The following is a 59403-nucleotide window of genomic DNA, read 5'->3' on the forward strand; positions in this document are numbered from 1 at the left end:
TGCTATGGTCAAGATAGTTGATGGAGCAGATTTAGGAGGGTCTGCGATCGAATCCTGATGTTGTAGAGTGAAACTCCCCTTCAAAGTGAAACTTCCACCGGAAGTCTCGCTCTGGAGTAAGCCTTCCACCATATAAAGGGGAATATCTCGCTCTGTAGTTACACGTCTCCATCAGAGACATAACTCACTCAAAAGTCTCAAACCGTAATAAGAACAGGAAATGGATATTCACTTAAGAGTCGTACGTACCGAGTGTTATTATCCCCTTTGGAGGGTGCTAAATCTAGATCAATTTTCCTTACAGAGGATATGGTCTAAAGTGGGACTCTTCTCGTTAGGGCCCCGCAAGAATTTGCGGGTGCCCTATAGTAATCACTCTGTCCGTCCGTCTGTCTGTCTGTCCGTCTGTCACTCTTCCGTCCACAAACTTTCTGTTTTTTTCTAATAACTTTTTTTATGGTTGCCCAATCAAGTTCAAATTTGGTATGGTAGTTCAGTAGGCAGAAATACATATTTTGATGCTAAGTTTGGTTCTCTATGTCTTCTGGTTTGGAGGTGGGGTGGTGGGGTAGATTCCATAACTATGCATAAGAATGAATGAGCAATTTTTTTTTATGGTTGCCCAATCAAGTACAAATTTGGTATGGTAGTTCAGTGGGCAGAAATACATATTTTGATGCTAAGTTTGGTTCTGTATGTCCCCTGGTTTGGAGCTGGGGTGATGGGGTAGATTCCTTAACTTTATATACGAAAGCATTGGCAAAGAGAGATAACTGCTGAAGATGTTCCCATTGTAAACTGAATGCTGCTATGAGTCCCTTTCCTCATTTTAATTTATTTTAATTATTCTATTTACTCTATTTTAATTAGCTTTCCTCCAGAAGAAAATCCAGAGCATTATCTTTATCTGTCAAATTGAGATGAATTACCACCTCTGTCTGCAAATGAAGTTTGTTTTGAAGTTAAGTCAATTTTGAATTCTATGAACACTCTGAAATGTGGATTTAAATATAAATTTTTATAATTTATTTTTGTTTAATAGTTTTGATTTCATTGAATTCTAATAACAAGAAATAGATTAAAGAAGATTTTTTTAATTTACTTTTTTCACTTTATGTTAATGCAAGAATATTACTGTAGATTGGCAAATATTCACGATGGTTTTAATTTCGCTATGTTCGCGATTTATTAATTTTCCGCGAAATTAAACCCATCGTGAATGTTATTATTAGATTTTAATACTGTTAAATTCCTTATAGGAAATTTTGAATTAACTTCTTGCAGCGTGAAATTAAAACCATCGCAAATGGTACTTTTTGAGATATCGTGAAATTTTAACACCGTGGAATTAAAACAATTTACAGTATTAATTTTAGGATAGTTATATAAAAACCCCATTCTATCATTAATACTGAAAAAGTTCTTATTGTAACTTTAGAAGAAAATGATGAGAAAGGTACAATTAATCCCTTGGGATTAATTATCTAGCCTGCTGCAGAAAATTTAGTAGGCTTTTTTTTATCTTTCACTTTAAGATTAATGTAAATCTTTGTCTGCAACTGCTGTTTGTTTGAAGTTAAGGTCAAGCCTTCATGATATTTGCATTCATTGAAGGCTGGCATTTTACATAACACAAGCTTCATAATTGTTTAAATATACATTCAATGTTAAGTTGTTCTTTACTGCCTAATGTAAATACAAGGATATTATTTTCAGATTTTTGAATATTCAGGAATTATCTTGAAATTTTAAGAATATTCAGGAATTATCTTGAAATTTTAAGAATACAGTTGCTGTTGCTTATTCTCCGTACATTTTTTAATCATTCCGTAAGCTGCACCCTATTAATTCTACCCCATAGCGGGGCCCTTGCTGACTGGTCAGTTTTCTAGTTAAATTCCATTTTCGCTGTTTTATTCTTGACCGTGGGAAGTGTCACTCTACAAAAGACTTCAAAGGGGAAGTCTGACTATGGTTAAGGACATATGCAAAGTACCTTACCTACTAATATATTTTCAAGATATTCTAAATTTTAACTTATAATACCATTACATGTTCTTAGACAAAAAATCAACATGCGGTTCCAGGGGTTTTGAAAAGATGTCAAATTATGAAAAATTTTTATTTTTTCAAAGAAAATGTCAAAAACAACAAAACATAAATCCCAGATTTCTTTTCATCACCAATTGTTTTAGAAGAGGTGTAGAAATCCATTAATAGACATTAAAAGTATTGCACACAAGTCCTCCAATTAGTCGAACTCTTCAGCTCCATAGAAGAACCCATTCAAGTTTAAACTACGTTGCGTATGACCTTAAGTATCGCTCTACAACACCAGTTTGGTCTGTCGCATAAAAATGGGTCACTCTAGAGCAAGATTTTCAGGTGTCAGTATTGTTTGTTGAAATAATGTACATGTTATAGTAAATATGTGAAATCAAACATACACACACCGATTACCTTCCAGATCTTCACATTGCACATGTTCTTTTTTTTTTATCCTAGATTATCATTGTTACACATTTAAAAAATAGTTAATTAAAATTAAAAGTAAAAAATAACAATTGAAAATAAAAGTTTAATACAGTTGATCCCGAAAACTGTATTTATATGTGTTTTTACTGATTCAAATAAAATAATCTTTGAAGTAAAAAATTGTCCTTTCATTCTTAAATTTAATTACTTATCTAATCAATTCATGCTTTTAATTTTATTGACGAGAGTTGCCAATCATATCGATGAGAACAGTAAGTATCTTGGTATGCAAAATAAATGAATAGAATTCTACCATTTGAGACATATTCATTAAACTTAAACTTAGTAAACAATTCCTTAGAAGTCGCCCGCTTGGTGCAGTGGTATTCGTGTTTACTCTTGAGTATTTAGTAAGTACATGTAATTGATCTTTATGTCACAAATTCGAATCCCGATGTGGACTGGACCGATGAGACCGTATTACCCGAGGTCCCGTGTCGCAGTAGGTGCAAGTGCAAAAAAGATCCTCACTGCTCAATAATGTGGAGTACCGAGCATACTTCCAGATTTTCAATTATTTACCCGCATATCTCCATATGAGTGTAAGATTCTCGAGAGTGGCGCTAAACAACAAACGAACAAAATTTCCTCGAATATCTTTAAAACAGAATTTAACCCACGAAGTTTTACAGAAGATCCATTGAATGAAATGATTTATAGTTCAGTTCTATCTTATTCTATATAAATTCCGTTTAGATTTAGAAGCCAATCCTGTGCTCTTGGTCAGGTGTACAGCCATGAACAACAGATAAGAAGAAAAAGCAAAAATTGTGTCAAAAATGTGAAATAAATTACTCAAAGATCGTAAGCTATCGGTTCCAATCGGAAAATTCCCGCTAAAACACGTGATAAGATGTCAGAACCCTTACCGCTGCCGTAATTACAAAAAATGGTTCATTTCCATTATTCGTGAGTCACTGTACTGTTTCCTTGTCGCTTTCTTACTACAACCGAGACAAAATGTGTGGGGTTTACGGTTAGTTACAGATTATCTTGTATTTTCGTATATTTTCCCTATTGCAGACGTCGAAATCCTTGAGTAAGCTTAGACTTACATGTCACGGATGACCCCGAAACATAACGAAAGTTTATACGGTGGTCACTCGGTAGGCATACAGTACGGGGTAACTACAACATGCAAGAAATGAAGTTTCATCGCTGTTTTCAACGACTGTTTTGAACAGTTCAAAACAGTCGTAGCAATTAACAGGATCATTCAGGAGTAATCCGAGTTAACAGGGTTCACCACAGTAATACTAGTAATAACGGACTGACTGCGGATGTCTAAGAATTTTCACGGATCCCCAAATCGTAGCTTACCGTGATCTAAATTCGTGACAGTGTGACTGGGGCTTTATAAGTAATTTATCAAATTTACGCTCACATTGAACATTATATAGGGATTTTAAATATAAATCGCATTTGCAGTAAAGGCTATGGAGATAACGAACAGTATTCAAAGCATATTCCAAAAACAAAACAAAGTAAGAGCAGAGCAAGCACGGATCTCTTAAACATCTGAGGTGCGATAACGCATGTACTATGTTTGCATATACCGTTGAAGTTATGCACGAATACCAGATAGGCCCAAATCTGCGAAATAAAAAAAAAATATTTAACTCATTATAGGGTGTTATTATATCGTTAAAACGACTTACTTATCACTATGAAACAACTTAGTTATTTTGTTTTAACGTCTTTCAATAAATAATAATTACATGCTAAAATAATTTTCTATTTACACACATACAAATATTTTAATTTTCTCATTGCAGTGCAACCTAGCAAAACATCCAAAGACAGATGAAGACACAGACTCTCTCTGTACTTCAGTAAATAATCAGGATTTGTGTGGGGATGAAAGTGGAAGTCTGAATTCTGGAAACAAAAAAGGTAAATGTAGAAGTAAGGATATCAATGGATGTTTGAGTCGTTCATACAAATACAGTTGTACGTTTTAGCTGCTCAATAAAGTTTATATCGATAGACAAAAAAATCAAATTCAAATAACGTCTTTTAATGTACGGAATCGAGATATCAATACCTTGATTGACTAAATCACTGAAGAGAACATGTGTATTTGTATATTTTGTTAATGCTTTGATATTCCATGTGAACTATTTACATTTGAATATAGATATGTTCAAACTCTTTCGGTGATAAAGTAGAACACGTTCTAAATTGTAAGCATTTAAAGTACACTGCTTTTTATTATGTTCCCCAAACGAAGTTGGGGAACATATTGTTTTTACTCTGTTTCTTATTATTATTAAGGTCTTCCGTCTCCAACGGAAGACCTTCTTGTTTTCGTTCGGTTTCTTTTTCCCTATTATTATTATTATTCTTCCAACCGATTTTGTGCAAGCAATTTCTCAGAGATGGCTCGTCCGATTTCTACCAAACTTTCAGATCTGAAAGATATTCAATTGATCTTGATAGGTTTTTTTCCTTTTTGATTATCTCACTTCCGGTCCTGAGATATGGACGATTTTCTGATTTTCAGAGGGTCGGCTTGTCCGGGAAACTCCTCCGAAACGACTTAAGATATGGACTTGAGATTTTCAGGGAAAATAGAGGAAGGTTTGGTGAGTTGTAATTGGATCTCCAAATCTTTCTAGCGCAAAAGGCACCGAAGTTCGGTAGGGCCGAAAAAATGTCTCAGAAATATCTCACAAAATTTGACGCATTTTGTCTCATATCTTCACTCCTGTTCATAATTTGTTAAAACATATTGCAGACAAAATGTTCAATATCGCAAGACCTTTCATTTGATATAAAAAAAATAGGGCTGACCCTTCAAATTAGGGGCCAAGAGGGGCCAAAAGTCTTTTATCTATAACTCTCTAATGATCAATTCTTTGTTATACATTATTGATCAAAAGTATTCATCTTAACTATTAGATTATTACTATCTAAGTTGTTTGAAAATTGGCTTATCTGAATTCTAGATATTAATATTTGAAAATCTGAAGCGGGCCCCAGATGGCGGCTGTCTTTGTCAATTCCGCCATTTCGCAATTGGGGTTTATGGAGGCAGCTGAGCGTTTGATTAAACCATTCTGACATACGAATGCATGAAATGTAAACAAAACTACTTGGACTTTCACGTAGTAGTACGTTGCAATTCAGTGTCGATCTTAACACTTAATTTCCGTTTCACTACTTAAGTGTAACTGGGCAAGATACGATATATGTAATGTGTACAAAGACTTTTTAAACGTCGAAATAAAATAAAGGCGAAGAGAACGTTTTATTTATTTTATTTCATTGCAGCTATCACACCAATTTAATAGATAAGTTCAAAGAAAATGCGCGAATATTTACTCCTGGCGTTTGGCGCAAATTATTAATAGTGACCCGCCTTTTATGATTCTTAGACAGGTGTACTGTTGCAAAAGTATACACACAAGTATATTTAGAGCAGTACTCCCAAAAGCTTAATGGTTTGCGCGTTGGGGATAAAACAGAAAAAGGCGACATGGGTTCAATCCTCTTTGCGACCAAAATTTTGAATCTTTTTTTGTGATATTCATGGCATAAGTAAAGGTCCCTATTTGCTGATTTAACGTATAATCAGTTTCTAGATTTGATAAAGAAGAAATTAAATATCTTTGAATGTCTTAGAACTTTCGCAAGCGTAGGTTCAACGTTTTCTTAAACACTAAAAAATATTCATTTCATTTTCTCATAAATAGGCTGCGCGGATAGTACACATGGTGCCAATGTGCAGTTAAGGTCATACCCGTGATGGGGAATGGACCTGTAGAAAACCTTCTCTGGTTCTGCAGAGTCGAGTTTTTAGCAAATAAAATGTATGAAAATGCGCGAATATTTACTCGTGGCGTTTGGCGCAAATTATTAATAGTGACCCGCCTTTTATGATTCTTAGACAGGTGTACTGTTGCAAAAGTATACACACAAGTATATTTAGAGCAGTACTCCCAAAACCTTTATGGTTTGCGCCTTGGGGATAAAACAGAAAAAGGCGACATGGGTTCAATCCTCTTTGCGACCAAAATCTTGAATCACTTTTCAGCTCGATTATACGAGATTTTTTTTCCTGAATCGGACGGAAGACCTCTCGTTGCTAGCAACGAGATCGTTTCTAGTTATTATTATTTTTCTTCTTCTTCTTCTTCCTGGGTCCTTTTTTGTCCGGGAATGATCTCGTAAACTATACATCCGACTAAGGTGAAATGTTTTTAGGGTCAGTAGACATGTTATGTAGATTTGCGGAACGAAGGTCATTTTGCGCGCACGTGCTTGCAAGAGCGTGCACGTGCAACATGTGAAATGACCGATTTAATTGATATAGGCGTAACTTTTTAAATTTTTGATGAAATGCTTTAAAACTTATAACATAAGGATATATTAGTAGCATAGACAATATGACATGGTCAAAATAGCAAGATCTCACGCGCATGAACGTGCGCTTTGCTCTGATTGGCTGAAACTAAAGTCTCAATATCTTTCTTGTTTATTGACGAAATCCTTTGAAATTTTGAACATAGCCATGCATTACAATATCCTACAACATGATATATAGCAATTATCATGAAAACACGTGCATGCACGTGCGCTGCAATCTGATTGGCTGAAACTTTAAATAGCTATAACTCCTTTGATTTTCAACCGAACAGGATCGGATTTGGAACATAGATAGATATACTGGTCTACTACAAGAAAATATGGTCACCATGCACATGCATACACGTGCATGTACGTGCGCTGCAATCTGATTGGCTGAAACTTTAAACAGCTATAACTCCCTTGGTTTTCAACCAAACGGGGTGGGATTTAGAACATAGATAGATGTAACGGACATCTACAAGAAGGTATGGTCACCATGCTCAAGTATGCACATGCGTGCACGTGAAATGAGCAAAATCCAAAAAACACTTGAATGAGCGCATCTTTTTTAATACTTTTGGATTAAATACTTTAATATTTAGTATATTAAAATATATAGATTGTGTAGACAAGATGATATGGTCATTACACACATGCATTCACATGCGCACGCGTGCAATGCTAAAATTTGAATGAACTTTGTACACTTCTGGGTAAACGTTGTTAAAGTCTCAAATGCATCGAGTGTGTCTTATTTCATGAAGCTTCCAGGGAATATGGCACCAAAAGGGAGTTGGGGAGCATTTGGGGAACATCTGTAATGGTCCCCGTTACAATTAGCACTAGTTTACAATGTATTTTACAACGTTTGCAATTTATGACACTATGTATCATTACAACCTTATCAAAATAAATTTGTTTTATGTACCCAACAGATCCGTTATCAGATTTAACAAAAGATCAGTGTGTCGTTCTCTACACATTGTTCCTATGTATGGGTAACTACATATTTATCATAAAAGATGGCGACGTCTCTATGGGTGACATTGATGTCTGGAAGAGAGTGAAGGAGCTGGAGAACAAAGGACTGGTGTTGCCTTTCAGTGACCACAAAAAGCGCATCCTATATGATAAACGATCTATGATAATGAAATACTTCAGAGAAGACTGCCTGCAGAGTGAGATAGACAAGGACTTCTTCATACAGGTAGCCTCAGATGAATCCATAGAAACATATGCTGATGTGTACTGTCGTCATGGAGATGGTTCCAGGGAATCAGAAGACATCGGTCCTATAACAACGATGAGACTGATTGTAGAGGGTCGCAGAAACAGGTTACCCGACTCTGTAAAAGGTACATGTACATACATGTATTTTTGATAAATCATATCCTTGTTATATAATTCTAATTTATTTTCTAAATATATCCTTTTATAGAAAAAAAATATGTTATATCATTTTCTTTCAACGTTAATTAAATCTTGATTCCGTAATTATTCAAATGCTATATACATGAATCATTATTATGTACATTTTTGTACACTGAGAACATAAGCAGTGTTGATTTTTGTTGGTTAAATATACGCAGTAGGGGGTCCCTCTTTCTTATGTGTGAATAATATTTCATACTCTGCTCCTCCTACAGTGAATGTAAGATTTTATAAAACTGTATAAACATTAACAAGTAAACTAAACTACAATAAATGAATCTCTATTAATTTTTTTTTTATTTTTTACCACCTTTTCGCGATTAAAGAAAATTCTACAGAATTCTTTTAAAACGCTTCAACTTCAACAGTTTTGATCTCGTATTACATAAACATGTAGTACATGTAACCCACACGATCGAGTAGACTTAATTGGGCAGCATAATTATTCGATTCAGGTTTTGATTCGGAAGAACGATTTAAATATTACCATGCATATTAATACTTCACGCAAATAAAAAAATATGAAACAGTCAGTCAAACAAAGTACTCCCATACAGATTTGTTCTGTTTAATAAACCTGATCCACAAGTTAACTTTTTAGACATAATTAATGGACTTTTACTATACATACCATTTGTATACGGAAGACGATCAAGATTCTACTTTAATTTATTTTCTGTTACTAACTCTCTTTTTAGGTCACCTGAGTAAACTGTTTTCGTTTGAGTATATCTGTTTTCGTCCATCGTCGTGCGGTGTGCGTCGTCCGTTAACATTTGAACATTTTCAGCTTCTTCTCTGCAACCACTGAACCAATTTCAACCAAATTTGGCACAAAGCATCTATGGGTGAAGGGGAACAAAAATTGTGAATTTCATGGTCCCTGCCCCCTGGGGCTTGAGGGGTGGGGCAAAAACCACTAAAATTAATGCAATCTTTAAAAATCTTCTTCTTTACTCCTGGACATCAAGCAGTCAAACTGCATGATTGTAAAAAGCATTGAGTCCTCTACCAAAATTGTGAAATTTATGGCCCCAGGGTCAGAGGTTCTAGTGCTAGGGAGGGGCTAAATAAGTATATAGTGAAAATGCATTATTTCTTTTAAAATCTTCTTCTCTGCTCCTGGGCATTTAATAAACTAAGAACCAAGTGCATAGTTATGATGAGCAAGATTGCCTCTACCAAAATTGTGAATTTTATGGCCCCAGGGTAAGGGGTTCTGGTGTCAGGGCAGGGCTCTATTGATTATATAGTGAAAATACATGAATTCTTTGAAAATCTTCTTCTCTGCTCCTGGGTATTAAATAAACTAACTAAGTGCATAGTTATGATGACCAAAAGTGCCTCTACCAAAATTGTGAATTTTATGGCCCCAGGGTCAGGGGTTCTGGTGTTAGGGCGGGGCTCTATTGATTATATAGTGAAAATACATGAATTCCTTGAAAAATTTCTATTCTGCTCCTAAGAATTAAATAAACTAAGTACATAGTTATGATGAGCAAGAATACCTCTTCCAAAATTTTAATTTTATGGCCCTAGGGTCAGGGGTTCTAGTGATAGGGTGGGGATCTATTGATTATATAGTGAAAATACATTAAATCTTTGAAAATTTTCTTCTCTGCTCTTGGGTATTAAACATATGAACTACCTATGTTGTTATGATGAGCAAGGACCCTAATCTTCCAGAATTGTGAATTTCAAGGCCCCAGGGTCAGGGGTACCATAGGGGGATGTACTTATATACTGAAACTGGATGAATTGTATAAGATTTGCTCCTTGGTATTAATCAAATATTTTTGAAAAGCAAGGGTGCCATTTCAAAAATTGTGCAATGTGTGGATCTAGGCCTAAGGGTCAGGGGTTCATGTGTGATAGGGGCATTACAGATTATTGCTGAATATTACTGATTACTTGAAATGCATTTTTTGTTCCCCCACTCTGCCTATGGGTATAAAGTAAACAAACTTAGCAACTGCTATGTGTATTGTTATGATGATCAGTGGTGCCTCTTTCAAAATTGTGAACGCCATAGCATCTGGCTTAAAACATGAATCAAATTAAATCACTGGAAAGTTGTTGCATAATGCTCAGGTGACCTATAAGGCCCATGGGCCTCTTGTTCAATCTTAGAAACAGTTGATACGGCACCAATGATGCACTTAAAAAATTAACCTTCTGCGTGTGATTCCGGAAAAACTCTTTGTAATAGAAAATATCTTAGGGACAAATCTACACCCTGGCCTTCATTGTGTATTATAATTAAGTCAATAAAACGTTTAAAAAAAGATTTTGACAAAACATTATTTCTGGCCATTGATAATTATATAGGTGTCATAGAAGCTATATTAGATATTCACAATTTTGATTTTATAGTTTCTTTAATCCGGTACTTTTTGGTTCATTCATATATTTACAAAACAGGAGTCCCATGTCACTCACGTACGATTTCTGGGCCTGAATTTCGATATTGCGAAAAATCGAAGAATTGAAAAATTGTATAATCTACAGAAAAGCTCCCCCTTTAATTATGAAATTCATTCAATGTCTATTTCAATTTTCTCTGGTAGAAATATCCTACTTTAATTAACAATGGTACTAGCAAAGAATGTACATTTTTGTTTTATATGTAGATGAAGTTCCTGCGTGTCTCATAAATGACAAGAAGGAGTGCGATATGTTTGTAAAGTTTTGGGGCAAAGCAAGAAATACAGACCCTATAACATTGTCAAACCAAATTCCTGATGAGAAAGTTAAAAACTTTTATTCTGCTTTTACCGTCCTTTCGGATATAAAAAATGGTGAGTATTCTCTATGAATATGACGATTTATATATTTGTTGCTTGATGACTTGACTGCTTATATTATATAGATTTAAACAAGCTTGACCAAAAGCCATTTTTTATTGTTTCTTAAAGCGGCATACATGACTTGATGATTTGCCAACCAAACGTTCGAGCTCATTTCGAACATTTATCAAAAGCTTTTGGCAAAAAAAAATTAATAAATAGTTTCTCAGGCACCGCAGCATCAATTCAAAAACGGCCGCATTGATCAATTTTAGCGGTAATTTTAGCCCAATTTCCTATTTTTCCAAGTTGAAAAAGAAAATTATTTCCCTTTTCATAATTACAAAGACAAACGTTTGTATTAGAAAAACATTATATTTCTTCTAAATTTGCAATATCTTATAAATTAACTTTTAATTAATTGTTTGGAATAACATTATTTAATGTTGAATATATATTATAACTAATTCAGAGAAAAAAAATTAAGAATTAGTAATTAATTGTTCTAAATCTGATTATGTTAAATTTGACCAAACATTACTTTTTTTTTTATTAAACTGGACATTTAGTGAAAAATGACCACCTTACTTTTCTTTAATATACATTTAGAGAGTATATTAGCAACACGAGCCCTCTACCGACCATTATATTCTACTTCAATAAAAAAAATCGTATTTGTGTTAAAATTATTTGAGGAGAGAGAAATGCATACCTAATTTAAAATGCATAAAGATACATGTATATATGTTCGAGCTCGCACACCAAAATTCGTGGCAATATCTTCAAGCATGTAAAAAAAAATCAACGGAAACATAAACGGGAGAGACGGAAAAATAGAGAAAGAGACAGAAGGAAAGATAGTAAAACAGAGAGATAACATATCTTGTAAATGCTAATTACAAAATCATAATGAATATGAAATTTTACTTTTCTTTGCATTTACTATCTATGTAGTACCGGCATTTGTGTTAAATCTATACGGCACCATCTCTAAATACATATATTGTACATGTATAAAAATGATCTGAGAAAAGTACACTATATAATGATAAACTTTGCTTACTATAAACAGCAACAAAAAAGAATGTTGTATAAAATGTCTCTAAAAACCCCCCAGTGATAGATTAATAAATAATCGCTCTTGTTTCTCAAAGAGTTAAATCATTTGAAAATATGCAGGTGATCTATGGCCAATGGTGTTTCTTTTAAACCTATCCTAATTCATTTATAAATTTTAAAAAAAAAGTTAACCAATGATGAAATCTTATTTACAATGCAAAGACATATTTAAACATTTTTACATCAAAACTCAAAAAAATTTACATGTAGGTCATTTGTGGAACAAACTATTTGTAATACATAATGTGTATCCATTCATGTCACTATACATGTACATGCGTGTTTTTTAATAATGTCTTTTTATTAAATTTTTTGCAGAGTTAAAGGAAATGCATTTGTCAAAGAAAAAATGGAGTATATTGATATCCATACTTATGTCAGAAAGATATTCCATTTGTAAAAGTGAACAATGCGAGGAAAAACGAAAAAATATTCAACAAACATTCGAAGCATTGCAAGATGTTAAGGAGGAGAGGGTTGAAGAAGATTTGGTACTCTTAAAGGAATTGGAACACCGTGATGAATTGTTAACTGTAGATAAAGAGAACAATATAGTTTCCTTTTTATCAGAGGAGGTCCGACACCAGGTGATGGGCTACTTTGTTTTGAATTGCTTACAAAGGAAGGAGGATTATGAAAACTATCTAAATTTTTCCTCAATGGACTCGCTCATTGAATACGTGCGGCCACTGGGATACTTGAGACAGAGTACAGAACGATGTATGTACCTACCAAAAGGAACAAAAGAGGTATTCGTAAGAAGATTTGGTATAGACGCCATACATTATGCAACACCAGGACATAACGAGTTTATGGACGCAATACTTTCAGACCGTGAGTTAATCATAGATTTATGCATATGATATTATATGTCTCATCAAAACACTTATGATATTGTCCCAAATGATATTTCTTTTTAATATAAATTAATTAAAAAAAAACTCGGGATTTGAAGAGTTAGCAAACACAATACTTTCAGAACTTGAGTTAATCATAGATTTAGACAAAAGTCATTTCATATTGTCTGTCTTATCAAAGCATTTATTATGGTTGTGTAAATTCAAGTTTGTTCAAATCATGAAGCCTGGAAGCAGTGCTCAAATGAGCGATGTTGCCTATGTGCCTCTTGTTTTGAAAAGTCAACATTTATTAATTAAGATTCAGTGTCTTACATGAAAGAAAAGAGAAGAGTTCTTTTCCACAAATAAGGAAAAAGGGAGACAATGATTGATTGTTTGAATATACATGTACCATATTTAGAGGTGTAACGATACAGCGATACATCGATCGTATTGATCGTGGGGACTCACGATACGCGTATCGTATCGCGAGGTGTGTATCGCGATACGACACGAATAAATCATACTTCACTTATTTTAATAACCTTATTATTCTACGTACGACTTAATGAATTTAAACGTACCCAACAAAATGGCGGGACTCGATGTCCCTGCTTTGGACGAATCTAAAGTGGATATCGTAAACCCTCCCGCAATATTTAAATCAGCGGTATGCAAATCATTTGGGTTTCTTAAATCTGACAGCAAGAAGGTCGTATGTCGCGAGTGTTATATTATATTGCCGTACAGCGGTAATACGACAAATATGTTCACTCATTTACGAAGGCACCATGGTGTGAATCCACAGGACATAAACAACAACAATGGAAAGCAAAAATCATCGGAGCCAGTCCCAAACCGAAACATATTACAGAAAAGTACGGACAATCAAACCAGATTAGAGCACTTCAAAGTTGTCAAGCTTTCTGGAGAGAAAAAAGAGTTAATAAACTTAGCCATAATGAACTTTATAGTTCAAGACATGCGACCCTTTAGAATCGTCGAAAGTCCAAGTTTTGTTTCGCTTGTGAAACTGTTAGAGCCGAAATATAAGTTGCCTTCCAGACAATATTTTTCAGAGACACTACTTCCGAGTATGTATTCTGCTGGGAAGGAAAAGGTTGCTGCAAAGCTTGGTGATGCCCAGTTTGTTGCACTGACAACCGACGGGTAAGTTTTATACTAAATTTTATCAATCAATTTGAACAAACATTTTTCATTTTTTGGTGATGTTTTTGTGACCAAAAAAATAAACATTTAAGCCAAAAAAATTAATAAATAAACCGTGATTTTTTTCGTTGAAAATTTTAATGTAATATACTCAAGATAGGTTTTATGAAAGTAAAAAGAAAATATGAAATAAAACTGACATTTATTCAATATTCATACTGTGGCTACAAGCAGAATATCATTTGTTTTAATCTTTTTTTCAGCTGGACATCAAGAGCAACCCAGTCTTATGTTACTATTACAACCCAGTTCATTGATTCTGATTGGAATATGCAAAGCTTTGTCCTACAGACACGTATCATGGAGGAAAACCATACTGGAGTAAACATTGCCCAGGTTTTGTTGAATGCTGTTGCTGAGTGGAATTTAACTTCCAAAGCCCCTGCTCTAGTTTCCGACAATGCTGCCAACATGGTGGTAGCAGCCAAGGAAAGCAAGCTTTCCCCATTTGTAAGATGCTTTGCACATACACTCAATTTAGCTGCCCAAAGAGGTTTGAAAGTGAAGCAAGTTTCAGTGTTGTTAGCTAAAATCCGAAGAATTGTGGTTTTTTTCCACAAATCATCAGTAGCAGCAACTACCCTGGTGAGAAATCAAAAGTTGCTATCACTTCCCAATCATAAATTGAAAATTGATGTTTGTACACGATGGAACTCGGCCTATGACATGATAGAGCGTTTCCTTGAACAACAACCAGCTATATTTGCAGCTTTTCAGTCCCTAAAGGATTTAAGAAAAAGAGAGAATGACCTTGCTTTATTATCAGACAGTGATATTACAAATGCAGAGGATGTCATGAAAACTATGGCTCCCTTAAAGTCAGCAATACAGATGATGTGCACAGAACAAGGTCCAACTCTGTCAGTTATTCTTCCTCTTCTATCTAAACTTCTTCAAAACTTCAAACCTGATGATGGGGATTCAACACTTACCCGGAATCTAAAAACAACAATGAGGGAAGACCTTGAAAAGAGGTAAACTAAACTGAGTATGATGAGTTAAATAATGTTTCAACTTTTTTCAATATTGTTAAGATACACATGTATTAGATAAGCTATAGTGTTTATGTTTTTCAGGTACACAGAGGACAGAGAAGTTCTCCAGATTGCAACAGTAATAGATCCACGATTTAAAGATTTGCCCTTTTTGGATGAAAATGAAAAAAACCAGATCATGCTCCGACTTACCACATTAGCCATTAGTAAAGCCCCCCTAGATGGAAGCTTTCAGGTATTTTTTTGTTGTTGCAAAACAACAATCTATTACACTTTTATGGAATTCATTAAGATACCTATATATAAATAAAGCATCACTTTTTGCAGACACAGATGATTAAACAGGAGCCTGAATCCTTGACAGTTGAGCCACAGCCAGGAAGAGCTGATCCAATGCCAATGCAACATACATTACCAAGTCTTGTCCCACCTCTTCCAGCACTACCTGATACACATACATCTACTGCAGCAGCTGCTGATAGTGATATAACAGCAGAAAAATCACCACCTAAAAAGAAGTCAGCTCTGGATGATTTGCTGGGGGATGTTTTTATTCAAAAAGTTGAAGTTTTACCTAAGAAATCACCCTTAGAAAAAGTAAATCTCGAAATTATTCAATATCAGAAGGAGAAACCATTAAGTTTGACCGGCAATCCCCTTAATTGGTGGAAAGAACACGAGATCTTTTATCCATTTCTATCCCATCTGGCCAAACTGTACTTAGGAATTCCGGCGACATCTGTTCCGTCTGAGAGGGTGTTCTCAAGTGCGGGTGACATAATATCTGCACAGAGAGCCACTTTAAAACCGGAATATGTAGACATGATGATTTTCTTGAAGAAAAATCTGTAATTGTTCTATAACTTGTTCTAGTGATTAGTGAATCTAGTCATTATGATTTAGTTCTTGACATGAGGTAAACTATGCCTCATTGACTATTAGTATTTTTGTAACCTGTTCTAGTCAGTAGTCAATAGTCATTAATATTACAGTATTAACAGTAACATTTTTACAGTTTATTTTTGTCTTAATAAACTTGTTTGAACAGTCATTGAGTTTTATTTAACATATAAAAGAGAGAAACAATAAGGAAACAGAACAATTATATGTAATGCATGTTTGTAAAGCTCATTTTATTTGTTAACAACTGTATCGCGATACATACTGTATTGCACTAGTGTATCGTGATACGTATCGTATCGCGAGGTAGCTGGCGATACTCAGGCCTAACCATATTTGAATACGCATGTGCTTTTTTCATCTATATCCCCTGTTGAAAAATTGGACCCCATATTGGAACTGATGCAATTGAAACTTAAATCTAGAATAAAATGGAATCTCAAAAAAATCTGTAACAGACCTATTGAATAACCAATTCCACTTATTTTGCTCTCCTTTATTCTTATCTGAATTTAGTTATTGAGAAAACTAAGAGAGGATTAGGCATTTAGATTTTTAGTTACCCCATTCAATATCTCACCATTTACGGGTTTCATGAGTTTTCTGGAACAACTTGTATTTAATAATTTTAGTTCAATTTAAAGGTCACTTGCATAAACAAATCAATAAAAGTCGAGTTCCAAGAAACAAAGGATTCAAAATTAGTCCTCAATGATGGTTTAATGGTTGTCTTTATGTCACCATTAAGCACCTTTAAGTTACATTAACACCACCATTAAGTTACCATTAAACCATTAAGCCATCTCAAAGTCCTTAATGGGTGCTTAAATGTAGCTTAATGGTAACTTAATGGTAGCTTAATGGTGGCTTACAGGTCCTTAATGGTAGCTTTTCGACTTTTAAGTCACCATTAAGCCAAACGTATAGGTGCTTAAACTTCATTAAGCTATCATTAAGCTACCATTAAGTCACCATTAAGCCACCATTACGCAGTCGATAATACTGTTTTTATGGGTGAAAAATTATTCTTATAGTGATTTATTATCAAAGTTATAAATGTACAGTTCACACACATCGATTTGGTAAAAATAAGGAAAAAAGAACAAAATTAAAAAAAGAAAAAAAAAAAAAATCACCAGAAACAGGGCGCGAATCCATGACCTTTGAAAGAGATGGCGAATGCCTTAACCGTTAGGCTATCACCGCTTACGATTTTGTGGGAAATTATTAAAGCTTTATTCAGTAGGGATGTCAATTTTACTCGGACAGCTTAGTCGAATAGTCGGATGCTTTAGTCGAACGATAGTCGAATATTCGTTTAAATTTAATTATTTTTCATATCATTTTCATTGTTTGTCTTTTACAGAGTATAGTTTACAATTTTAAATCTACGCTATCACCATTATGCATCGAATTTCTGAATTGTAAACATGTACATAGTACAATTATAGAAACTGTTCATCGATATGTATCAAATGTATTTAATTTCAAAATTAATTTATTAGCTACACATTTTATCTAAATGCATAATATCTGCAAACGCTCGTATTTGTCCTTTCTTTACATAACGGTAGTACATGTATACCCCATAATTGAAGCCAATTTCTACGTGTCCGTCAATGATCTTTGACAGGTAAACAATTAAAGCCTGTCTCTTACAAAAACAAAGAGAGAGCGAGAGCTTGGAATAAATCTTAATTATGAAATTTTGTGCAAACAATCAATGATTGTGTGAAATTAATATCAGAAAAAGAAAACACGGTTTAATTACTCTCATACCTGACCCCAATTTACATGTTTTTACAATTTTGTAATAGCCGTTTAATTAATATTCTTTCTGAATATAATTGTATCACGTCAGATCTTAGTTTGAATCTTCAAAACTAAACAAATGCCCTCTCCATTTAAAACAGTAAGAGGTAGACAATCATTAATTATTAATAAACGTTTGATTTTCTTTCTCAATCTGTTTTTTGTCAATTTTGCGGAGAACTTTACTTTAGGAAAGTTTCACTTGAAGACTGTGTATATGTTTGACTGATTCGGTATATGATACATCATGTTTGATGTTAAACTGCAGAATACAGTTCTGTTTCACATACACTGTTTACGTGTTTGAATCTACCGGTATACCAAAACTGTAGATTTTGAAGACATGTTTGCCGAACATACATCGACGTACAAATAATATCCTTTGAACAGTAATACCATACCCTTAATTTTACATATGAAAATATTGAACTGTTAAATAAATGAAATGGGCAAATATAAGTTTATTGCCTTGAATTCAAAATTACTTTGATAAAACACATTTTTAACGAATAACCGACTAAAGAAATTTTAGTCGATAGTCGGTATGATCGAACGATAGTCGAGTACTCGATTATTCGTTGACATCCCTACTTTATTGTTCACAAAATTTGTGTGGACTTGTAAAAGTATTTATTTTGTTGTACGTTTCAAAAGTCATTTATTAATCAAAATATAAATAATTGTATTTTTGGATCTTTTTAAAAGGCTTTTATCATGTTTATATCACATCGCTATTTCAAACCGTTCAGTTCGGCATTAAGAATGATGTAATGAATTTTTACGGTTTCTGTGTCTAAAATTTAGTGAAAATCCTTGTGTACGGTAAGAATTACTTTGTTACGTTTACAAAAACTTTATTTAGAATAGCATATTCAGTTAAGATTCTTTTTGTTTCATAATGGGTATCAAAATATTTGTCCTTTTACAATAAAGAGCAATGCTAGAGTCTGAAATATGTTCAGTTGCCGATATGAACTGCTTTTATCAAGAACTTTGCAACATTATTATCAATGCGTCAAATAAATGCATTCCTCAGGCAGGGTTTAATCCCCATACACAACCAAGGTGGACGACGGCATTCGACTGAACGTAATCTCCGACGCATATGGATAAATGAGGGAAGGCCAAGAGGCATGATACATGACTTATATCGAAATTACAAACGCGCTAAAAGAAAATTTTCAGACGCACACACTATTCAATATGAAAATTTTATGCGAAACGTTTATAAAGATCTCGATGAAGCGGCAGAATGTGATATACGCTTGTTCTGGAAGCTAGTAAAAAGACAGAAGGTTAAAACCTCTCGCACATACCCAGAAATTTTATCAAACGGAGTATCTTATCGCGATCTATCAGGTGTCAAGCATGCATTTGCCACCCATTTTGAAAACATTTATACTCCATCTAAAGAATCGTCTTTTGATGAAAGCTTTTACTCTCAAATGGAGTTAAGATACTCTACCATCAAAAAACAGTGTCTACAATCACTCGATGACATTCCAGGCGGCCCAACTTCTACCGCGGAAATATCAGAAATATTTAAAAATCTTAAGCGCCGTAAAGCTCCCGGACCAGACCTTATTACCTATGAGCATCTAATGTTCGGAAGCGATCATGTGACTCAATGTATCGTGAAACTCCTTAAATCATCATACACCTTGGAAAAATACCAGAAATCTGGAAATAAGGATTCATCGTGCCTCTATTTAAAGGAGGTAAAATAAACCGAAAACATCATGCACTAGTTATAGTTCTGTTGCTTTACTATCATGCTACCTGAAAATCTTTGAAAATGTAATACACTCAAGAATTCGAGATCTTATCATCAACCCTGACCATTTTCCCTGCAAACAACAACAACGGTTTCAAAAACAACTGGGTTGCTTGACTGCATCGTTCAATACACAAAAAACCATTTTCATAATATTGTGCAAGGCAGCAATGTCTATATGAGCATTTTAGATAGTTATAATAAAACAGATTCTACTATTTTTGAAAGCTTTCGACACGGTTTGGAGACATGGCCTCCTCGTTAAATTGTACGAACTAGGTATTTCGGGTAAACTTTGGCCGATCATGAATGACTGTCATACGATACATCTAGTGCAATCTTTGTTAACCAAAAACAATCTAAATGGTTTCCAGTTTTACAAGGAGTACGACAAGGTGGAGTTTTTTCATCTTTCCTATATCTTGTGTACATTTACGAACTTGTTGTCAACCTCGAAAAATCTAGTATAAATACAGGCATCCTTGGAATAACTAGTAATTGTCCTACATTAGCAGATGATATTGCATGCATTGGAATAACCCCAGCTTCTTTACAAAATATGCTTAATATATCACACAAATATTCTAAAAAATGGCGTTTTTCCTTCAGTGCTCAAAAATCATGCATACTACAAATGCTTACCAAAGGCTCCAAATAAGAATTCAGCTTGCATTTGGAAACTGGGTGATATCCCAATCCCTTGTTCCCTAACTTATAATCATCTGGGGATCATCATTTACGACAAACTTAACCTTTCACTCAGGATTCTTTCAGCGTGTCGCAAAGGACAAAAGTCATATTATGCGCTGAACGATATTAGATCGATCTATCTTAATTCGCTCACTTTATCTCATCTGTATAAGACAGTTGTGCTACCCACAGTCCTCTATGGATGCGAACTATGGAACAACCTTTCTATAACTGATTACCAACGCCTAAATGTTTTTCAACATTACATTTGTAAAAATGCTCAGAATCTCCCCACAAAGACACGATCTGACATATGTGAAAGTCTTTGCAATGTTCTACCTATCAAATCCGAAATAGATGTCCGTAAACTGCTTTTTCTCGGGCGAGTTTGCCGCATGGATCATCGTTCTCTTCCTAAAAAAGTATTTTTGACACAGTTATATTCATTTTTGGAAAACATATCAACCAAACAACTTGGTTTCATACCCGATATTATCTCAGTTTTTAGCTCTACTGGTCAGAGACCAGAAGAGCTTATGCGATAGTAATGCGTCCGGCGTCCGTCCGTCTGTCTGTCTGTCCGTCTGTAAACAATTTTTCAAAATGCTACTCCTCCTACAATTTTAGTTTGATTTCAGTAAAACTTGGCACACAAGTAGACTACACTAAGATACATAGAATAGTGCATCGGTTTTTGATTTCGATGAACGGTGTTGCCATGGTTACTAAAAATAGAATTTTCTGTGAAATTCCTTAAAAACGCTACTCCTTCTACAGTTTTGGTCTGATTTCAATATAACTTGGCACACAAGTAGACTACACTAAGATACATAGAATAATGCATCGGTTTTTGATTTTGATGAACGGTGTTGCCATGGTTACTAAAAATAGAATTTTCTGTGAAATTCCTTTAAAACGCTACTCCTTCTACAGTTTTTGTCTGATTTCAGTATAACTTGGCACACAAGTAGACTACACTAAGATACATAGAATAGTGCATCGGTTTTTGATTTCGATGAACGGTGTTGCCATGGTTACTAAAAATAGAATTTTCTGTAAAATTCCTTAAAAACACTACTCCTTCTAAAGTTTTTGTCTGATTTCAATATAACTTGGTACACAGGTAGACTACACTTAGATACATAGAATAGTCCATCGGTTTTTGATTTCGATGAACGGTGTTGCCATGGTTACTAAAAATAGAATTTTCTGTGAAATTCCTTTAAAACGCTACTCCTTCTACAGTTTTGGTCTGATTTCAATATAACTTGGCACACAAGTAGACTACACTAAGATACATAGAATAGTGCATCGGTTTTTGATTTCGATAAACGGTGTTGCCATGGTAACTAAAAATAGAAATTTCTGTGAAATTCCTTAAAAACGCTACTCCTTCTACAGTTTTTGTCTGATTTCAATATAACTTGGCAGACAAGTAGACTACACTAAGATACATAGAATAGTGCATCGGTTTTTGATTTCGATAAACGGTGTTGCCATGGTTACTAAAAATAGAATTTTCTGTAAAATTCCTTAAAAACGCTACTCCTTCTACAGTTTTTGTCTGATTTCAGTATAACTTGGTACACAAGTAGACTACACTAAGATACATAGAATAGTGCATCGTTTTTGATTTAGATGAACAGTGTTGCCATGGTTACTAAAAATAGAATTTTCTGTAAAATTCCTTTAAAACGCTACTCCTTCTACAGTTTTGGTCTGATTTCAGTATAACTTGGTACACAAGTAGACTACACTAAGATACATAGAATAGTGCATCGGTTTTTGATTTCGATGAACGGTATTGCTATGGTTACTCAAAATAGAATTTTCTGTGGAATTCTTTAAAAACGCTACTCCTTCTACAGTTTTTGTCTGATTTCAAAATAAGTTGGCACACAAGTAGACTACACAAAGATACATAAAATAGTGCAATGGTTTTTGATAAGTACAAACCAGTAGAGCTACAGTCTCGACAGAGACTTCTGGTATCTTCTTATGATCTTACCGAATATCTGCGCACCTGGCTCACAAATGGCTTATTTCCACAGAAACATACCTGGAAAAAGATTGTCAGATCTTCAGTATCAAAACAACATACCACACAACGGAACAATAGAATGCTGAACGACTTTGATTTTCAGTCTTTCCTGTCTATAACCCGGAATCAGAGCCCCTCTTTTATATGGACAATTCCTTCCAACTCTTATGAAATCCAGTTGTGTAAATTTATTTGTAAACCCATATCCAGTCCTTTTGATCAGGCTCCAGACATCTGTAGATTCTGTGGCAAAATCTAGATATATTTATACACATTACCTGCTCTTGTTCGCTAACATCCAATTTACGTAATTGCTGGTGGGAAGACATTTCCAACAATTTTGATGTTCTCTTCTCAGCAGAAATCTGTGCAATGACGGATGACAAGATTTTTATTCTTCTTCTTAGACGTAATTCCATTTATTTGCTATCTGATGAAGATCTCCCCCATTCTAAAATGACCAACTTTCGCTATATACGTAATGTAGCCGCATGCTAAAACCGAGCCCTTAAACTTCAGTAGCATATTGCAAGCGGACAACATAAACAACCATATTTTATAGTGGCCTTCAAATTACAAATTTGTGAATAGATCAATTTTCTTTCTTTCTTTCTTTATTAAGGTCTTCTGCTCAGACGGAAGACCTTCTACCGATTCTGATGGTTAAGATTATTCCCTATTATTCTTTTTTTTTTTTTGTTTTTTTTTTCCTAGACGCCAACTTTGAGAACTCATAACTTGCTCATTTCTTAACGAATTTTGCTCAAATTTTCAGAGTTCTTAAACGTTACAAAACTCAATTAGAATGTTTTCAAAAATTCCCTTCCGCTTTCGAGTTATTTCCCTTTGAAAATGAAAATTTGGTACTGTTCGTTTCCAGACAAAGGCTCAGAAACGACAAAAGCTGGAGCAGAAATCCTACTGAATTCAAATACTAGAAGAATTGAAGTTGTGCACATCGCTTTTTCTTTTTCGATTTCTGCCCTCTAAACGGTGCTAGATAGGGGTCAAAAATGAGAATGCCTAAAAGCGCAAAAATTTACATATATTTCCTAATGTATCTTTTAAACTAAAAATAATTTATTGACATGTTTCACAAATATTGTGCATAATTTTACGTTAAAAACTTATTCAAACAAAGTCAAACATTCAATTTAGCTATAGGAATATTATTCTTGTCCAGTTTATTTCAGTTATATACATGTTATACGCATACGCACATAGAATTCTTCTTCACTTGCCGTATAAAATCACTTACCTGTACATGGATTATAAAGTTTTCTGCTCATTTAATAACACATGACTCGAACAAAATAACGTTTTCATGAGATCAATAAGATGTTAAAGAACCCATTTCATATCGATAACCATATCGAAATATTTACCGTTTTTGAGTTATAGAGCAATAACTTTCAAGGTCTTTCAAGGTCGCTAGATCCCTAATTTGAGGGGCCAGCCCCTTTTTAATGATGTCAAATGATAGATCTATCAGAGCCCCCAAAATATATACATTCCGAGCTTTCAGAATACGAGAGAAAAAAATGAATAATTAGAATTTTTTTTTAACAAATGCAAATTGTCTCTGAGAAAGCCATGTAGTTGCAAACAAATATTTCAAGCCATTCTTTCGTGTTTATTGGACTAAAAGAGATTAGATTCGAGAATGTCAATTGGTTAGTTTGTTCAGGTACGTACAGGTCAGGACTGGTGTTGAAATCCATGATAAATTCATAACCTGTTATAATGTTAACAAATAGTCATACGCGACTTCTTTTTATTCGCAAGTCGTCAAATAAATGAAAAAAAAAGATTAGTATGCGTCACTAAACTTTCCTATATATAAACGTTTTAATTTCTAAAACTTGTGCCGATTAGCTCACACACCGACACACACCCAATCAGAATAGTCCATGCAGAGTAAAACTATATGAGCCGTTCCAAGCAAAAACCCCCCTTTTGTCAAAAATTTTCAAAAGGACTTTTTATCTTGAAAAATGATGTAGATCCTTAGGCGAATTTAAACTGTAAATATTACTGGTGTATCTTACCCCGTTACGGATTTACAGGTATTCGAATTATACATGATTTTTACAGCTGACGTCGTATTTTATAAAATTTTCTCTTGAAGCGACGTCGACGTTACAGCGACGTAATAAAAACATGAACTACTTATACGCAATAACTTGGTATATAGATGCCGTTTTGATTTATGTATGTGCTTCATTTGTTGTAAAATATATATATATATTTTAATAAAAAAAGTTCAGTTTATTCTTTTCTGATATTTATTAAAAATATGTTAATGGAGTTCAAATAGCCCTATGATTCGTTGACTTAGAGAAAACATCACAAATAATTGAAAGGTCTTTTATAAAGAAAAATTCACTTTGAATTTTACCGCTTAAGTTCAGCCCAAATCTTTCAAAACTAGCAACAACAAAAAATATTTTAGCTCCCATTAATCTATATTTTTTGATAATTGATGTTAATTACTTGTCCAACCTTTGCCTTCAAAACAGCGACCAACAGACAGCATAAAGGGGCAGGGGCTTGCGCTTTTATCAATGAACGCGCCGTAAGGATTTTGTAAAGTATAGTATTTCAATGTAAAAAATGAGTACCAATTATCCTTTTTTCTAAATGCTCAACTACATATTCATTTAATTTGCTTAATTATGTCCTAATTTGTAAAAAATATTAGAAGGAAAGGGGGAGGGGGCAGTGAAAGAATAAATATAAAAGTACAAGTATTAAGGCGATTTAGACTAGATACATTTATATACATGTTAAATTTGTAATTTATGAATAGTTAAAGTGTGTACTTTTCAGATTTCAAATTATGAAATAAATAATAAAAAACATGACCTGAAAAACTGAGAAAAAGGGTAAGGCATATTATTCAGCTTTTTAAAAAAAATGTATATTTTCTACAGTACAATCACGTACATGTAGTCTAAAGTAATTAATACATGTATATAGAATATTGCCAAACAGAATTATGAGAGTCGATCCTCTTGTGTTTTACGCATAGATATATGAAAGTGAAAGTTAAGACTTAAAATTTCTCAATATATTTAAGTCAGTTATGCGATCCGATCTGTAGTTTGAAATACATACATGTCACGGTTTAAAAAAAAACAACAAAACAACAGGTTTTTATGAGCAAATTTCACAGGTCAACACTTATATATCATGAAGATCCACTGAAAACAGGCGTGGATCCAGGAATTGGAGTTAGAGGGGGCGCAAACATTAGGCAAGGGGTCTGGGGGCCGCCTTCAGGCCCCCAGTGGGTCCTGGGCAAAGCCCTGGTGGGGGCTCAGGGGGCAAAGACCCTGGAAGCTCCTGGATTTTAGAAATTTTATAGGGTAAAAATGAGATCTACCAATTAGACATATTTACATTTTCTAGACGAAACTGTGATTTACGCTAACTTTGACTATTTGAGGGGGGGGGGGCGCCGGGTGCGCCCCCCTTAAATCCGCCACTGGAAAATGTACCAGTTAGTCAAAAGCAAAGAAAATATATTTTAGAGACAAAGAAAAACGTGTAAGTCAGGGGCCTATTTAAAGCAGCTTTTAAAGTCCTCCAACCATACAGACACAAATGTACAACATTCGATTAACGTCTTCATAGAAAACTAAACACATAAAAAAAAATTATAGAAAAGAGAACATGTTACACATGCGAATTCTTCACATTGGTCTGTCTTCCGAATAAAATGCTTCTCATTTATTAGTAATATATATTCTATCCCAGTCTTCCCAACATTTAACACTCATACAATGAAGTTCCATTGTGTGCAGAAGCGGGATGATTCTCTGGCCATTCTCTGTTACTACATTAACATCAAATATTCGAACATCTGACCATCCTTACCAACTTACAAGGAGTCCAAGTGTTCTGAAAGGGGGGGGGGGGTTAAGTACGTTACTTTTGTGTCTTATTCTTCTTGTTAAATTTACATGGAGACCGGTCCTTCGCATGAGTCAGAATAAACCGCAGTCCCGGATCGCAGTATAAGTGCTGTCACGAAAAAGATCCCTCGCTGCACAAAGGCCTTAAAGTGCCGGCTATAGGAATATTTGCAGCTCTCCATGCATCGACAAGTGGCGGCGTCTCCTTATGAGTTAAAAAATTCTCGAGATGGACGTTTTACAACATAAACATTTAATCTATTTAAATTTTAAAAAATTGAGAAAGGGTCATCACCTTAAGTTCCACTGCTAAGGATAAAAGAGGACAAGTTATCTAGAAACCTTTTTTTCTTATACAAGATAATTCCGACTTTTGAGTTTGACATCTGTAGAGGACAGTATACTAGTATTGGGAACTTACATGTAGTACTTTCTCGCTGGTGAGCTAACTTTTCTAGCAATGCGGTCGAGTCTTTCTCTTAGTCTCTCTTTCAGGCAAGTTAAGCAACGACGAGCCTGTTTAAGCCTTGGATGGGTGACCGCTCAAAACATGGGAAGTTATGAGATATAGGCCTGCATCACCGCAATGCTAGATGACATGCAAAAATTTAGGAGCTTTTCAGAATAACATAATTATGTATAGTGTCAACATCATTCATTTAATGATTTGTTTGTATCTTTCATTAAGCACTTTAAACCGAGACCCTGTATTATTTATTATTACAAACGTTGTTAAAAGATAATAATTTGAACAGCAAATTAAAAATTGCATTTTTATACAACGCTTTTCATCATTTTATTCTCTCCTGGTGGAATCTCAATATATTAACAAAATAAACTTTACTATTAATTTCTCTTTTTTCACATTTGCATCTACAGTGCCAAAGAGTTGTATCGATCCAGGTCTACTAAAATGTGAACGGGTTAACTATTTTCTCATGTACATTGTAAAAAAAAAAAAACACGTCAGAACGTTTTTCAAATCATTCGACAAAAGTGTTTATAATATAATATTTACATTTCCAATGTCTTTGTCCGAGATAAAATTACCAAATGTAAATATACTTTATTTCTCCATCAATGTATTGGCGCGGTTCCAAAAAAACCACGTGCAGGGCGCGACAAACAGCTAGACAGAAGCAGGGATTGGAGCACGTGGATTGGCGGAATCAAAGCATGTAAATATAAGGAATAACTGTCAGATTTTTCAATTTCATGAAGATGATCAATTGATTGGCTTCGGCGTTTATGCAAATTATCACGCAAGCCAATCGATTGATCACTTCATGAAATCGAAAAATAAGACACTTATTCCTTAAATAAATACTCCTAGCTCTACTTATTTTCCAAGATCTAGCGTTGTGTGAAAAAAATCAGGTTATGTTTATACCTGCATGTGATCTTCCTGGTGAAAATTACGAGCATGCATTTACTTCTTGCTATGTTAGATTAAGAAGATCGGGAAAATACAAACGGATTAAAATATTTTGGAAATGTATTTTATTTGCACTCGATTTACACTCAGATGAACAAATATTGTGATTACAATCATGCACATAAAAAACGGAGACGGGGGGTTGCATTTTTTCTGAATGTGAAATAAATAATGTACGTGTGCTTGTCAAATACGGTATTTTTCAGAACTTCCAAAATTTTGTAAAAAGATATACATGTATGTATTTATTTCTATAAATGCTTTATTACTTATATTTTTTTTTTTGGTGGTGGTGATTGGAAGGGGGGGGGGGCTACAACCGTATTTACAAGTTATCGATCTTTTCAATACCTAAGAAAAAAGAGAATGTCGGATAGACGTCTATTCAATTAAAGTAGCATTGCTAGCTGACATAGTGTCACTTTTCCTCCAGGAGGTTCTGGGTCTACAATAAATGAAAAAAAAAATATCCCGGATTTAGATCTGGCATTGGTGTGGTTAAACAATTCTATCATTCATTTTGATTGGTGTTAATTCCTATGCAGTTTTCTTGACATATGATTAAGTCAAATCAATTTACGCCAAGACTTCGGATAAAAAAAAACATTTCCTTCCTTTTTAAAAATATTTTTTAAACTCATTATCATCATTGTATGTAATTTTTTATCGTTGTTGAATAAGAAAGATTCGTAAATCTGAATTTTAAACAACAGTTGCATGTTTTATTTAGTTTAACTGAAAACTTATAATGTACATGGAACAGAATAAACGTCGAAGTGTTGACAAATTTTGTGTATTTAATCAGAACACTCTAAGGTTGTTTTAATGTGTAATGCACAAGTAGTTTGAAACAATCAGTCAAATTTGTTATAAAATAGACAATACACATGTAGTCATGAAAAAAAATATACAGAGAGCACAAATGAGAAAATTCTGAGACATAAAACAAAGAATTCAGCTGGAACTCAGTCAGTGCGCGATAGATTTTTATTGCAGTTTTTGTTGCAAAATAATGACGTTGCTTTTTCTATTGTGACGTAAAATTATGTTAGATTACATAAGGGGGGTTTTTGCTTGGAACGGCTCATATATATTTTCTTGATGACGGAATGTCCAGTACATGTTTTACGGGATAATTTCGTCCGTCTACTACTGATTCTGGGCTAACCGTGAGCTTTCCTCTTATTGTTGAACCCAGATTCTTTAAAACTTCAAGACATAAACACGAGTTACAAATTCTGTACTTTTATATAGAATCAGCAAGGAATATACTTTTACATGAGTTTGGGAACTATCAGCACCGAAGGTCTGATTCCAACTGACTATAATTTTTCACAACAAAACATACATACTGAACAAAGACAGAGTAAAATAAAAGGATTAACAAAAGGTATATAGAAATCAAGTATCCAACAATTATTGAGCGAATGGTTACATTTTAGCAGTATGTATATAATAGAATTAAAGATGAAAGATTAAGTGTCAATAAATATAAACAGATGTCAATTAAGGAATTAACTGTCCAATCTCAGGTGGGATTAAGGCTGTGCGGAATTTATATAATTTATCACATTTGCCGAAATATAGGAAAAGTTTTGACAACAATTTACACCAAGTCCGAAAAGTTAATTTACACGGTAATTTAAAATAAGTCAAAAAATGTTGTATTTTACACCGTAACACATGTTAGCCTGGTCCCCTGTCTCATCCTTGCCAAGGCCTAGCGACGCGGAGAATCAATCTCCTATGCAGAGTTGTCGTTCGAATTCTCTCAGACAGTATGAGCCGATGGTAGAGAGTGGCGGAGAATACGAAGTAAAACAGGGACAGGGAACCAGGCTAAGTATATCTAATATTCACGTCCGGGATAGTCCACGGCGGATCTAAAAACTGACTCTCTCACACATATACATACATATTTACATATTAAATTGTACGTCAATGACACCTGAAAGAAAGAAATGTTTAACACAAAAACAATTACGATTCAAAAATACAATTACATTCAGAGAAATAATGAATTCAGATAAACAGTCATTTTTAAGAAAGCTGTGTATATTTATTAAAAAAATTACTAAAACGTGCTCCCCAAACTAGTAAAGACCTAAACCTATAATTGTACTATTTGTCTATCCTCATACTCACGCATGCCATATATGTGTTTTTATTTGTCATCATTGTAGTTTACATTTATATCTCGCTATACAATTGTAAAATTGTGAAGAGATCAATAAATTCAGTTCAGTTCAGTTCACAACATACGGGATTCACTCAAATTTCAATTAAAACATTTACGCAATTTATATCATACATACAAGTCAGACGCTCTTTGATGTAGAAAATTGACACTGATTCCTTAGAATAAATACTGAGTGACAAATTTCTTTTTACTATTTAAACTGAAATTGATATTAGGTAAATAATTTAAGCATATGTCAAAAATAAGCATTAAAAATGATTCTTTTCATAATATTAAATTCTGTTTAAACAATATAAATCACTAGCTGCACAAAGACAGACTTTAAAAAAATCATAGATGGAATCGGGCGAATTTAATCCTTTTATGACACAACCTACCCCGTAACTAGACAGTTGTGTATGATGTATATGTTCTCATCGAAATGACCGGTCTCCGCGTCTTGAACCTCCAATGTACATGTATCGCATGTACTTGAATAATATATATTAATAAGTCTTTAAGGAAATCTCATGTTGGAAACCTGATTTATATTCTAATATTTTCCATTTTTTTAATTATTCGTTTCTTCTCAATTTATCATGTTCAAATTACATGTATTTATTTTTTAGGGACGTTAAACCTTATTCGTCAGCCAGTCTGTCCATCTGTCACGAGAACTTTAAACTTGATAATAACTATTGAATGAGTTGAAATAGGACTTGTGCCATCTTTGTTTGTGACATCTAATTTTCAAATATACTGTGATTTCTTACCCTGTGACCTTGATCTTGGAGCTTGACCCACTTAAAAAAATAACATAACTTTAAATTGACCATAACTTTTGAAAGCTTCCCTTTTATAAAAATGTATTAACTGTAATAACACCTTTCAAAATTCACTGATTTTTTACCCTTTGACCTTGAAGTTTTACCTGCTTTTGAAAAACACTAACAACACTCATACCCTTTGAATGAGAAGAGATAGGGCTTTTATTTTATCCCTGTGTATTACCTAAGACAATTCTTTTCTAAATACACTGACTTTTGACAACTTGACCTTGAGACTTGATCATAACTTTTTAATGAGGAGAGATAGGGCTTTCATCTTACACAAACATCAGATGTACGCAACCTGTGATAAAATCATTTCAAATACTAGTATATCATGAACTTTGACCCTGAAGTTTAACAGGCTTTTCCAAAATTTAAACATTGCTTATAAAATTGACCATAACTTTTTACATATGTATATTAGCTGTTACAAGGCCTATAAAAAGGTATTGCTTAAATCATGCAGAGTGTGTTATGGCCTTGATTCAAGGTCATTTAGGATAAGATATTTTGGCTGGATGCATTGTTTGAAAAACATGTGTGGTTTTGTCAATACGGTAGCAAACAAATGGGATATGCTCATCACCAGCGTGTATCATTGTATGACCCAAGGTCATTTTGACAAGGTCAAGGTCGCAAACATTCCTTAACTATCCTTTTTAAATAGTAAAACATAATAAGATGTTATCTACCCTTAAAAGATTACTTTAACATTAAAACGTGGCATGACCTTGACTCAAGGTCATTTCACTGTCCGTAGCTCCGACGGAAGACCTACTCGTTGCTTTGCAACGAGCTCGGCTCTAGTTTATTTATTTATTTTTGACAACTTGTAATTTTTCACATATATTCCTATTTCTTTTTCATTTTTAGCTCACCTGAGCCAAAGGCTCAAGTGAGCTTTTCTGATCACAATTTTTCCGTTGTCTGTCGTTGTCGTCGTCGTTGTTGTTGTTGTAAACTTTTCACATTTTCATCTTCTTCTCAAGAATCACTGGGCCAATTTCAACCAAACTTGCCATAAAGTATCCTTAGGTAAAGGGGATTCAGGTTTGTTCAAATGAAGGGCCAGGCCCTTTTCCAAAGGGGAGATAACTATGAATTAGAGAAAAATTAATGGATTTTTTAAAAACTCTTCTTCTCAAGAACGACTGGGCCAGGAAAGATGAAACTCATGTGGAATCATCCTCAGGTAGTTGTTAATTCTGCAACACAGTAACATTTCAAATGATGGAGAACCCTGATTTAGGAAACATCTTTGAAAATCTTCTTCTCAAGAACCACTGGGCCAGGAAAGATAAAACTCATGTGGAATCATCCTCAGGTAATGTAGATTTAAGTTCGTACAAATCATGACCCCAGGGGGTATACCCCAGGGGGTAGGATGGGGCCAAAATGGCCGATCAAATTTTTACATAGGAATATATAGGAAAAATCTCTAAAAATCTTCTCAAGAACCACTGGGCCAGGAAAAATGAAACTCATGTAGAATCATCTCCAGGTAGTGTATATTCAAGTTTGTTCAAATCATGACCCCAGAGGGTAGGGTGGGGCCAAAAAGGCCAATCAAAGTTTCACATAGGAATATATAGGAAAAATCTTCTCAAGAACAACTAGGCCAGGAAAGATGAAACTCATGTAGAATCATCTCCAGGTTGTGTAGATTCAAGTTTGTTCAAATCATGACCCCCGGGGGTAGGGTGGGGCAAAATGGCCAATAAAAGTTTTACATAGAAATATATAGGAAAACCTTTTAAAATCTTCTTTTCAAGTACTTCAAAGCTATGCTTAGTTATATTTATAGGGAATCATGCTCAGGTAGTGTAAGTTCTAGTTTGTTCAAATCATGAGCCATTGGGGGTAAAATTTCAAGCCCCCCCCCCCCCCCAGTCAACTTTCAGTTCTGATCTGATATGTGCTTTTTCCTAGCCAATTGCTCAGGTGAGCGATGCGGCCCCTGGGCCTCTTGTTCTAGTTTTGACATTTATTTGCATGCATTCTCTTCATTGTTTATATGTTAAATTTGCTTGGTATCTGTTGATGTTTATAAATATATATTTCTATTCTTGTCATTTGATAATCCTCTAATGAGGGAAATAAAGTATGAATGAATGAATGAATGTAAAAATAATTGATCATCAAAATCTGTCTGTACGTTGTGTATGTATAGTTTCCTGTTAATTAACCGGGGACAGCACGGTGGACACCTAATTATGGTCTATTGTCTGACCAGTCGATATACTGTACACTGTTAATCTGTTTATCATACCCGCTTTCCAATGTGTATAAATCTGGGGGTCGTAACATAAAGGCTACTTAAGTCTAAGACCGTGCTTAAGTAAGACTTAAGTACAGTCTAAAACTAAGACCGTAACTAGAAGCGTACTAAGATTTGGCAATCTTAGCGAAACTTCAGCGGCCGGTAGAGGTGACTTTAGTATATCTTAACTTTCTTGTACATATATTTAGAATAATTATTTAATGTTGACGTTCGATGTTAAAAAATTCCTCTATTCATATTATGTATTAAAGAAAATAATTATCTCTATTTGACGCTGATTTAAGAAGTTTATTTTTTCGTGAGGGGGGGGGGGGATCACTGATTTCAATATCACTCCCAACACAACATACATGTAAATACAATATTTAATTTTAGGAATACGTCTAATATTAGTGAGACCTCGGTTTTAGGAAAAAATGAACACAGTTGTAAACCACGAATCTGTATGTTCACTTTGAAAATATGAGCTGAAATAATTTGTTGAAAACAGAAAAGTAAGAAGATAATGACAGTAACAGTAATATTATAAAATGTAGCTGTTAAGTGGAATAAATTTAGAATGTGACGTGCGGATTTAGCCAGGGCTCACTACAGTTAGAGAGAGAGAGAGAGAGAGAGAGAGAGAGAGAATTGCTGATAAGTGGAGACATACGGAAAATATCCCGATTTTTTTGAATCCTTGATTAACTAGCAAATGAGTATTTCATAAAACTTTTTGCAGTTTTTACTTCTGAGACGCATGGCCTGCTACATAGCGGGGATTCAAAATGAATTGAACTTTTTAGAGTATCAATTTCAAGTGGATAGGCATTCGATTATCTTTTCTTTTCTGTGATAATAACAGGGTAAGTGAACATTTATCAAAACAAAAGAGTTACTAAAGGTAAACTGAAAACACCTCAGGTGATAAAACAATTGTCGTGAACATTTGCAATGAACCACAAATTGCCACTTTTTGACTGTGCGGTATTTGTTTTCAAACATTCTGAATAATTTATAACATAATCATAATTTTAATATGAAATCGAATCCAACATAACTTAAACTGATAGGTAAGGACGTCAACTTTAATATATAATTAATTAAAAGCCTAACTGAATCACTTTTAGCAATATATCTATTTAGCAATCATATGAAATATTTTTAGCATAAGTTTGACTTAGCTAAGACCTAACTAAGTTCGTTTTATGTTACAGTTTAAGACATACTTAAAGCCGCTTCATCCGAAACAGGCACATATTATCTTAAACACTAAAAGTATGTCATTACATAGATTATATATAAAAATTAATTATAAGATTGATTTAATAGTTTATTACAACAATCCTTACATGGAAAACATAGACCAAAAACCTTGCTGAAAAACAGCAGTTCCTGACGGGAAGTTAAGATCTGTTTTGATGTCATCTTTGAAAAAAAAAAAAAAACTTTTATCGGTTATATCTTATTATTAAGAGAATTCAAGCCCGAGTATTAGTAGAATCCTAAGTCATGGTATATCTTTTAAAAATTAAGAAATTAACTGAATATAATCCATAGTAATTTTTATATTAATATGCATATTTACAGAATAAAGGAAAATCAGCTATTTTTAAAGATTTTTTTAAAAGAGATTTTAGTAACGAGGGCTGGAATATTGTCCGTGTACACTTTGCTGTGGAAAAACTTCTCGGGATTGTTCTTCATGAGTTATACTGATATAAGATGCGTAAAAGTGGTTATATGAGGTTTGGCCATTAAGTCACCATTAAGCTCAGCTTAAAGGTGGCTTAATGGTAGCTTAATGAAGTTTGGACATTAAGCATCAATAAGTTGCAGCATAATGGTGGCTTAATCGTGGCTTAAAGGAATTAACTTCTTTAAGCAATTTTAAGTCACTATTAAGCTACAATTAAGCGATTGCTTAAAGGTGATCTTTCGTCCTGTGGGTGGATATATGGAATTTTTCCTATGCTAGGTACTTAGGGTCATTGATCATTGAGGGATCTTTTACATGCCAGTTCCTACTGCGACACGGGATTTTGGTTTATAGGGTCTCATCTAGAAGACATGTCTCCACATCCCAAGTTAATAGATTCAAACCGTTAAGATAAACTTATTGCTTATCGACTTTTGAGCAAAAAATATGACCAATGAAGTTCTATATATACGTTAGCAAATAAATTCTGCTACATAAGAATACAAAAACATACCTTCTTATAATAAACCACAACTTGTTATTTTTGAAAATCCAACAGATTGTTGGAAAACCCGTTAAACGAGAAAAAAACTCTTAAACTTAATTATCAATTTCTTTTATTTAATTAGAACATTTGAATAGAGATAATCCGGTAATTCTGTCGTGACAAAAATGAAAATGCTCTAAACAATAGCAAAAATGTGACATTTTTATGACATTAATGCTGTGACAAACGTAAAAAAATTGAAAAAGAAATATATGTTTAATTTTCTAAATAATAGTAATTACGTGACAAAATATCAATTACATGTATCTGACTTATATTTTTGAAAGAATTGTTTTAGATATTTATTTTTACAGTAAAGTTACCGCCTGGCGTATTAAAGATGTCCCAAGGGACAAAGATCATGTTTTGCAATTTCGTCAAGGGATTTGATGAGGAACATGAACATCAACAATTGAACCTATGTAGTCTTTTTGGATCATTTTTGATTGATTTAAATACGTCTGAAAAGAGAGGTGAGTTTTAAACTACATTAGAAATACAATATTGGGAAAGGAAACAAACAAAAGTTATGTTGTTATGCCAAAACATGTTGTAAGATATTAAGTGGATAGATTAAAGTCGTATGAAATAGTTATATTATAACAATAAAACTTTAAAAATGATTTTTATCCTTATTTAAACTGACAGAAGATAATCGAAGATACAAATATGTTGCTCTTATCAAAAACTATTTTACTAGATAATCTGAGGGACCTACATGTATTACTCCCTGCTTTCCTTCCAAGGACGAGGTTTCAGTTATATCCTCTGAATCTGCTGAGCCTATATCAACCAATTATGAAATATGCCATAGAAGAATATTGAGAAAGAATGCAGATCACACATGGTCTCACTTAAATAAAAAGGATCGGAATCAATGCATTATTTTATAAATCTCCTTCTTTTATTCGAAATAAGAACTAAGCCTTCTCCCTAAATTGTAAATTGCATGGCAATAAATTACGGCTTCTTGTATATTAAAGGGGCTTTTTAGGTCACCTGAGTAACTCAGGTGACCTATTGCTATCTGTTTTCGTCCGTCGTCGTGTGTCGTGTGTCGTGCGTCGTGCGTCGTGCGTCGTGTGTTAACATTTAAACATTTTCAGCTTCTTCTCTGAAACCACTTAACCAATTTCAACCAAATTTGGTATACAGCATCTATGGGTGAAGGGGAACAAAAATTGTGAATTTCATGGTCCCTGCCCCCCTGGGGCCTGGGGGGTGGGGCAAAAACCACTAAAATTATTACAATCTTTAAAAATCTTCTTCTTTACTCCTGGACATCAAGCAGGCAAACTGTTGTTATGAATGTAATGAGCATTGAGTCCTCTACTTAAATTGTGAAATTCATGGCCCCAGGGTCAGGGGTTCTAGTGCTAGGGCGGGGCTACATAGATTATATAGTGAAAATGCATGATTTCTTTGAAGATCTTCTTCTCTGCTCCTAGGTATTAAATAAACTAACCAAGCACATAGTTATGATGAGCAAGAGTGCCTCTTCCTAAATTGTGAATTTTATGACCCCAGGGTCAGGGGTTCTGGTGTTAGGGCGGGGCTCTATTGGTTATATAGTGAAAATGCATTTATTCTTCGAAAATCTTCTTCTCTACTTCTGGGTATTAAATAAACTAACTAAGCACATAGTTATGATGAGCAAGAGTGCCTCTTTCAAAATTGTAAATTTTATGACCCCAGGGTCAGGGGTTCTGGTGTTATGGCAGGGCTCTTTTGGTTATTTAGTGAAAATGCATTAATTCTTTGAAAATCTTCTCTACTTCTGGGTATTAAATAAACTAACTAAGCACATAGTTATGATGAGCAAGAGTGCCTCTTTCAAAATTGTAAATTTTATGACCCCAGGGTCAGGGGTTCTGGTGTTAGGGTGGGGCTCTATTGGTTATATAGTGAAAATGCATTTATTCTTCGAAAATCTTCTTCTCTACTTCTGGGTATTAAATAAACTAAGTACTTAGTTATGATGAGCAAGAGTGCCTCTTTCAAAATTGTGAATTTTGTGGCCCCAGGGTCAGGGGTTCTGGTGTTAGGGCGGGGCTCTTTTGGTTATATAGTGAAAATGCATTTATTCTTTGGAAATCTTCTTCTCTGCTCCTGGATATTAAATAAACTAACCAAGCACATAATTATGATGAGCAAGAGTGCCTCTTTCAAAATTGTGAATTTTGTGACCCCAGGGTCAGGGGTTCTGGTGTTAGGGTGGGGCTCTATTGGTTATTTAGTGAAAATGCATTAATTCTTTGAAAATCTTCTTCTCTACTTCTGGGTATTAAATAAACTAACTAAGCACATAGTTATGATGAGCAAGAGTGCCTCTTTCAAAATTGTGAATTTTATGACCCAGGGTCAGGAGTTCTGGTGTTAGGGCAGGGCTCTATTGGTTATATAGTGAAAATGCATTTATTCTTTGAAATTCTTTCCTTTGCTCCTGTGTTTAATGCCAATGATCCAAATATATATATTAATGGTGGAGAAAGGTGCACCTAGCAAAATGGTTATTTTTTATGCCCCCGCCCCTTCCCTGGGTCGGGGTGAGGGGGGGGGGGAGGGTACAAAGTCTGAAAATAAATTAATGCTTTGAAATTTGCTCTTTGGTGTGTTAATCAACCATTTTATGATCAAGTTTGCAAAAATTTGAAATATGTGGCCCCAGGATCAGTTGTTCCATTGGGATGAGGTGTACAACTGGTTATAAAGTGGAAGTGCATTTTCTCTTAATGTTACTCTGATCTACCTCTGGGTATTAAGTAAACAGAGTTAGCATGCTAAGTCTAAATTATTATAAGCAATGGTACCTCTTTCAAAATTGTGAATTGCGAATTCTGGTTTAAAACATGAACCAAATTTAATTGTTTGAAAGTTGTTGCACAATACTCAGGTGACCTATAAGACCCGTGGGCCTCTTGTTAAATAATATAGTGAAAATGCAGATTTGACGATTTCTTTACAAAATGTTTTACACAGTACCCTCTCTTAATGATGACGTTTACTCAGGTTTCAGAAAACAGAAGGGAAATTTTATAAAGTATATGATAAATAAAAAATTGTTATAAATAGATGAAATAACCAAGTTTTCACTCAATATCTATTTGAAAATTTTATATTATATATTATTCGAAGAAAATATACAGGAACAAAAGTCAATGTATTGTAATGCAGAGGAAATTCTAGCTAAAATTAGTGTTTTATTTTTGCCAAAATATTTTATTTCTTGCAATGTTAATCACAATGTAAAAGTTATATGTATTTATTACATTTTGCAAATGTTATATGTGTTACAGCTTATATATTTTTTCAAGTAATTGAATGCTATTAAATAAAGAAATTCAAACATATGAACAAAAGCTACTCCAAACATCATATCCTAAGAATTTGATCATTGACCCCGAATAATGTTAATACAATAAGAATTAGTGCAACAAAAGTAACCTAAGGGTATAAATAATTTAGAGTTCTTATCATTCAAGTTTTGACAATATTCAATTAAAAATGGGGGAAAATATAAATATGACAGAGGAAATTTGGAATCAAATAATTATCAAGTTTATGGCCCAAACTCTATTCGTTTTTTTTATATGACACCACGCTGTTCCTTTAACATAATATTTATTTTTTTAGAGAGTTTGTTGATTGTTATATTTTGGGAAAGAAGAAAAAACTGGTCTAAGCGTGAAATATTGAGTAACTCTGGTGCATTTAGCATGAAAAGTAGGTTATTGAGTTAGTAATTTGATATGGAAATATAACTGAAGAATCATAGATGTTCAATGTGCAATAGATGGTTTTCCGTTCTTATCATTGGAATTTTTAGTTATCTGAGTAAAGTTATACCTTAATGATAAATAGAAAACCTAAGTGCAAAGACTTGATCAAGGATCAATAGTGCCTCCTTAAAATAAAGAAATGCCAGAATATACTTCCCCGAGGTCAGAGGTCTGCTTTCGCGTAAGAGCAAGTTATACATGTATTTCACTCAGGTGACCTATCGCTATCCGTTTTCGTCCGTCGTCGTGTTGTCCGTCGTCCGTCGTGTGTTAAAATTTGAATATTTTCAGCTTCTTCTTTGTATAAATTGTTCATATACTAGTAGTATAACTGCATTTATTCTTTTAAAATCTTCCCTGCTCGAGGGTTTTTAGAAAGCATGGTACGTTAACTTAAATCGTTATGTTGAGCAAAATCCACTACCATAAAATTAAGTTAGGGCTCTATTAATCGGATAGAAAAAAGCATATTTCTTTGAACATTCTCTTCCTTACTTCTGTGTATTCAGCAGACATAAAAAAGTGTAATGAACAAAGTATTAAAGCCTCATTCAATATTTTAAAATTAATTACCCATTCACAGCGAGATGAAAGGCTCAAATAATTCCTTACAGGGAGTTCGAGTTAAAATTGATATCAGCTATAAATCTATAGATTTGAATATGGACAAATAAATATAATTTCTTTTCTTAACAATGCCACTGAAATGCTACACCACATCCTTTCTATGCATACAAGAAAACTTTAATTTCTTTTCGCTAAAATTAAAAACTGATTTTTATGAAAACATCCCTAAATTTGTATTTCGATAAAAAAAAAATCCAAAGTATTTCGTGCGATTTTTTTTCTGAGAAAAACGAACGTATGTTTTATTTGCAATTAAGATTCTGAAGACTTAAGCATTTTGTTTCGTTTCCGTCTCCCTACAAACTTGCTAAAATGGACTGACTCAAAATTTTTTTCAGTAATATACTTTTTTTTTCTTTTTATGATAGAATTTTACCATACAGTCCACATATACATTACTGTTGACAATTTCTAAGAACATATTTCCAATCTTCCTACAGACCTAATTTTGTTTTACCCTGAGTTGGAAGAGGGCAAACAAACATTACTGTAAAAAGGGCCTCTTCGAATAATCTTGTAAAATGGGTCACGAACACTCAGATAAATATTTTAAGTTTTTGAAATAAAAATTGATTTTGAATTATGACATGCACAAAGTCACAAACAAATCTCAAAAGTATAACATTCTGAGAATTCTCTTATGACATGCAATTTATGAAAAGTTTTAGAGAACATGTTTTTCTAGAAATACTGATTTCTGATGATTGTCATAACATTAAGAACATAATTGTGCTTAAATGTTTGAATTTTTTAGGCTTTAAAAATATCATTTCAGAATTTTTTACATCGCCGCCTTCTTCCCCTAAAATGAGCATACTTTGCACCATCCTTCTGTCAAACGGTTACACACTTTGCCTGGACAAGCAATTGAAAGACACTATCAAGGAAACCAGACAAAGATTTAGCTCATTCCAGAGGACTGAGAAAGTTGAGGACGATTTACTTATTGAGGAATTAGTAGAAAATGATAAAGTATTAATCAGGAACAATACACTCAATAATGTGAAATTCGCAACAGATGATGTCCGCCATCAAGTAATGAGTTACTTTGTTAGGACTTGCCTAGTCACAGATGAAGACTACATAAACTACATAAATTTGTCTTCAGTGGACTCGTTATTAGAGTATGTGCGCGTATGGAGAAATGGAAATGTTGAAGAGGAAAGAGTCTTACATTTACCAGAGAGGATTGAGAATATATATATTAAGAAACTTGATGTACATATATTATGTCATGTCAATATGGAGATGCTTTGTCAAAAAAGCAGAAACCTGGCTGACACATGTAAGTTTTTATTACAATCTCAATACCTTGTTTAAATCTTTAATCAATGAACTGATATTTTTTTCCTGATCTATATAGGGTAAAAAAAGACTTTTGAAAAAAAATCTTTAACTTACACAATTCATGAGTGATATTCTACTTCAAATATTGTATAAGGATAAACAGTTGATGAAACTTCTTTATCGCATTTTGGTTCTTTTTATGCTAGTTTTTGATAATATGAACAAAGAAGTACAGAATGAATTTGTTTAGTATGAGCACAAAATAAGATAATATATTTATATGAAGATTTCTCTCAAAAGTTTTAAGTCTTTAGATATGATTTGCTGAAATTAAGTTTAAAGTGCTTTGTATCTAATAAAAATCAAGGTATGTATATCTAAGAACCTACCTGAACATACTCGCTGTTCTTTTTTTAAAAATGTGTATAGCAAGTTTGTTATATGTGAGCTCTGTGGTACCCAACTTCGAAAAATATTGAATGATTTTAAATACTTATAAAATAACTCAATGACCATCGTATTGTGCAGGAAGACTATGGAAATTAAAATATTATTAAATTAAAATTAGCCCGATTCCAAAATCATATTCCTCTTATCATTAAAGTAATTTAACAATTTGCTAGCAAATATACCTTAAATATTCTATTTTGTCAATACCAAACACCCTCCTTTTGAAAATAGATAAAAGATATTTTTCACACTTTCATGCACCTGTATCAAAATTATCAAATTGAATGGAATGGTTGATTGCTATGATACTACATGTTAAAAAAATCAAATTGTATCCTCATCATGGAGGCTAATAGTTTTGGCCCTTTACCGTGAAGTTTGACATACTTTTGAAAACTTTAACCTTAATCATAGATATTCAGATGTTGATTTTGATTATCATCTGCTTTCTGTTGCTGTATCATGGGACTCAGGCGAATTCATGCGTTAAAAAAAGTTACCAAATAATTAAAAAAAAATATCTTTCCCATCTCCTTACCAACCTACACAGCAAGACGAATCCACCTCGTAGTGTTGGAAAACGTTTTTATGGACCTGAATCTACTAAGATATGTTATTTAAATAATTCAAATTTGCAATCAGCATGTTCGATTGTAATTTATTCAACTCTTGCTGCAGTTCATATCCCAATGGAAGTTCTAGAATGGGACTATGAAGCTCGAAGACGATACGTAGACTGTCTAAAGAAAGGAACCCAGATGGTACACAGAGCTCGTGCAATGATAGTTGGATGTGCTGGGGCTGGCAAAACCACATTACTCGAACGTCTACAAAATCATAATATCGACAAACTAAAGGAGATAGAGTCTACGGTTGGGGTTGGAGGTTCATGAAAACATTTTCGAAATAGAAAACAACTCCTTGAAAGGTTTGTAAAAAATTCCCAAGAAGATAAATTGTATATCTGTATAGGTTTTTTGAGATATTTCTATTATAGGTTTCAATATATATATTTGTAATGTCTGCAGAGCAGAGCGATACTTAGGGGTAATGTACTCGGGATTTGTTTGTCTTTCTGGCTGTCTAATTGTCCGTCTGTCACGCCCTATATCTTGAAATCTCTAGGGGTATATAATTGATATGATTCACATACTGCTTTTCACTACGACTCTTGTGACTTACCATTGTTATTGACCTTGACCTAACCCTGACCTACTTTTCAAAATAATTGGTAGTGCCGATGTACAGCATACTTTTGACTTTTAAGAGTTGAGTTTTTGCAATTCAGCATGTACATTCATTTTTACAAGACAACACGAAAACTTAAATCCTCTTCATCTGGACCTTTGAACTACTACGTTATAAATATCCTTGTCCAGTTGAAATGAACTTATGACTTTTGAATGTTGAGAAGCAGGATTATGATTATAAGCAATTATTTACCGAGTACATGTTTGTTTATGAGCTTATAATATTATATTTTGTTTCTAATGTGAAGGTAAGGGAATCATCATTCATTTTGATCGTTAGATTCCGTGGCAATCTTATACCATATATGGTTGCCATTTTTTAGGCAAATGTATATATTAAATAAAAATTGACACACTTCCATTTAATTGCATCATTTATGAAACTACAAAGCACGCGACAGTTTGGAACACTCTAGAATTGATTATCAATATTTACTTTTAAATGTTTTCTTACAGCTCTTTCAGAAAACCTTAATAATGAAAATAAATGCTTACTGAGTGTTGTGGACTTTGCTGGACAGTGTGCTTATTACGCCTGTCATCAGGTCTATCTCAGCAGAAGAGCTTTTTATCTTCTTGTGATTGATCGATCCAAACCATTTCAAGATCAAGTTGCCCAGGAATTGTGTGAACAGGAAGGAACCATGTTCTCCGACTGGACATATGGCCGTAAGATTTCAATTCTTCTGTATCTTCTTACATGTCATGTTTATTGTTGTTCTGTTGCATTATTATATCCCCACTTGAAAAGCGGGAAGGTATATAGTAATCAGTATTTCCGTCCGTCCGTCCGTCTGTTACGCTTTGGGGTACCCATCTCTTATTCGTTACTCCTCTCATACCACTAAAGTAAATTTAATGAAACTTTTACAGAATCTTTATTACATATTGCCATTGTGCACCTCCTATTTTACTTTGTGATTTGACATATATTTTGGGTTTTCCAGATCAAAACATGGACACTGTCATTTTATTCATATGGGAGGCGGGGGGGGGGTATCATTTAGTGAGCTCTTTGCTCTCATTACCTCTAGTTTTTGTCACGAATGACAGAAGAAAGGCCGACCGGGATACTGTATATCTGCATGTCTTCAAAAGAGAATATAACCGATGAAAATAAATAAGCATACCTGTTAACTTAACTCAATATGAATGTCTTGAAGGATATGGAGATAACGAACATTATTCAATCAAAGTCCATAAAACAATAAAAAAAGAGTAGAGCAAACATGGACCCTCGAAACATCAGAGATGGGAACAGGTGCCATGGAGGAGTGAGCATCCCCTGCCGACCGATCACAAGCGTCGTGTGCCCCTTGTCATGATCAGGAAATAACGGGAAAAATCCGTCGTCAATTCATATTCATATTGTCATATGATATTTGCATTCAAACTCCATTTTACGTATAATTGCACATGCAGTTTCAGCCAAATTCTCTTTTTACAACATGATCAATTCCATAGCTTTTTGATGTACAAATATCACGTCATCGGTGCTAGATTTTTAATCAAAACAACAGATAAGGCATAACAAAATAAAATCATTACGAAAATTTGTGTTCTAAATTTGACGTCATCTCGCTCACTATGACGATTTTTCACTGATTTAGTCAAGGTAGAATATGCTATATGCTTCCTTATTACCCCTGCACAGTCTTTTAGGTCGATTCCAACCTGGAATTTTCAATTTTGAAAGTACGGACAAAAAGTGATCTATCGGTATCATGCATTACTTGTTAAAGATCCTGCTACATGTAGTAGAAGCTGAACTTTTCTGCAAAGATGAAAGTGATCAACGGTAGAATAAATTAGAAACATACAATTTATACCTATTTAAAATGTATAATAAAATTGTAAATTGTTACAAAAGACAAACAAATTTCATAAATGTAGAATTCATTACATGAATTATATAATAAAGTTATAAATACAAGTATTTATAAATATGTAACATACTTATAATGGAAGCCTTTCTGGGAATAATAGAAAAAATGAAATAAAATAATCATATCTTTCTTTGCAGAATACATTATTTTCTGGTTAAAATCGATCCACACGTACTGTGATGATGACACACCAGTAATCACGATCGGCACACACTCTGACAAGATACAGGTAAAGTAATACTTTTGTTTTCAATCTAATAAAGCATTAAAATAAGAAATGGATGCGAGTTTTCTTACGAAAAAGTTCACAGACATTTGATAAAAATGTGACAGAATGAAAAAAAACATCCTATATGGAATAATTATTCTTCAGCGACTCTCGGTTTTCATAATCAATCCTTTTGTATGAAGTTGCATCCCTTATTTGATCGGTGATTAGATGTCCAACGTGGGTGTACAGTACGCCCTCTGTTTATACGTTTTCCTACAATATTATGCCCAAAGTAGAAATCAAATTATTTATTAATTGCCCTCCAACATTCACCTTACGATTCTGCATCTATACATATAATGATTCTACTATATAGTGTACAATGTATATAAATGATTGGTTTGTTCCTTTTTTTAAAAAAAAAGATAAATGGATTACTTTTTATTCTGTTGGACTTGAAAAAAATAATCCCTTTATGAATTTTCACTATAACGACGTAGTAGAACCATTTAAAAATGAGATGAAATGAAGATAAATGGTTCAAATGCTTAAATTGAAATTGAAGTTAAACATTTAAATAATTTGTTTTTAATTATAATTACAGTGATTTTTACAGAATAAGTTGACAATGTTATTTTTATACTATAACTTATTTATGAATTAAACTTAACTAGTTATTGTGGAATTTCTATTTTATTTCTTGCAAACTTTATGTTGTTATATTCCCCATGTAGGTGCAAAATGAAAATGTATTGTTTGTTTTAAAATTAATAGAATGTTGATGAATCCATTTATGATGAATTGTTTGAGCTCTTAAAAGAAGAACCTGAACTCATGATGCATATAGACAGTTCCAAATGTTTCCACATTGGATTTCCTTTGATTGATAATGGACCAATCGACAAACTTACTGATATAGAGGAATGCATTGCGTCCATTGCCTTAGAGGACCGATGGAAAGAAACTATCCCAGAAGACTGGGCATTATGTGAGACTGCGTTTAGAGAAAATAAGCATAGAGGGAAAAAAATGATTTCTCTATCGAATTTCAAAAAACGAGTGTCCAGTAAAATGTCAAAAAATGATAAAGAGACTTTTGATATGCTGCGCTTTTACAATGATATCGGCAGTATCTTGCATTTTAACGAGAAATATCTAAAGGACAAAACAATTATAGATGTTCAGTGGTTTGTAGACTGTTTCAAAAACATTATCACAGATACAAATCATGTCAAAAAGGTAGCTAAAAACTACGCGCAATGGCAGGATTACAATAAGAGTGGTTATCTTTCTGAAGAACTCCTACATCAGATATGGAAACAGACCAAATTGAACCTTCGAAAATGCAAACCAACTTTGAAGTACATGCAACGCCTTGGTTTGGTTGCTGTGGGGAAGGAATTCCATTATATCCCTTGTATGAATAAATTGGACGTCGGCGATGGTTTAAAAAAATACCTATCAAATTTATCACAGAAATCCTCCGTGTTGATCTTCAAATTTGAGTTCCTTCCGCATTTCTTTTACTTTCGTTTGGTTGTTGCTTGCATGGTAGATGCAAACTGGGCTGTAGTCGAGGATGCTGGACAAAAATATGTGTTCAAAAACGCTGTTTGTCTCAGGTTTCAGGATCATCTCATTGTTTTGGCTGTTACTATGACAACAATTCAAATCCAATTATTTAGACAAGGAGATGATGATCTTAGTTTTGTTGTTACTAATAAAATATGTGATACAATAATAGAAATTCTTAAGAGACTCACGAAAAACTTTCACAAGAAGACATTGTATTCGAAAGGATATCAATGCTCAAAGCAAAATGTTTTTGAGGAACTTGCATCATGTTTTCTCTTGGAAGATGAAATTTATAGAAAAGGACAGATAACCTGCCCCAGGCATGGAGGGGTGAATCATCATTCTGTCAAAGAAAAAGATCTCCTCCTTTATTGGATGTATGGTATGCTTAATATTTGTTGCTTTTTAAAAAAAACATACGATGATCGTTGATCTGTTTAACAAAATATACTTAATTTTGCTACTTTTGGTTTTTGTACCTGTGATATGTTTCATCGATTTGTTAGAAAGTCAAAACCAAAAGTTTGATTTAAATTCTATAAATGTATCCTCTTCTATATAAATAATTATCAAGTAAATCAAATTATCTGTTTTATCTGCAATAAAATTGAGCAAACATTGGGTACATTTATATTCAGTGCACAAAACATACTCTTACACATGTATCTAAAGGACAGGAAAATAAGCATCTGGAAAAAGATTTAATGAATAAGTCAATACATGCATAAATTTGCTATGGAAGCTTGGGAAATTTTGATTCAAAATATTCACCTAAATCCATTAAAATAACATCAAAAGTAACGCATTTCAATTCTTAAAACAACCACTCCCTCACGATAAATAAAAAGGAAGATTTCTCAACAAAAATTGAAAGATATGCCGATGAAGGGCTCTAAACATAGATCTTTAATCGGTAATATGGCAATTGAACTGTGCGGGTTTATATTAGTAGCAACGCACGTCGTGACACAGGTCCTAGGGTTTCGAAATTTCATCCGAAAAACTCGTGAACCACTTCTTCCGGATTCTCGGCATAGAAAGTGACTGCATATAAGGTATCACACCAATAATAGTTGTCCTTTTTTAGTTTTAAATATAATTTTATAAAAAAAATCCTTCAAAAGCGTGTATTTGAATGTTAGAATATTTAATAGAAAATTTTTATTGTTACCAATCACATCAGCTGACACAAAAAACAGGGAACCTTCACAGCATTTTCCGACATTCTTAAAAATCTGCAAACAGGGCTTCTCACCAATCTACGTGTTTTCAATGGGCTAATGACAAACCCGAGTGCACCTCCAAAAGTAGCCTCCGATACCCTCCCCCCCCCCCCCCCCTAAGGTTCCTTTCAAAAACCTTTATTTCTTTTCAACAATACATAAAATTTCACTAGGTACATGTAACAAACCTGTAATTGTGGCTTGAAAGATAATTAAAAAAAATTCTTTAAAAAAGGAAAATCAATTTTATATATGTAGAATTACAATTGACTAAATTTGTTTTGTAGGTCAATTAGCGGTGTGATACCTTGAAATATACATACAAAGTTTGGCGAAAGCAAACAAAATACGTGCTTATAGCTCACGAAGAGAACACCATATCACTAGGCTACCATGACGGGTTTAAATAAAAATTAAATGAAACAGAGTAGAAAATATTTCTCAAACGTTGTTTAATGTTTAAGGAACATAATAAAGTTAAACATTGATTTTATTTTTCTTTCCTTCCAGGCGAAGAAACAAGTTTTCATGAGAAGGAGGTGCAAATACCAGAAAAACTTTATAGGAGTTTAATTGCTGATTTGGTAAATAACTATCTTGATGTGTCTGTGGATAATGGACATGTTTTCAGAACATGGAAACAGTATTTTAAGTTCCAGTATTCGGCACCAAGGTATCACTCAACCACTGTTGATGAAGATTTCAATACATTGGAAAGGGATGGAAAACTTTCATTGAATAATTATGAGACCTTAAAAGAAATACTAAAAGATGTAGATCACCGTGCCCTTCGAAGAGTTGAAGAACATGAAAAAGAACTGAAGACATTGTTAAGGCAAAAGTAAAAAGACAATTTTTGCTTGTTTCTTTTTCATAAAAATAATATATGTACATGTATACACAAACCTGATTACAATGTCATAGTAAAATAAATAAATTGGTCTTTAAAACGTTCACTTTGTCTACCAGGTACTTTCATTGATTATGATTATATAATAAAGACACTTACATATAAATGTTTATAGTGTGTCACACCATTTGAATTATTAGTTTAAAAGGGCATAGGGATTACTTTAAACTTGAATTTTTGACAACTTGCTAATTTTGACTATATTGACCTTTTTTTCTTTTCTGTTATTTTTTCATCTCGTCAAATCTTTCATAAAACATTAAAGCGTATAAATTTGTACTGCATTACAACTTATTTTTAGGGTTTTCCTCCATTTGAATTAATTCAAACCTTTTTTTAGTTTTTTTCTATTTAGTTTTGAAAATATAATCACTTAACATTTATTTATAACAGAATTTAAGCAAAGCGGAAAATTTTATCCATATCAAAAGCCTTTTTGCAAAATTTTCAGTACTTGGCAATTAGTACAGACTAGCTCCCAGAACTTTTTGGGTAGGGGAAATAAAGATCTTTTAATGTGTACATGTATCAATTTCTTTCTTAAAAACAAGCGTATGTTCTTGCACTATCCTCATTTCCTACATTCAGCTTATTAATTCTATTTTTATACAAGTCACGGGTCAAACAACTTATCCATGCGATATGACTGATAAAATGCACGGCCCAATTCTATCCATTATGGATAGCTATATAACGTTTTCTACAGGTAGTTGCTTTGTTCTAATTTTGAAAATGAAACTACACACCTATAAACGGTGCTTAGGTCACACTTTCCATATCTGTCCTTAACATAGTGATCTGAGAACTGGCCGGTCACGGGCTACCACACCCAGGCATGACCGTCAGATCCCCTTCACAAGCCACTCACAACTCCTACACAAACTGCTGGTACCATTGCAGGATGAGGAAATCAGTATAAAAGTGCACAAATTGTTCACAAGAGACTGATAGGAGCTGGTATTCGACTGTATATTGGACATCCATTTGCGCTGAAACGTCGCAAAGGACATATGGATTGGTTAAGACGGTATGCCCCTAGAACATGGAGGCGACGACAATGACAATAATTAAGCTTTAATTTCCTTTTGCTATTTAGAAAATGTTTGATTTTTATCACAATACACTCTAAAACCACTCATAAAAAATAGTGTTTTAACTGAAAACTTAGATTATCATATTTATTTGAATATGTACTTTCTTTTTATGCTGCCTACATATTTGTGGTATAACCAACTTTAAAATATCAAAAATATGTTAATTTAACAAAAAAAAAAGTTTTACTACTGTTCGTCATTATTGATATTTGTTTTTTGTGGGTCATTACGAGAGCTGTTAAAAAATTACGCAGATTCATTTAGTCTTACAGACTTCAGTTAGTTATGAAATTTCAAAGAAATACTTATCTTAAAGATTCCAATAAATTTTGGCCAAAATTTCTGTATTTTAGAATATATACTTTTGTGGTATCTTTCCATTATATAAACATACGGAGATCAAATATCTTTAATTATGTATGAAGTTTGTCCGAGGTCAGAGGTCAATACGTGACCTAATCACTCGGCGCAAGAATATCTACCGGCGCATTTCATGTGTAAAAATTAACAAAATATGCAAGGAGAATAATAATATACATGGAAAATGCATCGATAGAAACAAGGCCTAGGCCTAGCTTTTGTTTACACGTTTTATGTCCCTTTTTCAGCTGTAGAGTCTCTAACGTTTATCCTTATTTTTGTGGTAGACTTTTACTTAAATCTTCACGATAAATTATACTTTTTTCATCAAATTCTACACATGATTAATATGTAATTCTGTTGGAAAATATCACAGCATTGCAATCACACCACGCACAGCTGATAAACACCTTGGCGCTGTCGTAGACTGACGGAAGTTCAATGTAAGCTTTCGCTTGTGTTTCGTGATTTGTTTACATCATAAATACGCATTCAGTTGAAATCGTTGGTTAAAAATTTTGATCTGAAGTACTTAGTTGCAAATAAACTGGTACGGTCAAGTGTTTCCATCCATCGGATCATCCATCCCTTTCTGGCGACCGAAATTCCTCCAACTTTTTATCATCTATCTTCAGACTCTTTACTTGTGTCTTTTCAGCATTGATTATCAATTTTCACGAATAGAAATATTGCTAGACTACAATCTGTTCACTTTTACTGATCACAAATAGCCTCTCGCAAAATAGTCCCTTAGAAAAAAAATCCTTAGCTTATGTCAGCAATGAATTCGAAGCGTAACCGCCATTCAAGCCGATTTACACCTTGTGTCATTTTTCAAAATCTACGATGGACGATTAGTGTAATAATTTATATTCGAAATGTTTAATCGTCTGTCTCAAATGTATATATAAGTAATAAAATACAAGTATATAAACTTCGAACGATGGGAATTGAAGTGGGTCGGTAACATGATCAAATCTTTTGAGAAGGCCTTCGGTCTTCACAGGATTTGATCACGTAACCGACCCAGTTCAATTCCCATTGAAGTTTATAAACTTGTTATTTATTTCTTTAAAAAAAAAAACGTTATACTGAAACTATTGGTATTTTGATATCGCTGATGGAGATATCGATGACGGATCACGACAAAACATTTGAAGCAAAAGCACACATAATTAAAAATTAAACTCATTAATTTTCTGTAATTCGCGATATTTTTCGACGACAGTTTTCTCAAATGTTACTTGTATCTTTAAATTGTCCCATTATTATGTATATAGATTTATGTTGTGATATTTGAAGTACTAACAGAAATATAGTGCTCTTTCTCTGATGCGATTCCTGTGAAAACAAGTGTGAAAATGATATACATGTATCTTGAATTGATGGTGCACCACAGCTTTGTTAAATCATGTGTATCATGCTTGAGATATCGCCAACATAGATCCAAAATCCGCATACTAAAAATATAGTAATCTATGGTATTCGTGATATCCGTCCACAAATAGCTAATGGAAATTTTGGACCGTTAGACCTCTGTAAAAAGGTTATACGGTAGGAGGGTAAGAAGAATATCGACGAAAACTTCATCCGGATTGTAAAGAACGTGATTGAGAGTCACCAGTATCACACTATATCTCAAAAATACCTGTAGCTTTTGAAGTAAAAAAGAATATTCTTTACTTTTTAATAAATGCTAAGTTTGACAAGAAATGGTGTATAAAGTTGAGTAGATAAGCTGAAGGTAACACAAACCGCACAGGTACTTTTGGGAAAATGAAAGCTCAATCACACATTTTTATAATACCTTGACGTCGAAGATTTAGAATTTGCTGCTCCATGACTTAATGATAAGCCCTGAAAAATCATTCAAAATTAATACAGATTTACAACGTTTTGGTATGAACTTTTAAGACCATATACGTAAAGATTCTTTTATATTATATATGACATTTTGCCCGATTATGTCGTCAAATATTTTTTATGTGCAACAAGTCCGCGTAATTTTTGGATAACCATCCTAGTTATCGAGATGTTTTTTGTTTGTGTCGTACATGTGAAAAGTATTCGTCAGTGTGCAGTGTACTACGGTACAGATACATGTAACTAGTGCATAAAAAATTCTCTTAAATGTCCTACAATGTGTTTAGACTGTGTACATATAGTACTACATATACTCACGATTGTCACACTGTTTTCAATAACACTAGCATTATATTTTATTTTTTTGTAACGACAAAAGATATTAAGCAAAAAGATCTGTGTTGTTTGTTGTTTAAGATGAAAAAAAAAATGATTCTATTTGTTTCTAATCATCGATGTGTGGAGATATTCCTTCAAAGAATCTAAAACCTTTATGGTATTGAACTTATGTTGTAATTTTAACTGATTTGTATTCATGTTTAAATCTATCATTCTGGTATTTTAATAATAAAAATAAAAATGGCAAAATATGGGTCATAAGTCCTACGGTTCATGTGCAAATAATATTGTTAAATCCTCCAATTTAAAGATTTCGCACTGAGAAATTTGCTAATTTATGCAGGCCCCTTTAATATCTAGGTAATAGACAAGAAACATATATAGAGTCGTGGTATACATTTAGCATAAGAAGTCCATCACAAACCACATGAAACTGAATCTCTGAACTTCTTTGACGTTGATCAGGACTTTATTTTTATTAAATGTGTTGTTTTAATGCTTTAAAGCTGCTTTGAAACATGCTTGAGGTAAATATTTTTTTTCAAATCTTTTCTTTAGTGTCATGACTTGTATAACTCTTCAGCAAATTACGTGGAAAAATATTTAAAACTTATTTTGACAAATAATGCAAGATTTGGAAAAAAAAATCATCTTGATAAAAAATATGGAATTCAGAAGCATCAACATCAAGAAGATTTCAACGTATCAAGCTAAAATTTTAAACATTTTTTTTTTCAATTTCTATTGCTATCTTGAAAATTTTGACCGAATAGTATTTATTCTATCAACTAAGTCGAAGAACCTTATGACAATACCTCGTATTCATGGTATTAAAGGCACTTTTTATGAACATGTATGAAACACATGTAAGTGGCTGAAAAAAGTTTAAAAAAAACTTATTTTCGATCACATTTATTCAATATCTTTAGTACTGAAAGGATTTCTTCTTTTTCCTAGTCAATGTGCTTAAGTGGAGGTTAGGAAGATTGACATTTATTTTTTGTCAAACTTTTTCCATGTGAAGGAGCCAAATAAATATATTTAGAAATATCAGATTTTATGTATTTAATGCATTTAATATTTTGAAATATTGTATCGATCTGTCTATTAAATCATCATATTAAACTGGAGGCACTATAAACACCGAGTTAAAGGTCGGAAGAGGCCTGTATTCTGTCAGTACGTAAGAATTTAACATGTAAAGTAATAATTAGATCATATTTAGAACATAAACTACCTATTCAGCCAAACAAATGCTTCCATTTCTTTCGAAGAATTGATTCGTCATGATGAATAATTCTTTTATTTCTTAAATATTTTACACTTAGATTTTTGACTATATCTTGCATGTAGAGATGAACAGTTTGTCAGCGCAACTCCTCATAACCCGATGCACACAATTTTGTAAATCTTTACAGACACATGTTTTAAGAACACAATGTGTAGATGTTCATTTCACCTGAACATTCCAATTTCTTTATATTTCCGGGAAATTTTGGCTGTTTTACACTTAGATTTTTGGCTATATCTTGCAAAACCATGCATTGAGGACAAATGTGTTAATGTGCATATTACAAGGAAATTCCGATTCCTTAATTTTTTCGAGAATTTCTGCACTTCGACTTTTGGGGGAGCGTGAAGTATGTGAGTCTGCTCACTTTTTCTTTCATTCCTAAAAGCTTCCAATTTCTCAATGGAGGTTATTAAACTTCTATCACACGTAGAGACAATTTTCCAATGTTTACTATAATAGCAATTAAGTTAACCATTTGTAAAACGTTTCGATTGCCACAAAAATCCTCTCTCACGAAATAAACGAAACAAAACGATAAATTTTGCATAGTCGATTCGGAGACATTACACATAGCGTGTTTGAAATAATAGAGAGGTTGAGATCTTAAACTTGTACGCGTACGTGTGCTTGTAGATATTTTGACGTACACGTACACGTTATTTTTAATTTTTCTGTTGAGATTTTTATGACGTGTAACATGTACGTGTACACCGCGATCGGTGTCTCTGTTTCAACTATTTAGAAAGTTTTTTTGTCGTCAGTATTTAAACAAAACTTGATGAAAATAAGTACTCGTGAAAGTAAATATCCTATATAATGTGTAATAATCACATTTTCACACTTGAATTGGGGAATTTCTATTGTTAATGCTACACGTTTTCACTTACGTGTAGATTCCATTCTACAAGTTTGACAAACGTGTAGTAATCTTGACGTCACTAAAATTGATGACGTAATACACACAGAATTAAGGTTATTCCCCTCCTAGACGTACCCGTACACGTACACGTTTGAAATCTCAATCTCTCTAATGTTTCGTATTCATATTTCATATGTTTATTAATACCGTGTTAAGAAATTTCAAAGGATTTATTTGTAAAAAGTCATTTAAATGGCATATCGTGTCAAATATAAACGCTCTATCATAGGTAATTCAGAAGTTCTTATCAAAGTTGAATATTTTGAATATTAGATGATTCGTGAAGGTCAAGGTGTCTGAAATTATAGCATACTCGGGAATATCTTTTCACATGTAATGCACATGTTGAATATGAAAGCTATATTATTTCTTATCAATCAAACGTTATGCCCAAATCAAAGTTATCTTTTGCAATAGAAGGTCAAACATCAAGGCCTAATGGTCAAAATTCATAGTGTATTTGACCATGAAAGCCCTTTCTCTTCCTTATCAAAAGTTATGGGCAATTCAAAGTTCATGTAATGTTTAAATTTTTGAAAAGTAAATCAAACTTGTAGGTCAACGTCAATTTTTTTTTCATTTGAAATTCACATGTGTAATAATGAAATTAACGCACTTTCTCTGCTCAGTCAGAAGATACCGGGGCATGACCAAGGTTAAAGTTTTTGTGACGAACGGACAGACGAATGAGATCTTATGTTCCCTTGTGGGGGACAAAAAAATCAAAACAGTGAATTTCAAAATTTTGTTATAGGAAGGTGAAGATAAAAAGAGAAGAAAGAAGCGGAACTTTGTTATTTCTGACCAGTCTCTGTGGCCCGGTGGGATAGTTCCGTACACGCAGTCATCGACCTTAAGTGATTAAAATGACTTGATTCAATACTGCTAAATAACATATTTTCGTGGGGTCAAATTTTCGTGGTTTAAGAAAAATATCTTGGTCCAACGGGATTTGATTTCGTAGATCAAGAATTGATGAGTACTTATATATATGTAACATTTTACATTTTGTGGTGGTCATAAATTCGTGGGTCTTGTCATACCTCGATCGAATACAACGGAAATAAAATCCCACGAAAATTTGTAATTTCAGAGTATTATTTTTCCTGAGTGCATGTTATTTGATTCGATATCTTTTATTGGCAAGCATCCAAACTTTTCAATACACTTGCAGTCACTTTTACTCGATTTTTGCTCACCTCAGCTTTTCTGATCACACATTGTCCGTCGTCCGTCCGTCTGTAAAGGTTTCACATTTTCATCTTCTACTCAAGAACCTTGTGCACTGGACCAATTTTAACCAAACTCGTATATGAAAGCTTCCTCGGACAGCATAGATTCTAAATTATTACATCATGATCCTTGGTGTAGGGTGAGGCCACAAGGGAAATTCAAATTTTAAATAAAAAATATATAGGAACAGTCTTTAAAAATCTTCTAAAGAACCACTGGACCAGAAGAGCCTAAACTTGAGTGAATATTTACTGGAGTATTGTAGATTCTACATTCTCCAAATTATGACCCTGAAGTAAAGGTTGGGGTTACAATGGATATTACGAAGGGTAAAGCTCGTAAAAAAAATTGCATGGCCAAAGTTGCTCAAGTCAGCGATGTGGCCCATGGGCCTCTTGTTAATTATAATTCGCCCAGTCTAGTTCAAAGGTTTTCCTTGAATTTGCCCCCGTTTTAAATTCGCCCAAATGAGGGAAGGGCGAAAATAAAACGGTATGGTCGATATTTTCCCTGTATCCAGTATTTCCTTTTTATGCCCCCGGATCGAAAGATCGGAGGTATATTGTTTTTGTCCTGTCTGTCTGTCTGTTTGTTTGTTTGTTTGTTTGTTTGTTTGTCCCACAACTTTAACCTAGCCCATAACTATTGAGTGGTTTGGGCTATGGCTTTCATAATTCATAGGTGTGTTACTTGTGACATGAACTTTCTTTGGGTACAATCAAATTTGACCTCTTGACCTTGACTTAGGAGTTTGACCTACTTTGATTCTATTTGTTATCAACTTTAACCTTCGCCATAACTTTTGAACAGATCAAGATAGAGACTTCATATAAAAAGCATACTCCACTATAAAAGCACTTTCAACTGACACCAAGGACAATGACCTTTTGACCTTGACTGTGACCTATATGCTAAAAATAGATTTTTCGAACTTTCGGTATAACTTTTGAACCATAGGAGATAGAGACTTTATATTTGGTATGCCTACTTCACTTATTTAGTGCTTTCAAACGATACCGAGGTCAATGACCTTGTGACCTTGACTGTAAGCTTTATGCTAAGAATAGCTTTTTCGAACTTTGTTGCCACCGGGGGCACAGTGTTTCACAAACATATCTTGTTTGTTATAACTTCCGCGACAACGTCAGTAATAAGCTCGGCTATAAGTATGATGACTAACCTTACTTGTGTACGTTTCACTCCCTATGGATCTACCTTGGCAAACACTGTAGGTCACAGCAATTACGTCAATTTTCTCTCTGCTACGTAAGTATTCATACTCTCATCTAAGATATCAGTGATATTCAATTTTATTTCTACAGTGACTGTGTCGCAAGAATTAATATTAGTTTTTAAATAGTTGAAGGACATACGCAACGTACGTTACCTACTGTTAATTTTTCAAGATATTCTCAATTTAAACTTATAATATCAGTACATGTTCTTTGACAAAATATCAGCATGTGTTACCAGGGGTTTTGAAAAGATATCGAATTTTGATAATTTTTGCATTATTCAAATAAAAATGTACAAAAATTATAATACATATTTTTTTCATTAAACATTGTTTTAGAAGAGGTGTACAAATCCATAGATAAACATTAAAAATATTGCACACAGGTCCTTCTTTAAGTGAAACTCTTCAACTCCAAGAAAGAACCCAAAAAAGTTCAACCTACGTTACGTTGCGTATGACCTTAAGAGTAATGAAAATATATCTTTTCATTGCTTTTAATTAATATTCGAAATAACTGTCGCGTTAAAACGCAAAACATTGCGATTATCATTTCTTCAGACGTATTTTAGCACTTTGCGTTTAATCGCAAAACATAATAATTATTTTTTTGTGTTGAAAAACAAAACATTTGTGTTTAAAATCATTAATACATTAATATTTATGCTTTTTACCGCAAATAAATTCTGCGATTAAACGAAATATTATTGCGATTGGACGAAATTATGAAAAATGCGGAGATAACGAGTAATATTTGAGCCCAACTCCATTAATTATTTCATGTATGATTAGTTGATTGATTGTATACTGTTTAACGTCACTCTCCAGAATATTTCACTGATATGGAGACGTCACCATTGCCGGTGAAGGGCTGCAAATTTAGGCCTATGCTCGGCACTCAGGGCTTTTGAGCAGAGAAGGATCTTTATCGTGCCACACCTGCTGTGACACGGGGCCTCGGTTTATACGGTCTCATCCGAAAGACCGCCCCATTTAGTCGCCTTTTACGACAAGCAAGGGGCTACTGAGGACCTATTCTAACCCGGATCCCTATGGGGCTATTTCAAATATGAGCGGAGCAAACACGGACCTCCAAAATGCCACTCCTCCTACATTTTTTAGTCTGATTACAATTTAGCTAAAGGCACAAGTCTAGAGCAGACTAAACTAAGTTTTTTTGTTCTGGTTTCGTTTACCAATATCACCATGGTTACTCATATCAAAATTTCTATGAAATATTTTCAAAATGTAATGATCTGATACTTGTATCAATTTAACTCATGACATACGGGTAGACTACACTAAGATACATGAACATAATGCAGTGTATCGGTTATGATTTTGATGAATGGTTTTGTCGTGTTTATTAAAAATAGAATTTTCTTTGAAATATTTTTGAAATGCTACTCCTCCTAGAGTTGTGCTCTGACTGTAACAAATCCTGCCAAGAAAAAGGACTTAACCAATAATATATTTTTTTCTAATTCATTGTTTTTGCATAGCATGAAGTTCCCTGGTACTTTTTTTCCTGTCCTATAAATTTTAACAAGTAGAGCTACAGTCGCGACTCGCGCTAAAGACTTAGGGTTTGCGATTATACACAAAGTTTTTATGCAATTAAACGCATTAATCTTTGCGTTTAAACGCAAAATTTTTGGACTTAAGGTAATTCCACCCTCCGATGATGTCATAGGTTTTTGTATTAACTGTGATTTGTTTAAATTCACACCTAATAGAACAGTATTTTTTTGGTAGAATACAACAGTTGTAATGATAAATATTGTTTAATAAAAGAATTTAAAAATTGAACATTTTCTTCATTAAACCAATTATTCAATCTTTAAAAAATCTTACAAGGGCAATAACTCCTTCTAAGGTCTTATCATTCAGGCATTTGCTTTATTGTACTTCTAATGTAAAATAGTTTCCCTGATATTCACAATTCAAAAGGATTTTATATGTAGGAAGTATTTTGGAACATTCAGCATCAAAATTATGTATTTTAACCATTTTTAACATATTTTCCATATACTATCAACAAAAAAGTGTGATTTATTATGTCAACATACACTTCTTTTTATTTATGTTTCGCATCTTAAATAATATGGTGACCTATGCATTTTTTGCAATAATTGGAAAATTTAAAGTTCGAGAGTTGTCCAAAAAAGTCGTGGACAATGGCGTTTTTGTCGAAAGAAATGGTTCTATATAAATATTTTGGATATCAAAATATTTCTTATGAAAAACAAATCAGAATGATTTAATTTTTATGGATGGAACATAATATTTTTGTAAAAATCTGGTTCTTTACAGGTCGCGGATAGTGCGCACGGACCAGTCTGACGTTAAGCTAATTTCATTATAACGTCAAACATTTGGAATTTGACTTATCACATGTTCATGGACACACACTTCATTTCTTTTTTATGGCGCAACGCACTTCCAAGTGTTAGCAATAATCTTTAAGGATAGGTTATGATGTATCTATTTTTAAAAATTC

The 59403-nt window shown here is 33.5% G+C and overlaps 2 protein-coding genes across 2 annotated transcripts; both read left to right on the forward strand.

Moving 5' to 3' along the window:
• Nucleotides 1-2620: 2620 nt before the first annotated feature.
• LOC134238800 (uncharacterized) lies at nucleotides 2621-48526 on the forward strand. Its single transcript, XM_062720912.1, has 11 exons — nucleotides 2621-4428; nucleotides 7821-8240; nucleotides 10947-11114; nucleotides 12540-13055; nucleotides 35684-35842; nucleotides 40551-41060; nucleotides 42191-42440; nucleotides 43219-43431; nucleotides 44786-44877; nucleotides 45634-46816; nucleotides 48168-48526. Exons 2-7 carry the CDS (start codon nucleotides 7880-7882, stop codon nucleotides 42403-42405), a joined length of 1929 nt encoding a protein of 642 aa, XP_062576896.1. The 5' UTR covers nucleotides 2621-4428; nucleotides 7821-7879; the 3' UTR covers nucleotides 42406-42440; nucleotides 43219-43431; nucleotides 44786-44877; nucleotides 45634-46816; nucleotides 48168-48526.
• LOC134238799 (E3 SUMO-protein ligase ZBED1-like) lies at nucleotides 13322-17105 on the forward strand. Its single transcript, XM_062720911.1, has 4 exons — nucleotides 13322-14230; nucleotides 14494-15264; nucleotides 15367-15520; nucleotides 15613-17105. The coding sequence occupies exons 1-4, from the start codon at nucleotides 13629-13631 to the stop codon at nucleotides 16135-16137; spliced, it is 2052 nt and encodes a 683-aa protein (XP_062576895.1). The 5' UTR covers nucleotides 13322-13628; the 3' UTR covers nucleotides 16138-17105.
• Nucleotides 48527-59403: the final 10877 nt, after the last annotated feature.

The sequence above is a fragment of the Saccostrea cucullata genome, unplaced genomic scaffold, assembly GCF_032062105.1.
Source record: "Saccostrea cucullata isolate Sc308-1 unplaced genomic scaffold, CSIRO_AGI_Scuc_v1 ctg3044, whole genome shotgun sequence".
NCBI lineage: Eukaryota > Metazoa > Mollusca > Bivalvia > Ostreida > Ostreidae > Saccostrea > Saccostrea cuccullata.

Bases quoted from the DNA above. Each gene is read 5' to 3' on its own strand.
- LOC134238800 (XM_062720912.1), top strand. From the start codon at position 7,880: ATGGGTAACTACATATTTATCATAAAAGATGGCGACGTCTCTATGGGT. The intron at 8,241-10,946 runs GTACATGTACAT...TTTTATATGTAG, and splicing joins GTTACCCGACTCTGTAAAAG to ATGAAGTTCCTGCGTGTCTC. The intron at 41,061-42,190 runs GTAAGTTTTTAT...CTCTTGCTGCAG, and splicing joins CAGAAACCTGGCTGACACAT to TTCATATCCCAATGGAAGTT.
- LOC134238799 (XM_062720911.1), top strand. From the start codon at position 13,629: ATGAATTTAAACGTACCCAACAAAATGGCGGGACTCGATGTCCCTGCT. The intron at 14,231-14,493 runs GTAAGTTTTATA...TCTTTTTTTCAG, and splicing joins GTTGCACTGACAACCGACGG to CTGGACATCAAGAGCAACCC. The intron at 15,521-15,612 runs GTATTTTTTTGT...CACTTTTTGCAG, and splicing joins CCCTAGATGGAAGCTTTCAG to ACACAGATGATTAAACAGGA.